Genomic DNA, 72,089 nt, shown 5'->3' with positions numbered 1-72,089 from the left:
GAATGGTCTAGGCTCACAGCAGATTTCCCGACCTGAGGATCTGGCAAAGGGACTGAGAAGCCCCAGGGTATGATTTGGAAGCCCAGTGGGATGTATAACAGAATTTTCACAGGACAGGGGGAACAAACTGTTGGAGGGCACAAACAAAACCTTGTGCACACCAGGACCCAGGAGAAAGGAGAAGTGACACCACAGGAGACTGAGCCAGACTTGCCTGTGAGTGTCCAGGCATCTCCAGTGGAGGCGTGGGTCGAGAGTGGCCTTCTGTTGTGTCATGGGCATTGAATGCAGAAGTCCTGGCATAGCCCTTTTGAAGGAGGTCGCTATTACTGCCATTACTCCTACCAACATTTGGTCTCAGGGCAAACTACAAGGAAGGAACACAGCCCCACCCATCAACAGAAAATTGGATTAAAGATTTACTGAGCATGGCCTTGCCCATCAGAGCAAGACCCAGCCAGTCCCTCCCATCAGGAAACTTCCATAGCCTCTTATCTTTATCCATCAGAGGGCAGACAGAATGAAAATTACAATCACAGAACACTAACCAAACTGATAGCTTGAATCACAGCCTTGTCTTACTCACTGAAACTATGAGCCATATCTTGTAGGGCCTTCCAAGATGAATGGGTCAAAATGAAGAGTTCTGACAAAATGTGGTCCACTGGAGAAGGGAATGGTAAACCACTTTAGTATTATTGCCTTGAGAACCCCATAAACAGTATTAAAAGGCAAAAAGATATGACACTGAAACATTAACTCCCCAGGTCTGTAAGTACCCAGTATGCTACTGGAGAAGAGTTAAGAAATAACTCCAGAAAGAATGAAGAGGCTAAGCCAAAGCAAAACAAATGCCCAGTTGTGGATGCGACTGGTGGTGGAAGTAAAATTCGAAGTTGTAACAAACAATATTACATAGGAACCTGGAATGTTAGGTCGACAAATCAAGGTAAATTAGAAGTGGTCAAACAGGAGTAGCCAAGAGTAAACATTGACATTTTAGGAATCAGTGAACTAAAATGGATGGAAATGGGTGAATTTAATTCATATGACCATTATATCTACTACTGTGGGCAAGAATCTCTTAGAAGAAATGGAGTAGCCCTCATAGTCAACAAAATAGTCCAAAAGGCAGTACTTGGCTGCAATCTCAAAAAAAGTACAGAATGATCTAGGTTACTTCCAAGGCAAACCATTCAATATCACAGCAAACCCAAGTCTATGCCCCAGCCACTAATGCCAAAGAAGTTGAAGTTGAATGGCTCTATGAAGACTTATAAGACCTTTACGAACTAACACCAAACAAACAAAAAAAGATGTCCCTTTCATTACAGGGGACAGGAATGAAAAAGTAGGAAGTCAAGAGATACCTGGAGTAACAGGAAAGTTTGGCCTTGGAGTAAAAATGAAGCAGGGCAAAGACTTTAGCCAAAAGAACAGACTGGTCATAACACCCTCTTCGAACAACACAGGAGAATGCTCTACACATGAACATCACCACACGGTCAATACCATAGATTAGCTTAGCTAAATTTGCAACAGCATAGCTATACTATATCAGAAAATTACATTTTAACACAAGAACACTTCGTCTTCTAGGAAGATATCACAATTCTAAACCTATATGCATGCAATAACTTAGCTTCATAATATAAGGCAAATGGTTGGAAATAATAGAAGTGCATGAATGCACAATGTGAATGAGAAACATTAAGTGTTCTCTCTTAATAGCTGATAGAGAAAAAAACAGTAATGATGTAAAAAATCTTAAAGATTTAACCTTATAACCTAAAACAAGTAGACATATGTAAAATAGTGCATTCAACAATGAAAAAAATATACATTCTTTTTAAGTGCATATGGAACATTTTTCAACATTAAACATGGGCTTTGTTATAAAGGATGCTTCAAAAGTTTAAAAGACTTAAAAGCACTCAGTGTATACTTTGATCTGGACTTTTCCAGTGGCTCAGCAGGAAAGAATCTGCATGCAGTGTGGGAGCCATAGAAGACACAGGTTAGATCTTTGGGTAGGGAAGATCCCCTGGAGCAGGGCACAGCAACCCACACTAATATTTTTGCCTGGGGAATCCCATGGACAGAGGATGTTGATGAGCTACAGTCCATAGAACTGCAAAGAGTCGGACATGACTGAAGCAACTTAGCATGCATGCATGCACATATTTTGATCTGCTAGAAATAAACTAGAAATTGATACAGAAAGATAAACAGAAAGTCTTCAAGCACTTAGAAATTACACAATACACATGTAAGCAAGTCAAGGAATAAATAACAATTACAAAAAAATTTAATGAATGCTAATGAATAGATGGCATTTCAAAGAGCTAAAGCAGTACTTAGATAAAAATGTAGAATCTTAAATGCAGATATCAAAATATTAGCATGCCTGGAAATCCATTATATAAACTTCCACCCAAAAGAGATAGGAAGAATACTTATCCAACGGAAGGTAGAAGGAAATAATAAAAGAACACGTATCAGTGGGAAAAAAAATCAAATAATGAAAAGTAAAAATCAAAAAAGCCAAAATAAATTATACCAAAGGTTAATAAAATTAATAAGCTCCTAGAAAATGGACAAAGGAGGAAAAAGAGGCAATATAACTAACTAGTAACAGAAATTAATGAAAAAGTTGGAATTATTAATACTAATAATCCTGTAGGTATTAAAGACATAGTAAAAATGATCAATGCAAAGAAATAGAGGAAAACAAAGGAACGGGAAAGATTAGAGATCTCTTCAAGAAAATTAGAGATACCAAGGGAGTATTTCATGCAAAGATTGGCTCGATAAAGGACAGAAATGGTATGGACCTAACAGAAGCAGAAGATATTAAGAAGAGATGGCAAGAATACACAGAACTGTATAAAAAAGATCTTCATGACCCAGATAATCACGATGGTGTGATCACTGATCTAGAGCCAGACATCCTGGAATGTGAAGTCAAGTGGGCCTTAGAAAGCATCACTACGAACAAAGCTAGTGGAAGTGATGGAATTCCAGTTGTGCTGTTTCAAATCCTGAAAGATGATGCTGTGAAAGTGCTGCACTCAATATGCCAGCAAATTTGGAAAACTCAGCAGTGGCCACAGGACGGGAAAAGGTCAGTTTTCATTCCAATCCCAAAGAAAGGCAATGCCAAAGAATGCTCAAACTACCACACAATTGTACTCATCTCACACGCTAGTAAAGTAATGCTCAAAATTCTCCAAGCCAGGCTTCAGCAATATGTAAACCATGAACTTCTAGATGCTCAAGCTGGTTTTAGAAAAGGCAGAGGAACCAGAAATCAAATTGCCAACCTCTGCTGGATCATGGAAAAAGCAAGAGAGTTCCAGAAAAACATCTACTTCTGCTTTATTGACTATGCCAAAGCCTTTGACTGTGTGGATCACATAAACTGTTGAAAATTCTGAAAGAGATGGGACTACCAGACCACCTACCTGCCTCTTGAGAAACCTATCTGCAGGTCATGAAGCAACAGTTAAAATTGGACATGGAACAACAGACTGGTTCCAAATAGGAAAAGGAGTACATCAAGGCTGTATATTGTCACCCTGCTTATCATGAGAAACACTGGGCTGGAAGAATCACAAGCTTGAATCAAGATTGCCAGGAGAAATATCAATAACCTCAGATATGCAGATGACATCACCCTTATGGCAGAATGTGAAGAGGAACTAAAAAGCCTCTTGATGAACGTGAAAGAGCAGAGTGAAAAAGTTGGCTTTAAGCTCAACATTCAGAAAACGAAGATCATGACATCTGGTCCCATCACTTCATAGGAAATAGATGGGGAAACAGTGTCAGACTTTGTTTATGGGGTTCCAAAATCACTGCAGATGATGACTGCAGCCATGAAATTAAAAGACGCTTACTCCTTGGAAGGAAATTTATGACCAACCTAGATAGCATATTGAAAACCAGAGACGTTACTTTGCCAACAATGGTCCGTCTAGTCAAGGCTATGTTTTTTCCAGTGGTCATATATGGATGTGAGAGTTGGACTCTGAAGAAAGCTGAGTACCAAAGAATTGATGCTTTTGAACTGTGGTGTTGGAGAAGACTCTTGAGAGTCCCTTGGACTGCAAGGAGATCCAACCAGTCCATTCTGAAGGAGATCAGTTCCAGGTGTTCTTTGGAAGGAATAATGCTAAAGCTGAAACTCCAGTACTTTGGCCACCTCATGCAAAGAGTTGACTCATTGGAAAAAATTCTGATGCTGGGAGGGATTGGGGGCAGGAGAAGAAGGGGACAACAGAGGATGAGATGGCTGGATGGCATCACCGACGTGAGGGACATGAGTTTGAGTGAACTCTGGGAGATCTTGATGGATATGGAGGCCTGGCATGCTGTGATTCATGGGGTCGCAGAGAATTGGACATGACTGAGCGACTGAATTGGACTGTGCTGAACTGAAAGTTGACATTATAAATACAGCAGGCAAATACATTTGAAAAATAACAGATAGGCTCATTAGAAAAATAAACTTTAAAATCAATCAAAAAAGAAATAGAAAATGTTAATTCCATATCCATTGTAAACATATTATTTAAAAACTTCTGTAAACAAAAAATAAGTTAATCAAAGATTTCAGTTTGTTCACCTTTAAGTTCTTCCAAATATTTAAGAAAAAATAGCCATAGAAGTAAAAATAACATATAAAATAACTTATAAAAAGAACAATAAATCACAAAAAGCAGAATTTATTTCTTAACATTTAAATGTCATTCAACATAATGTACCTTGTTAACAAGATAAAGATTAAAACATATAGTCAATTCAACAGGTGCAGAAAATAAAACTGCAACTATTTCAAAGGTTGGAAATTTGAAAAAAAAAAATCATATGACTTCATAGGAAGCACGTAAGCCTAGCCAAAAAAAAAAAAAAAAAAAGTCTATCACATAAAAGGGATAGAAGCACAAGGAATATCAGGGGCCCAAGAGATTTCCAGTAGCAGTTCATTGTGGTCTTTTCTTAGTCATATAGGATGTTCCATTTCGAGATTATAAACCACCAAGAGATATGTGAGGAATCTTTATGTCAAGAGAACTTGAACAAATGTTTCAAACAGAATATTTTATAGCCAATGGTCAAAGAGCCAACAGAGTGTGTGACTAGCTAAACTAGGTTTAAATTATAAAGCTGTACTTTCCCAAACAATGTAAACAAGCTGTTCCTGGTTATCACTAGGGATGTTTCAAACTTTAAATAAAATATTGTGCATTTATAGCTAGCCCATATGAGACCTATTTTGGTCCAGAGACAATAAACGCCAGGCTTCCAGGGATTAATACTTCTATTCAACATTGTATGTGAAGCCCTAGTAATGACATAAGTGTACAAAGATGGAAGAAGGGGAAATTAGAATAAAAAATATTAAAATATAATTTCCTGAAGAAATCACAACTTAAACAGAGAATAAATTGTTCTATTAAAAAATCATGTGGATTAATAAGTAAATTTAGAAGATCACTAGATATAAGATGAATGTTAAAAAGTGAATTATGCTACTGCTGCTGCTGCTGCTAAGTTGCTTCAGTCGTGTCCGACTCTGTGCGACCCCATAGACAGCAGCCCACCAGGCTCCCCCATTCCTGGGATTCTCCATGAAAGAATACTGGAGTGGGTTGCCATTTCCTTCTCCAATGCATGAAAGTGAAAAGTGAAAGTGACGTCGCTCAGTCGTGTCCAACTCTTAGAGACCCCATGGACTACAACCTACCAAGCTCCTCCATCCATGTGACTTTCCAGGCAAGAGTACTGGAGTCGGGTGCCACTGCCTTCTCCAGAATTATGCTACTAAACACCATCAGAAATAAATTAAAATCTATGATTTATAACAGCAAATCTCATCAGATATCTATAAATGAAGGCATAAAACATATGCCAGTCTCTTATTCAAAACATTAAAAGTACTGAGGGAAATTTAAAGATAAATAAATAGACATATCATGCTCACGGATGTAGTATGTTGATTCTCCCAAAATTGATCAGTAGATTTAATGAAATTCCAATTAAATTCCCACAAGGTTACTTATGAAAATCAAAGAGAGGATCCTAAATCCATATAAAAATGATAAAGGCCAAGATTAAGCAATGCAATCTTGAAATAATAACAAAAAAAGGATGACTTACACTAAACGATATCAAATTTTCTTATAAAGCTCTAAGAAACTACAGATTTTTTCAAAAATAGAGTTTAGTTTTGGAAGCCCTCAGTTCAGGTCAGTTCAGTCGCTCAGTCGTGTCCGACTCTTTGCGACCCCATGAACTGCAGCACGCCAGGCCTCCTTGTCCATCACCAACTCCCGGAGTCCACTCACACTCACAACCATCAGTGATGCCATTCAGCCATCTCATCCTCTGTCGTCCCCTTCTCCTCCTGCCCCCAATCCCTCCCAGCATCAAGAGTCTTTTCCAAAGAGTCAACTCTTCGCATGAGGTGGCCAAAGTACTGGAGTTTCAGCTTTAGCATCATTCCTTCCAATGAACACCCAGGGCTGATCTCCTTTAGAATGGACCGTTTGAATCTCCTTGCAGTCCAAGGGACTCTCAAGAGTCTTCTCCACCACCACAGTTCAAAAGCATCAATTCTTTGGTGCTCAGGTTTCTTCACAGTCCAACTCTCACATCCATACATGACTACTGGAAAAACCATAGCCTTGACTAGACGGACCTTTGTTGGCAAAGTAATGTCTCTGCTTTTGAATATGCTATCTAGGTTGCTCATAACTTTCCTTCCAAAGAGTAAGCGTCTTTTATTTTCATGGCTTCAGTCACCATCTGCAGTGATTTTGGAGCCCTCCAAAATAAAGTCTGACACTGTTTCCACTGTTTCCCCATCTATTTCCCATGAAGTGATGGGACCAGATGCCATGATCTTCGTTTTCTGAATGTTGAGCTTTAAGCCAACTTTTTCACTCTTCACTTTCACTTTGATCAAGGGGCTTTTTAGTTCCTCTTCACTTTATGCCATAAGGGTGGTATCATCTGCATATCTGACATTATTAATATTTCTCCTGGCAATCTTGATTCAAGCTTATGCTTCTTCCAACCCAGTTTTTCTCATGATGTACTCTGTATATAATTTAAATAAGCAGGGTGACAATATACAGTCTTAACATACTCCTTTTCCTATTTGGAACCAGTCTGTTGTTCCATTTCCAATTCTAACTTTTGCTTCCTGACCTGTTAGGTTTATGCTTAAATCAAGCAGAATGTTTATAGAGTATCCTTGACATCTTACCTCTCACACACAGACACAGTCGTCTTCACCAACATCCTGCATCCCACTAGCACATTGTTACAGCCAATACACCTACATTGACATGTCATTATCACCCAAAATCCACAGTTTACACCTTAGTTCAGCCTTGGTGTTTTACACTCTATGGGTTTTGACAGCTGCATGCCTACATAGTTTCATTCAGTATAGTCTCACTACACTAAAAATCATCTGTGCTCCACTTACTCATCCTTCCCTTCCCCAACCCCCTGCCAATCACTCATATTTTTATTGTCTCCATACTTTTATCTTTTTCAGAATGCCATAGTTGGAATCATAGAGCATATAGCCTTTTCAGACTGGCTTTTTCACTTAGCAATAAACATTTGCTTCTTCCATGTCTTTTCACGGTTGATAGATCATTTATTTTTAGTGCTGAATAATGTTCTGCTCTCTGAATGTACCACAATTTATCCACTTGTTTATCCAGAACATCTTAGTTGCTTCTAGATTTTGACAATTGTGAACAAAACTGCCATAAACATATATTTACAGGTTTTGTGTGGTTATAAGTTTTCAATTCATTTGGGTGCATACGAAGAACTGTGATTGCTGGACTGTGTGGTAAGAGTATGTTTAGTTTTGTAAGAAATCGCCAAACTGTCTTCCAAAGTGTCTTTACCATTTTGCATTCCCACCAACAACGAATGAGGGTTCCTTGCCAGCATTTCGATTTGTCAGTGTTTTGGTTTTATATTATTTTAATATATATTTAGAGGTATCTCAATGTTCTTTTTTTTAAGAATTTTTTTAATTGATTTTTTGACTGTACCATGCATCTGATGTGACACTAGTTCCCCAAACAAGGATTGAACCCAGGCCCTCAGCAGTAAGAGAATGAAGTCCTAAGCCCTGGACTGCCAGGGAATTCGCTCAATGTTGTTTTAGTTTGCAATTCCCTGATGACATTTGATGTTCTTCATATTTTCATATGCTGAATATTTCCTTTGGTGAGGTATCTGTTCAGATACTTTGCCTTCTTTTTTAGTCAGGTTGTATCTTTTTTATTGTGGGCTTTAAGTGATATTTGTATTATTTTGAATGACAGTTGTTTATCCAATATGTCTTTTGTAAATATATTCTCCAAGCCTTTGGCTTGTCTTCTCATCCTGTTGACAAGATCTTACACAGAACAGAAATTTTCATTTTAATAGAGTCCAACTTTTAAATTTTTTTCTTTTATGAATTCTGTCTTTTGTGTCATATCTAAAAGTTATTGCCAAACCCAAGTGGTTTTCAAGCAGGAAGATCTAGCTACTGATACAAGGTAAGAATTCTCATCTCGCAGAAAAAGGCAAACAGAATAAAATGCTTACCATTTGTAGGAGGAGCCCACTTACCTTGGTCTATGGATTTGGATTTGCCAAAGCAGATTCAATACACAAAGTGCTCCTGGAACAACACTTTAATCAAAGAAAGGAGAAAAGATTCAACAAGATAAGCGTTTGTCATGTGCACTGGGTCCCTGTGGTCAGTGGTTCTCTCCTGATAGTTGATGCAGGGCTATGGATTGATGAAACCACTTGTCATGTAGGCAAAGATTCCACTCCTTCCCCATGGGGGGAAGATGTATTAATGAGGCTGGCCAGGGACTATATAATGCACACATATAAGCAGTACAAAGAAGTTCACTGCATACCTAACACAGGGAATGATTTCTCCTAATAAACAAGAAGCAGCCAAACTCTCTATTAAGAGGGAATGTCCGAGGCCCAGAATACTAAATGGGCAAACCTGGGGAGGGCAAAAATAGACAAATGGAACAGGATAGAGTTCAAAAATCATCTCACATATAGATTCACTTGATTTATAGCAAATATAACAGTGCAGTGCCTGAAGAAAGGGTGTTCTTTTTAATAAAAGAAGACTCAATCGATTGGAATAAAAGAATTTCAACCTCTACTTCATACCATGTACAAACATCAATTCTTAATGGATTGTTTAAATGTAAAAGGTATAATAATAAAGTGCTTATATGAAATAATAAAATTTATTCATGAACTGGAAGCTGACAAAGGCATTTAATAGGATAAAAAGTAGTAACTATAAATGGGAAAAAGGTGAATTGTACTACATTAAGTTAAGATCTTCTCTTTTATCTAAATTAGTATTAAGAAAATGAAAAGCCAAACGTAGACTGGAAGAATATAATTGCAATCCATATATTTGACAAAGGACCCATATCCATTATATATAAAGAACAATAATTCAATAATAAAATGATGGATACTCAATCAAAAATAAATACATAAAACCCACAATACTCAAATGGGGATTAAAAAAAAAGTTACTGTAAGACCACTATTCAACTGTATTAGTCTTTATAGAGTTAAAGCATAGAATATTACACTCATTAGAATTTCTGAGATGTAAAAAAAAGACAATATGAAGTCTTGATACTGATTCATATCAACTAAAATTATCACAGATGTTATTGGAGTATATATTTGTATACTCAGTTTGGAAAGCTGTTAGTATCTACTAAATTGAATGAATATTCCATGACCTTTCAATTCTACTCCTAGGTATCTACCCAATAAATTTATATATTAAGCCAAAGATATTTACAGTAATACTCACAGTAGCACTATTCTAATAACTTAAAACTAGATTTAACCCAAAATTTTATTAACAGTGAGATAAGAAAAGTAGATTGTAGTTTCTTAATCAAATGAAATTCAACACATTAACATTAAATAATGGTCTACAACTACACAAAATGATGAAGGACCACATAAGTTTAATGTTGGATAAAGAGATTATTTATTTCAGTGTGTGTGAATCATATCAAGTTCAAAAATAGGCAAAATTAATATATGCAGAGAGATCTCAGTATACTTGTTACCCTGTCAAGGCAGAAGACTAAGAAGGATAAGACAAAGTACTCATGTTACTAATGTTTCATTTTTGGTCTAGGTGGTGGTTACACAGAAGATTTTACATTTTGAAAATTCAACAAGCTAATACACTTATGTTTTGTTCACTTTTATAAGTGTATATTATATTGGGTTGTACAAAATTTCATTTGATTTTTCTGTAAGATGTCATGTAAAAATCTGAAAGAACTTTTTGGACAACCCAATACTTCTATTTAAAATTAGCAACAAAGGGGAAAAAATTAATATACAATAGATGCTAAAATAAAAAGCATAATTTTCCAAGTCCAGTTTTCAAGCTTTGAATTTCTTTTTATGAACAGTTAAACATGCATTTCAACTGAATGCTGATTATAATTAGCATTGTTAGTAATTCTGAACATTCACAATGTTCATACTATCTTTTTAAAAATGACTTCCATATTATCTTTTGGACATCAGGATAGTCTGATATTTTAATGTCATATGTTAAATTATAATGCATTATCCTGATATCAAACCCACATTATGAATAGGTAATTGTGTATATTGATGAAAATCTAAATACATGTATGTATATATATATTATATTGAAGGCAACCAGATATTAAGTGCTAGACTATTAAAGCAAAACTTATCTACTAAGCTATTTGAAAGATGTAGCTGTAAGCTATTCCATTAAGTTGAAAAATAGCATTTCATTGTAATTTCAAGTGCTGTAGTAATACCAAGTTTTATTGCTAACTTCATACCAAAGGTCTACAGGTTTCAACTATATCAGTAGACAGCCGAGTTACATTGTATAATTTCCTGAAAGCCTTCAGCTCAGAAAAGGCATTCTTCCAAGGAAGTCTTATCCAGATAATTTCATCTCCTCTATTTCATTAAGAAAACTAATGCCACTTGGTGTGTCTTTTTGGAGAAGTGTATATTTAGATCCACTTCCTATTTTTTGATTGGATTGTTTTCAATCCAGAATACATGACTCTATACATAGAGGCAGTGATCAAAACATCCCCAAGAAAAATAAAAACTAAGATCATGGTATCCTGCCCCATCACTTCATGACAAATAGATGGGGAAACAGTGAGAGACTAATTTGGGGGCTCCAAAATCACTGCATCTGGACACTGCAGCCATGAAATTAATAGACACTTGCTCCTTGGAAGAAAAGCTTTGACCATCCTAGATAGCATATGAAAAAGCAGAGACATTACTTTGCTGACAAAGGTCCACCTAGTCAAAGCTTTGGTTTTCCCATGAGTCATGTATGGATGTGAGAATTGGGCCATAAAAAAGCTAAGCACTGAAGAGTGGATACTTTTGAACTCGGGTGTTGGAGAAGACTATTGAGAATCCCTTGGACTGCAAGATCAAACCAGTCAATTGTAAAGGAAATCAGTCCTGAATATTGATTGGAAGGACTGATGCTGAAGCTCCAATATTTTGGCCACCTGATGTGAAGAATTGACTCCTTAGAAATGATGCTGATGCTGGGAAAGATGAAGGCAGGAGGAAAAGGGGACAGCAGAGGATGAGATGGTTGGCTGGAATTACTGACTTGATAGACATGAGTTTGCACAAGCTACAGGAGGTGGTGTTGGGCAGGGAAGCCTGGCGTGTTGCAGTTCATGGGGTCACACAGAGTTGGACATGATTGTGTAACTGAACTGACTGATACATAAAAATTTCTAAACTTGCTACCAGAAAACTGCTGCAGCTCATCAATGAATTTAGTAAAGTTGGAGGATACAAAATTAATGTGCAGAAACCCCTTCCATTTCTATACACTAACAATGAAAAATTAGAAAGAGAAATTAAGGAAGCAGTCCCATTTATCATCATATCAAAAAGAATAAAACACCTAGGAATAAATGTACCTATGGAGGCAAAAGATCTGTACTCGGAAAACCATCAGGCACTGATGAAATTAAACATGACGTAAACATATGGAAAGATATATCATGCCTTTTGATTGGAAGAATCAATATTTTCAAAAATGGCTGTACTATACAAGGCAATTTACAGATTCAGTATAATCACTATTATATTATCAATGGCATTTTTCTTAGAACTAGAATACAAATTCTAAATTTATATGGAAGTACCAAATATCCTGAGTAACCAAAGCAATCCTGAAAGATAAATAGAGCTGGAGAAATCAAGCTCTCTGACTTCCAACTGTATTAAAAACCTACAGTTATCAAAACGATAGGGTCCTGACAAAAGAAAACAGAAATATAGATCAATTGAACAGGATAGAAAGCCCAGAAACAAGCCCATGCACATATGGTCAATTAATCTACAACAAAGGAGGCAAGAATGTTCAATGGAGAAAAGACAATTTCTTCAATAAGTGGTGTAGGGAAAATTGGAAAACTATGTGGAAATTAATGAAACTAGAACATTCTCTAACATCATATACAAAAATAAACTTAAAGTGGATTAAACACCTATATGTAAGATAGCATAGTCTAAAACTCTTAGAGCAAAGCATAGACAGACCACTCTTTGAAATAAATTGCGTAGTATATTTTTGGATGCGTCTGCTAGAGTAATGAAAACAAAAATAAACAAATGGGACCTAATTAACCTTAAAAGCTTTGTACAGCAAAGGAAGCCATTGACATAACCAATATACAACCTAATGAATGGGAGAATATATTTGCGAATGATATGATGAAGAAGGAGTTACTATCCAAATTTTTTTTTTTTTAATTTTATTTTATTTTTAAACTTTACATAATTGTATTAGTTTTGCCATACAACAATTTCAAAAGAATACATTCATTTGTTTTAAGGGTAGGTGAAACTGAGAGAACAGCATAGAAACATATACATTACCATATGTAAAACAGATAGCTAGTGGAAAGTTTCTGTACAACACAGGGAGCTCAATACATCACTCTGTGAAAACCTAGAGAGGTGGGATGGGGAGGCAGGTGGGAATGAGATTCAAGAAGGTGGAGACATGTAAACTTACAGCTGATTTATGTTGTTGTATGGCAGAAGCCAACACAATATAGTAAAGCAATTATCCTCCAATTATAAATAAATTAAATGGATTAAATCCTCCAACCAAAAGACACAGACTGGCTGAATGGATACCAAAACAAGACCCATATATATGCTGTCTACAAGAAACTCACTTCAGACCTCAAGACACATATAGACTGAAAGTGAGAGGACGGAAAAATATATTTCATGCAAATGGGAAGCAAAAGAAATCTGGAGTAGTAATCCTCATATCAGACAAAATATACCTTAAAATAAAGAAGATTACAAGAGATAAAGAAGGACACTACATAATGATCAAGGGATCAATCCAAGAGGGAGACATAGAAATCGTAAATATCTATGCAACCAACATAGGAGCACCTCAATACATAAGACAAACACTAACAGACATAAAAGGGGAAATTGACAGTAACACAATAATAGTAGGAGACTTTAACATCCCACTCACACCAATGGACAGATCATCAAAACAGAAAATTAATAAGGAAACACAGTCTTAAATGATACATTAGATAAGGCGGATCTCATTGATATCTTCAGGACATTCCATCCAAATGCAGAAGAATGCATCCTCTTCTCAAGTGCACATAGAACATTCTCCAGAATAGATGACATCTTGGGTCAAAAATCAAACCTCAGTGAATTTAAGAAAACTGAAATCGTGTCAAGCATCTTCTTCGATCACAATGCTATGAGACTAGATATCAATTACAAGAAAAACACTGTAAAAAACACAAATACATAGAGATTAAGCAACAAGTTTCTAAATAACCAATAGGTTACTGAAGAAATCAAAAGGGAGATTAAAAAAAAATTCTAGAAACAAATGACAATGAAAACATGACAACTCAAAACCTATGGGATGCAGCAAAAGCACTACTAAGAGGGAAGTTTACAGCAATACAATCCTACCTCAAGAAACAAGAAAAACATAAAATAGACAGCCAAATTTTACACCAAAAGCAACTGGAAAAAGAAGAATAAAAAAATTAATAGAAGGAAAGAAATCATAAAGATCCAAGCAGAAATAAATGGAAAAGATATGAAAGAAACAGTAGTAAAAATTGATAAAATTAAAAGCTTGTTCTTTGAGAAGATAAACAAAATTGACATGCCCTTAGCCAGACTCATCAAGAAAAAAAAAAAAAAAAAAACAAGCAGAAGAATCAAATCAACAAAATTAGAAATGAAAAAGGATAGGTTACAAAAAAAAAAATATGGAGAAATGCAGAAGAAATGGACAGATTCTTAGAAAAGTTGAAGCTTCCAAGACTGAACCAGGAAAAAATAGAAATGATGAACAACCCAACTACAAGCACTGAACCTGAAGCTGTGATCAAAAATCTCCCAAGAAAACAAGAGCCCAGCACCAGTTGGCTTCAAAAGAGAATTATATCAAACAGTTAGAGAAGAGCTAATGCCTATTCTTCTAAAGCACTTTCAAAAAATTGCAGAGGAAGGAACACTTCCAAATTCATTTTATGAGGCCACCATCACCCTGATACCAAAACGAGGAAAAGATAACACAACAAAAAGAAAACTACACGCCAATATCACTGCTGAACATAGATGCAAAAATCCTCAACAAAATTTTAGCAAACAGAATTCAGCAACACATTGAAAAGCTCATACACCATGATCAAGTTGGGTTTATTCCAGGGATGCAAGGATTCTTCAATATATGGAAATCAATCAATGTGATACACCATATTAACACATTGAAAGATAAAAACCATATGATCATCTCAATAGATGCAGAAAAAGCCTTTGACAAAATTCAGCACCTATTTATGATTCAGTTCAGTTCAGTTCAGTCACTGAGTCGTGTTCGACTCTTTGCGACCTCATGAACTGCAGCACGCCAGGCCTCCCTGTCCATCACCAACTCCCGGAGTTCACTCAAACTCATGTCCATCGAGTTGGTGATGCCATCCAGCCATCTCATTCTCTGTCATCCCCTTCTCCTCCTGCCCCAATACCTCCCAGCATCAGAGTCTTTTCCAGTGAGTGAACTCTTCGCATGAGGTGGCCAAAGCGCTGGAGTTTCAGCTTTAGCATCATTCCTTCCAAAGAAATCCCAGGGCTGATCTCCTTTAGAATGGACTGGTTGGATCTCCTTGCAGTCCAAGGGACTCTCAAGAGTCTTCTTCAACACCACAGTTCAAAAGCATCAATTCTTCGGCACTCAGCCTTCTTCAGAGTCCAACTCTCACATCCATACATGACCACAGGAAAAACCATAGCCTTGACCAGATGAACCTTTGTTGGCAAAGTAATGTCTCTGCTTTTGAATATGGTATCTAGGTTGGTCATAACTTTCCTTCCAAAGAGTAAGTGTCTTTTAAATTCATGGCTGCAATCACCAATCTACCATGATTTTGGAGCCCCCAAAAATAAAGTCTGACACTGTTTCCACTGTTTCCCCATCTATTTCCCATGACGTGATGAGACCAGATGCCATGATCTTCGTTTTCTGAATGTTGAGCTTTAAGCCAATTTTTTCACTCTCCACTTTCACTTTCGTCAAGAGTCTTTTTAGTTCCTCTTCACTTTCTGCCATAAGAGTGGTGTCATCTGCATATCTAAGGTTGTTGATATTTATGATTAAAACTCTTCACAAAATGGACATAGAAGGAACCCATCTCAACATAGTAAAGGCCATATGTGATAAGCCTGCAGCAAACATTATTCTCAATGGTAAAATACTGAAAGCATTCCCCCTGAGATTAGGAACAAGACAAGGGTGTCCACTTTCACCACTATTATTCAACATAGTTCTGGAAGTCCTAGCTATAGCAATCAGAGAATAAAAAGAAATAAAAGGAATCTAGATCAGAAAAGAAGTAAAGCTCTCACTGTTTTCAGATGGCATGATACTGTACATAGCAAACCCTAAACATAGAATCAGAAAATGACTAGAGCTAATCAGTGAATTTAGCAAAGTTTCACGATACAAAATCAATATACAATCACTTGCATTTCTATATTCTAACAATGACAAATCAGAAAGAATAATTAAGGAATCAATCTCATTCACCATTGCAACACATAGAATTAAATACCTAGGAATAAACTTACCTAAGGAGACAAAAGAACTGTACACAGAAAATTATAAGACACTAATGAAAGAAATCAAAGACAACATAAACAGATGGAGAGATGTTCAATGTTGCTGGGTAGGAAGAATCAATATTGGGAAAATGACTATAGGACCAAATGCAATCTACAGATTTAACACAATCCCTACCAAATTACCAATGACATTTTTCACAGAACTAGAACAAAAAAAAATTCACAATTCATATGGAAGCACAAAAGACCCCAAATATTCAAAACACCCTTGAGAAAGAAGAATGGAGCTGGAGGAATCAACCTTCCTGACTTCAAATTATACTACAAAACTACAGTCATCAAGACAGTATGGTACTGGCACAAAAACAGAAATATAGACAAATGGAGCAATATGGAAAGCCCAGAAATAAACTCATGTACCTATGGGTAACTTATTGTTGATCAAAGAGGCAAGAATATACAATGGGGCAAAGACAGCCTCTTCAATAAATGATGCTCTGAAAACTGGACAGCTACATTTAAAAGAATGAAATTAGAACACTTCCTAATACCATACACAAAGGTAAACTCAAAATGGATTAACAACCTAAATGTAAGACCAGAAATCATAAAACTCTTAGAGGAAAACATAGGCAGAACACTTGATGACATAAATCAAAGCAAGATCCTCTATGACCCACCTCCTAGAGTAATGGAAGAAAAAACAAAAGTAAACAAAGGAACCTGAATAAACTTAAAAGCTCTTACATAGCAAAGCAAACTATAAGCAAGGTGAAAAGACAACCTTCAGAATAGGAGAAAATAATAGCAAATGAGGCAAGTGACAAAGGATTAATTTCCAAAATATACAAGCAGCTCATACAACTCAATACCAGAAAAACAAACAACTGAATCAAAAAGTGGGAAAAATACCTAAACAGATATTTCTCCAAAGAAGACATACAGATGGCTAACAAACACATGAAAAGATGCTCAACATTGCTCATTATTAGATAAATGCAAATCAAAGCTACAATGAGATATCACCTCACACCGGTTAGAATGGCCCTCAACAAAAAGTCTACAAACAATAAATGCTGGAAAGGGTGTGGAGAAAAGGCAACACTCTTGCACTGTTGGTGGGAATGTAAATTGATACAACCACTATGGAAGATGGTATGGAGATTCCTTAAAAAACTATAGATAAAACCACCATAGGACCCAGCAATCCCACTCCTAGATATATACCCTGAGGAAACCAAAATTGAAAGAAACACATGTATCCCATTGTTCATTGCAGCACTATTTACAATAGCTAGAACATGGAAGCAATCTAGATGTCCATCGACAGATGAATGGATAAAGAAGTTGTGGTGTATATACACAATGGAATATTGCTGCTGCTGCTGCTCCTGCTAAATCGCTTCAGTCATGTCTGACTCCATGCAACCCTATATACAACAGCCCACCAGGCTCCCCCATCCCTGGGATTCTTCAGGCAAGAATACTGGAGTGAGTTGCTGTATCCTTCTCCAATGCATGAAAGTGAAAAGTGAAAGTGAAGTCACTCAGTTGTGTCTGACTCTTAGCGACCCCATGGACTGCAGCCCATCAGGCTCCTCCATCCACGGGAGTTTCCAGGCAAGAGTACTGGAGTGGGTTGCCATTGCCTTCTCCGAATGGAATATTACTCAGCCATAAAAAGAAACATATTTGAGTCAGTTCTAATGAGGTGTATGAACCTAGAAACTATTATACAGAGTGAAGTGAGTCAGAGAAAGAAAGATAAATACCATATTCTAGCACATATATGTGGAATCTAGAAAAATGGTACTGAATAATTTAACTACAGGGCAACAATGGAGAAACACACATAGAGAATAGACTTACGGACATGGGGAAGAGGGAAGGGGAGAGTAAGCTGTATGGAAAGAGTAACATGGGAACTTACATTACCATATGTAAAATAGACAACCAATGGGAGTTTGCTGTTGCCTCAGGAAACTCAAACAGGGGCTCTGTATCAACCTAGAGGGGTGGGATGGGGAGGGAGATAAGAGGGAGTCTCAAAAGGGAGAGGGTATATGTATACTTATGGCTGATTCATGTTGAAGTTTGACAGAAAATGGCAAAATTCTGTAAAGCAATTATCCTTCAATAAAAAATAAGTAATTAAAAAAAAACTAAATAAATTATAAAAAAAAATTAAGAGTGGCCAGGATAGTCAAGTAGGAAGACTCTTATTTCACCCTTTCCCACTAGCATACTAACATTACAGCAATTTATAGAGCAAATACCTACTAGAATAACCAGTAGACTAGCAGAAAGGAACTTCTACAAGTAAAGATATAAGGAAGGAACCACAATAAGGTGGGTAGGAAAGTCAAAAACACAATATACTCAAGTCCCAGATCCCTAGGCAAGTGAGTCATAAACGGAGGATAAGCATAATTTCAGACATTCTCCCCAAGGAGTGAGGGGTACAAGCTACATAAAGGAGATTTTCATGCTACAAGTTTCTCCCACATCAGAGTCCTGAATCAGGAGAATGAGGCCCTAGAACAGTTGGTATTAAAGGCCAGTGGGGCTTGCATTCAGGGAGCTGAATGATTCATAGACCCCATCATTAAATGGTGTATGCAAAATCTCACACCCTGAGACCCAAGTCAGAAGTAGTAATTTGAATGCAGCCTGAGTCAGACTCACTTGCTGATCTTGGAGTGCCTCTAGGAGAGGCAGGAGGCAATTGGCACTCACCCTGGAGATATAGACACTGTTGCTGCTGCTAAGAAACTTCAGTCGTGTCCAACTCTGTGCGACCCCATAGACAGCAGCCCGCCAGGCTCCGCCATCCCTGGGATTCTCCAGGCAAGAACACTGGAGTGGGTTGCCATTTCCTTCTCCAATGCAGGAAAGTGAAAAGTGAAAGTGAAGTTGCTCAGTCGTGTCCGACTCTAGCGACCCCATGGACTGCAGCCTACCAGGCCCCTCCATCCATGGGATTTTCCAGGCAAAAGTACTGGAGTGGGGTGCCATTGCCTTCTCCAGATATAGACACTAGTGGTAGCCATTTTGAGGAGTTCATTCTACCATGAAGACACTGGGGCTGGCAAGCATCATTTTGGAAACCTCCCTCTAGCTTATTTGTGCCAGGACCCAGCCAGTCAACACAGTTCAAGGGACATCTCAGGCCAAGCACCTCCAGTTGCATAGTCCTATAGTCCCAAACACCAGCAAGTCCATACCAGCTTTGACACCGCAAAACCACATTCAGTCACCCTAGGACATGGCGTTTCACACCAGCAGGTCTGTATCACTCTTGGGATATACCAGGATCAGGCTCCACCCAAGAACAGGCCAACACCAGTATCATGACTTCCTAAGCACTGCAGTCAGCTGCCTCAGAATATGGTCCCACACACCAGTAGGTGGCACCAGTTCTAAGACTCCCTGGATTGTGTAGCCAGTGATGATAAGTCATTAATACACCCACAGAGAGCCAGCAGCCTCTATATTTAGCAAGGACTAGCACCCAGTTGGGGGCCAGCCCTGCCTACCAGCATCCAATAAAGCTTGAAACCATCACAACAAAAGGGCCCATACAGACCACATAAAGGAAAACCTTACAGCATTTAGTAATGGTGATCAAAAAAGATTGTGCCAGTGGGCTCCATAGTATATCTCCTGCATAAGGCCACCTCTCCAAGGTCAGGAAACATAGTGGACCTATCATATTTAAAAATAGAAACTCTGTGCTTTCTATTTTTTAATTATTAGATATGACAGAGGATGAGATGGTTGGATGACATCACCGGCTCAATGGACATGAGTTTGACCAGGCTCTGAGAGTTGGTGATGGACAGGGAAGACTGGTGTGCTGCAGTCCATGGGTTCACAAAGAGTCAGACAGGACTGAGTGACTGAACTGGATTGATGTTTCAAAGAAAGGAATGGGATAAAATCCCAGAAGAACTAAATGAACAGGAGATAATCAATCTACCCAACAAAGAGTTCAAGGTAATGATCATAAAGCTGTTCAATGAACTTGAGAGAAGAATGGATGAGCACAGTGAGGACTTTAACAAAAAGAAAATACATAAGAACCAAATAGAGCTGAAGAAAACAATTACTGGTATTAAAAGTAAACTAAAAGGAATCAACTGTGGATTAGATGAATAAATATATAAATATAACCCTGTAGGTATAATGCAAGCTGAACAGGAAAAAAGTGCCATATTGACTTTTACCTATTATAGTAGTTTATTAGGGTTGTCACAGAAAAGTGTCACAGTCTGGGTGGCTTAAACAACAGAAATTTATTTTCTCATAGTTCTGGAGACTGGATACCTGAGATCAAACTGTTGGCTTGTTTGATTTCTCCTGAGTCCACCTTCTCCATGCATTTTCAGTCTTCCCTCTGTGCCCTATCTGTGTCCTAATTACCTTTTCTTATGAGAATACCAGTCATATTGGATTAGGGCCCACATATATGGCCTCATTTAACCTTAACTACCTCTTTAAAGGCTCTATCTCCAAACACAATGGAATTCTGATGTATGGGGATTAGAACTTCAACACAAATTTTGGAGGGACATAATGTAGCCTATAACACAAAACGTCTATAGCTTTATTTTTCTAACATTCTCCCTGGGCCAGAATACCTCGAGATCTGTCCAAGTCAGTGTCCCAATAGCTATAGTTGACTATGGCTTACAGGGTTTTTTCCATCCCTATTGTAACAGGTTACTACAAATTTAGCTATTAAAAACAATTCACACTTATTATCTTCAAGTCGGACAATGTGTGACTGGGTCCACTGGTCAGGGTCTCGTAAGGCTACAATTAAGGTGTCATCTAGGCTGTGATTCTTCATGGAGCTTGGAGTTCTATTCCAAGTTTACTTGGCTGTTGGAAAAATTAAGTCAATTTCAGATATAGAACTAAGGTCTCTAGTTTATTGCCAGCTATGAACTAGGGCCACTCTTAGATACCAGGTACCTGACATTTCCTGCCGTGTGGCTCTCTTTAAATCGTTAATATCTGCTTCTTCTAAGCCAACATATGAGCTTTAAATCTCTCTCACTTCTTCCTCCTATGACTTTTAGACTCCTTTTAAAAGGGTTCACTTGATTAAATATCAAATGCCCACATTCAAAGGAAATGGATTATACAGGGTATACATAATAAAGAGTGATTACTATGAGGCCATTTTAAAATTCTGCCCACCACAAAGAAATTGATTCATGGGACCACAAAAAATAACAGAAATGTTAAGAATTAAGTAAAAGATAATAGGTAAATTCAAGGTCCAGATTTCAAAAGAAGTATGGCAATAAAGTTTCCTCTGCAAAGGATGAAATCTGAAAAGTCTTCCAGAAGCAACAGGACAATATGAGTACAGTAGAACTAAAGTAGAACTGAAGGAGTAGAACTGAAGTTTCCTGACATTAAATACATTGGAGTGATAAAAACTGTAGTTGTATTGGACTGAACCAGAAAACTTCTGGTCACTTATAATCTTCACATTTATTTGCACATGAATTTTGCATAATAAAAGGTTCATTAAAATAATGACCATGTCATTTTTTTTTCTTTTCACTACATCATCAGTGCCTAGAATATTGCCTGGAACATATTATTTTCTCAGAAATAATCTTTTGAATTAATAATTATCTGACATGGCATGAGACTCTCAGACATCTGACATGTAACTATTGTCCTTCATCTTTAAAATGGATGATCTTGATGTAATGTCACTTGGAGAGTTTGGTAGAGAAAAGCTGAGGTTGGACCAATCATCTTTGGGAAATAATTTATATGCTATAATAAAGAGAAAGGAAAAGGCACAAGATGTGGTGTGAAGTCTTTGTATCATGCTCTATATCATCATTTATTCCCATTAAATAATACAGGAAGGTCAGCTGTCAGTATTATAATTGGATATCATCAGTGTTAATAATCTCAAATATGAATGAAGTGAAGTGAAGTTAAAGTTGCTTAGTCAGGTCTGACTTTTTGAGACCCCATGGACTATACACTCCATGGAATTCTCTAGGTCAGAATATGGGAGTGGGTAGCCTTTCCAGTCTCCAGGGGATCTTCCCATCCCAGGGATTGAACACAGGTCTCCCTCATTGCAGGCGGATTCTTTACCAGTTTAGCTACAAGGGAGGCCCAAGAATACTGGAATGTGTAGTCTACCACTTCTCGGGTGAATTTCCCTACCCAGGAATCGAACTGGGGTTTCCTGCATTGCAGATGAATTCTTTACCAACTGAGCTATCAGGAAAATTCAAATATGAATAAAGGGGAAATTTTATCTTGCCACTTAGGAAACAGTAGTCAGGAATAGAGTTTGATATTAGATAATCTCTGTTCATTCTTTTTAAGACAGTGGAGACCTTTTTTGCTGTTTGCATAATATAAATATCCAAGAAACCAAGGTGAATCCTAATCAGTCTTCCAAAAGAAATTCTGAATAATATGATCATCATTTTCATGTTCTATTTAAGATAATATTAAGTAATTATTAGTTAGGGATCAATCGGTTTTCTAGGTCACTTGCTGATGAGTTTTTGCATTGAGTCATATATTTCTCATAAAATAACCTACTAATTAATATAAAGCCTGGAAAAGAAATGTGAATCTCCTTTGATCTTTGGCCAAACATTTCTCAGGAAATATCCATATGTCAACTTCTGAAATAAGAAGACTATGCTCTATACTTCATGTAGATCCCTCCTTATGATAGTCACATAAAGGTGATTATTTTTATTTAAATGAATGTAATATAAAAGCAGGTAAAATTTTGGCTGATGGGAATTAGATTAAAATCACATGCTAAAGAAGGAAAGCCATCAAATCAGGTATCGGCTCAGTGATTGTTTAATAAATATCTTCTGTTGACTAACAGCTTTCCTGGTTTTCCATAGATTTTCTGAGCTGTGTTGAACTTTATTCTTTCTTTAAAGAATAAAGATATTAATACTTCTTGTTAAGATATATTTATCAGTTGTATTTCTGAGGTCATCTCATTTTGCATTTGATAAAATTTGTTAAGGAAAATATATTTTTTAATTTATTAATTTTTTAAACCAAAGATAATTGATTGCTTTACAGAATTTTGTCATTTTCTGTCAAACCTCAACATGAATCAGCCATAGGTATACATATGCCCCCTCCCTCTTGAACCTCCCTCCCATCTCCCTCCTCATCCCACCCCTCTAGGTTGCTACAGAGCCCCTGTTTGAGTTTCCTGAGCCATACAGCAAATTCCCATTGGCTATCTATTTTACATATGGTAATATAAGTTTCCATGTTACTCTATCCATACATCTCAACCTCTCATCCCCTCTCCCCATGTCCATAAGTCTGTTCTCTATGTCTGTTTCTCCACTGCTTCCCCGAAAATAAATTATTTGGTACTATCTTTCTAGATTCAAATCTATGTGTTAGAAAAAGATCTACAAAAACAGACTCCAAGCAATTAAGAAAATGGCAATAAGAACATATATATCAATAATTACTTTAAATGCAAATGAATTAAATGATCCAACCAAAAGACACAGGCTGGCTGAATGGATACAAAAACAAGACCCATTAGTCATCAAAAATATGCAAGTCAATGCCACAGTGATATATTACCTCACTTCGGTAAAAATGATTTTTACCAAATAGAGAAGAGAAAACAAGTGCTAATAAGAATGTGGAGAAAAGAGAACTCTTATTTACTGTTGGAGGAATATAAATTGGTAGAGAGAGCAATTATGGAAAACAGTATGGAGATTTCTCAAAAAATGAAAAATAGAGCTACTACAAGATCCAACATTCCATTTTGTATATATCCAGTCAGTTCAGTCACTCAGATGTGTCTGGCTCTTTGCAATCCCATGGACTGCAGCATGCCAGGATTCCCTGCCCATCACCAACTCCCTGAGACTGCTCAAACTCATGTTCATCGAGTCCGTGATGCCATGTAACCATCTCATCCTCTGTCACTTCCTTCTCCTCTTGTCTTCAATATTTCCCAGCATCAGGATCTTTTACAATAAGTCAGTTTTTCACATCACGTGGCCAAAATATTGGAGTTTCAGCTTCAGCATTAGACCTTCCAATGAATATTCAGGACTGATTTCCTCTAGGATGGACTGGTTGGATCACCTTGCAGTCCAAGGCATTCTCAGAGTTTTCCCCAACACCACAATTCAAAAGCATCAACTTTTCCATGCTCAGCTCTCTTCACAGTCCGACTCTCTCATCCATACATGACTACAGGAAAAACCACAGCTTTGACTAGATGGACCTTTGTTGGCAAAGTAATGTCTGTGCTTTTTAATATGCTGCCTAGGTTTGTCATAGCTTTTCTTCCAAGGGCCATGCATCTTTTAATTTTATGGTTGAAGTCACCATCTGCAGTGATTTTTGAGCCCAGAAAAATAAAATCTCTCAGAGCTTCCTTTGTTTCCCCATCTATTTGCCATTAAGTGATGGGACCAGATGCCATGATCTTATTTTTCTGAATGTTGAGTTCTAAGCCAACTTTTCACACTTCTCTTTCAATTTCATCTAGAGGCTCTTTAGTTCTTTGCTTTCTGCAATAAGAGTGATGTCATCTGGATATCTGAGATTATTGCTATTTCTCCCGGCAATCTTGATTGCAGCTTTTGCTTCCTCTAGTGCAGCATTTCCCATGACATACTCTTCATATAAGTTAAATAAGCAGGGTGAGAATATGCAGCTTTGATGTACTCCTTTCCCAATTTGGAGCCATTCTGTTGTTTCGTGTTTGGATCTAACTGTTGCTTCTTGACCTGCATACAGATTTATCAGGAAGCAGGTAAGGTGGTCTAGTATCCCCATCTTTTGAAGAATTTTCCACAGTTTGCTGTGATACACACAGTTAAAGGTTTTGTCGTAGTCAATAAGGCAGAAGTAGATGTTTTTCTGAAACTCTCTAGCTTTTTCGAAGATCCAATCAGTTCAGTTCAGTGCAGTCACTCACTCAGTCGTGTCCGACTCTCTGTGACTCAATGGACCACAGCAAACCAGGCCTCCTCGTCAATCACCAACTCCTGGAGTCCACAAAAACCCATGTCCATCGAGTCAATGATGCCATCCAACCATCTCATCCTCTGTCGCCCCCTTCTCCTTCTGCCCTCAATCTTTCCCAGCATCAGGATCTTTTCCAATCACTCAGCTCTTTGCATCAGGTGGCCAAAGTATTGGAGTTTCAGCCTCAACATCAGTCCTTCCAATGAACACCAAGGACTGATCTCCTTTAGGATGGACTGGTTGGATCACCTTGCAGTCCAAGGGACTCTCAAGAGTCTTCTCCAACACCACAGTTCAAAAGCATCAATTCTTCCATGCTCAGCTTTCTTTATAGTCCAACTCTCACATCCATACATGACTACTGGAAAAACCACAGCCTTGACTAGACAGACTTTTGTTGGCAAAGTAATGTCTCTGCTTTTTAATATGCTGTTTAGGTTGGTCATAAGTTTCCTTCGAAGAAGTAAGCATCTTTTAATTTCATTGCTGCAATCGCCATCTGCAGTGATTTTGGAGCCCAGAAAAATAAAGTCAGAAGCCACTGTTTTCCCATCTATCTGCCATGAAGTGATGGGACCAGATGCAATGATCTTAGTTTTTTCAATGTTGAGCTTTAAGCCAACTTTTTCACTCTCCTCTTTCACTTTCATCAAGAGGCTTTTTAGTTCCTCTTCACTTTCTGCCATAAGGGTGGTGTTATCTGCATATCTGAGGTTATTGATATTTCTCTCAGCAATCTTGATTCCACCTTGTGCTTCTTCCAGCCCAGCGTTTCTCATGATGTACTCTGCATATAAGTAAAATAAGCAGAGTGACAATATACAGCCTTGACGTACTCCTTTTCCTATTTGGAACCAGGCTCTTGTTCCATGTCCAGTTCTAACTGTTGCTTCCTGACCTGCATACAGGTTTCTCAAGAGGCAGGTCAGGTGGTCTGGCATTCCCATCTTTTTCAGAATTTTCCACAGTTTATTGTGATCCAAACAGTCAAAGGTTTTGGCATAGTCAATAATGCAGAAATAGATGTTTTTCTAGAACTCTCTTGCTTTTTTGATGATCTGTCAGATGTTGGCAATTTGATCTCTGGTTCCTCTGCCTTTTCTAAAACCAGCTTGAACTGATAGTTCATGGTTTCCATAATATTGAAGCCTGGCTTGGAGAATTTTGAGCATCACTTTACTAGTGTGAGAGATGAGTGCAATTGTGTAGTAATTTGAACATTCTTTGGCATTGCCTTTCTTTGGGAATGGAATGAAAACTGACCTTTTCCAGTCCTGTGGCCCCTACTGAGTTTTCCAAATTTGCTTGCATATTGAGTGAAGCACTTTCACAGCATCATCTTTTAGGATTTGAAATAGCTCAACTGGAATTCCATCAACTCCACTAGCTTTGTTCATGGTAATGCTTCTTAAGGCCAATTTGACTTTGCATTCCAGGATCTGGCTCTAGGTGAGTGATCACACCATCATAGTTATCTGGGTCATCAAGATCTTTTTTGTATAGTTCTTCCATGTATTTTTGCCATCTCTTCTTAATATCTTCTGCTTCTGTTAGGTCCATAAATTTCTCTCCTTTATTGTGCCCTTTGTTGCATGAAATATTCCCTTTGAATCTATAATTTTCTTGAAGAGATCTCTAGTCTTTTCCAATATTTTATTTCCCTCTATTTCTTTGCATTGATCACTGAGGAAGGCTTTCTTATCTCTCATTGCTATTCTTTGAAACTGCATTCAGTGCGTATATCTTTCCTTTTCTCCTTTGCCTTTAGCTTCTCTTCTTTTCTCAGCTATTTGTGAGGCCTCCTCAGACAAACATTTTGCCTTTTTGCACTTCTTTTTCTTGGGCATGGTGTTGATATATTCAAAGAAATGGAAATCAAGATATCCAGAAGATATCCTTATCCCCATGTTTATTGAAGCATTATTCACAATAGCCAAAATACGGAAGCAACCTGTGTCCATCAACAGATAAACTTTCAAAGAAAATGTAGTATATGTATGCAGTGGACTATTCCCATCCATGAGAAATAAGGAAATCCTGCAATTTGTGACCACTTGGATGGACCTTGAATGTATTTAGCTAAGTCAGAAAAAGGCAAATATTTTATGCTATCATTTCTCTGTGGAATCTAAAAAGGCTGAACTCAAGAAAAAAGAGAGTAGAATGCTGGTTACCAGGGTCTGGGCTGTGGAGGAATTGGGTAGATGTTGGTTCATTGGTACAAATTTTCATTTAGAAGATGACCTAATGCAAAGCATAGTGATTACAGCCAATGATAACAAATTGTATAATTCACTTATATATCAATCAAAAAGAGAAACTATATTTCTAGTTGTCCTCACTAGGAAGGTGTATCTGAATTGTCTAATATTACTTTTCTTTTCTTTTTTTTTACAACAACTTAAAAAGGAACTTATTTTACATAAAATGTTATCTAATCATAGTCTGAAAACCAGTAATGGCCTCAAAGAATCCAACTGGTAATACTTGAACTGGTCATTTGAGTATTATTTCTCATGAAAACTGCTTTTCTCTGACATAATTAATGTATTTACAATAATTTAAAATCTGAAGTTCAGTTTGATTTTAATAATTAAATAATTCAATATTAAAATTAAATTTTAATAATTTGAGTTAATGGTTTAATAACCTTAGCTGTTAAGACTTCCCTATCCCCTCCACACATATTTACAAAAATATTCATTGCATCACCTATTTGTTCCCATAGCATATTGTCAGGGACTTTGTACAATAAAATATGAATTCTGTTAGAGCTAGAAACCTTGACTAGAACATGGTTAGTACTTGGTAGAAAAGAATAATTTAACTCTCCCATTAATTATTATAAGCTTTTTTGAAGTGTAAATGGACAGACTTTTTTCAAAAAAACAATTTTTTTCAGTCAATTGTAAATGGAAAAATCTTGAAATTTCATGAATTTTATGATGAATGGCTAATTTCATGTGAAATTCATTATCAGTGTGTACTTTATATTAATAATATACACTTAATGAGTCCATAAGCAATATGCAATTTAATTGCCAAAGCAAAATAAAACATGATATTAGCATTGGAAACCTATATTCAAATGAAAGTTTATAGAGAAATAGAGTTTAAATAAAAGTAAAATTCTATGATTTAAAATGACTTATGAATCACTGGAATCATGCACTGTTTTCATTCCTCTAGTATCTTATCCTCTCCTATCTCTCACCTCTTAGTTAATTTTATTCTTTGTAGCAGCCTTAATAATTTCAAGGTTACAATAGTTGCCTGTTGATTATTTGGACGAGGTAATGAATTAATTAAAAACTCTCAAAATTGTTTACCAACAGAGCAGGAGGGAATACAGGCATCAATATCTAGACAATTATATTCCAGGGCTTAATTTGAAACAAAATTTAAGTAAGTTTCAGTTTTTGCATTTATATAAAGTGGAATGAAATCTGTTGTTGTTGTTCAGTTGTTAATTCTTGCCTGATTCTTTGCAAGTCCATGGACCGCAGCACACAAGCCTTCCCTGTCCTTCACTATCTCCCGGAATTTGCTCAAACTCATGTCCATTGACTCAGTGATGCCATACAACCATCTCATCCTTTGCCACCCCCTTTAATTCCTGCCCTCAATCTTTCCAAGCATCAGGGTCTTTTCAAATGAGTTGGCTCTTCACATCAGTTGGTGAAAGTATTGGAGCTTCAGCTTCAGCATCAGTCCTTCCAATGAATATTCAGGGTTGATTCCTTTAGTATTGACTGGTTTGATCTCCTTGCACTCCAAGGGACTCTCAAGAGTCTCCTCCAGCATTGCAGTTCAAAAGCATCAATTCTTTGGCACTGAACCTTCTTCATGGCCCAACTCTCACATCCATACTTGACTACTGAAAAAATCATAACTTTGACTCTATGGACCTTTGTTGGCAAAGTGATGTCTCTGCTTTTTAATACACTCTCTAAGTTTGTCATACCATTCCTAAAGATGTGGATGGGACTGGTGGTGGAAGTAAAGTCCAATTCTGAAAAAGACAAATATTGCATAGAAACCTGGAATGTTAGGTCCACGAATCAAGGCAAATTGGAAGTGGTCAAACAGGAGATGGCAAGAGTGAACATAAACATTTTAGGAATCAGAGAACTAAAATGGACTTGAATAGGTGAATTTAACTCAGATAACCATTATATCTACTACTACGGGCAAGAATCCCTTAGAAGAAATAGAGTAGCCATCATAGTCAACAAAAGAGTCCAAAATGCATTACTTGGATGCAATATAAAAAATGACAGAATGATCTTTGTTCATTTCCAAGGCAAACCATTCATTATCACAAAAATCCAAGTCTGTGCCCCAACCAGTAATGCTGAAGAAGGTGAAGTTGAACGGTTCTACGAAGACCTACAAGACCTTCTAGAACTAACACCCAAAAAAGACATCCTTTTCCTTATAGGGGACTGGGATGCAAAAAAGAAAGTCAAGAAAACCTGGAGTAACAGACAAATTTGGCCTTGGAGTACAGAATGAAGCAGGGTAAAGGCTAATAGACTTTGGCCTAGAAAATATCCTAGTCATAGCAAACACTCTCATCAATAACATGAGAGAATATTCTACACAAGGACATCACCTGATGGTAAATACCGAAATCAGATTGATTACGTTCTTTGAAGCCAAAGATGGGGAAGCTCTATATATCAGCAAAAACAAGACTCAGAGCTTACTGTGGCACAAATCATGAATTCCTTATTGTCAAATTCAGACTTAAATTGAAGGAAGTAGGGAAAACCAATACACCATTCAGTTATAACCTAAATCAAATCCCTTATGACTATGCAGTGGAAGTGACAAATAGATTCAAGGGATTAGATCTGATAGAGTTACTGAAGAACTATGGACAGAGGTTCCCGACATTGTACCAGAAGCAGTGATAAAGACCATCCCCAAGAAAAAGAAATGCAAAAAGGCAAAATGGTTGTCTGAAGAGGCCTTACAAATAGCTGTAAAAAGAAGTGAAGTGAAACACAAAGGAGAAAAGGAAAGAGATACCCATTTGAATGCAGAGTTCCAAAGAATAGCAAGGAGAGTTAAGAAAGCCTTCCTCGTTGATCAATGCAAAGAAATAGAGGAAAACAATAGAATGGGAAAGACTAGAGATCTCTTCAAGAAAATTAGATACCAGGGGAGCATTTCATACAACAGAAATGGTATGGACTTAACAGAAGCATAAGATATTAAAAAGAGGTGGCAAGAATAAACAGAAGAACCATACAAAAGAGATTGTCATGATGCAAATAATCATGATGGTGTGATCACTCACCTAGAGCCAGACATCCTGGAATGTGAAATCAAGTGGGCCTTAGGAAGCATTACGATGAACAAAGATAGGAGAGTTGATGGAATTCCAGTTGAGCTATTTCAAATCCTAAAAGATGATGCTGTGAAAATGCTGCACTCAATATACCAGCAAATTTGGAAAACTCAGCAGTGGCCACAGGACTGGAAAAGGTCAGTTTTCATTCTAGTCCCAAAGAAAGAAATGTAAAAGAATGCTCAATCTATCACACAATTGCATTCATCTCACACACTAGCAAAGTAATGCTCAAAATTCTCCAAGCCAGGCTTCAACAGTATGGAAAACTTCCAGATATTCAAGCTGGATTTAGAAAAGCCGGAGGAACCAGATATCAAAATGCAAACATCTGCTGGATCACTGAAAAAGCGAAAGAGTTCCAGGAAAACATCTACTTCTACTTTATTGAATATTCCTAAGTCTTGACTGTGTGGATCACAACAAACTGTGGAAAATTCTTAAAGAGAAAGGAAACCCAGACCACCTGACCTGCCTTCTGATAAATCTGTATGCAGGTCAAGAAGCAACAGTTAGAACTGGACATGGAAAAACAGACTGGTTCCAAGTCAGGAAAGGAGTACGTCAAGGCTGTATATTGACACCCTGCTTATTTAACTTATATGCAAAGTACATCATGAGAAATGCTGGACTGGATGAAGCACAAGCTGGAGTCAAGATTGCCAGGAGAAATATCAGTAACAGCAGATATGCAGATGACACCACCCTTATGGCAGAAAGAGAAGAAGACCTAGAGCCTCTTGATGAAAGGGAAAGAGGAGAGTGAATAAGTTGGCTTAAAATTCAATATTCAGAAAACTAAGATCATGGCATCTGGTCCCATCACTTCATGGCAAATAAACTGGGAAACAATGCAAACTGTGAGAAACTTAATTTTTTTTTTTTGGGGGGGGGTCCAAAATCACTGCAGATGGTTACTGCAGCCATGAAATTCAAAGACACTTATGCCTTGGAAGGAAAGTTATGACCAATCTAGACAGCATATTAAAAAGCAGAGATATTACTTTGCCAACAAAGTCCATCTAGTCAAAGCTATGGTTTTTCCTGTAGTCATGTAAGGATGTGAGAGTTGGACTAAAAAGAAAGCTGAGCACTGAAGAATTGATGCTTTTGAACTAGAATGTTGGAGAAGACTCTTGAAAGTCCATTGGACTGCAAGGAGATCCAATCAGTCCACCCCAAAGGAAATCAGTCCTGAATATTCATTGGAAAGACTGATGGTGAAGCTGAAACTACAATACTTTGGCTACCTGATAGGAAGAACTGATTCATTTGAAAAGATCCTGATGCTGGGAAAGATTGAAGGCAGGAGAAGAAGGGGACGACAAAGGATAAGATGGTTGGATGGCATCACTGACTCAGTGGACATGAGTTGGAGTAAGCTCTGGGAGTTGGTGATGGACATGGAAGCCTGGCATGCTGCAGTCCATGGAATTGCAAAGAGTCGCACACAACTGAGCAACTGAACTGAACTGAACTGAAGATTTTCACAGCTTTCCTTCCAAGGAGCAAGCATCTTTCAGTTTCTTGGCTTCAGTCTCTGTCAGCGGTAATTTTGCAGCCCAGGAAAGTAAAAGTCTGTCACTATTTCTGATTTTCCCTTCTATTTGCCATGAAGTGATAGTACCAGATGCCATGATCTTTGTTTTTTTGAATATTGGGGTGTTGAGTTTTTTTTAATATAAATTTATTTATTTTAATAGGAGGCTAATTACTTTACAATATTGTATTGGTTTTGCCATTGATCACCATGAGTCTGCCACGGGTGTACACGGGTTCCCCATCTGGAATTCTCCTCCCACTTCCCTCCCCATACCATCCCTCTGGGTCATCTCAGTGCACCAGCCCCAAGCATCCTGTATCATGCAGCGAACCGGGACTGGAGATTCATTTCATATATGATAGTATAGATGTTTCAATGCCATTCTCCCAAATAATCCCACCCTCTCCATCTCCCACAGAGTCCAAAAGACTGTTCTATACATCTGTGTCTCTTTTGCTGTCTCACATACAGGGTTATCATTGTCATCTTTCTAAATTCCATATATATGCCTTCGTATACTGTATTGCTGTTTTTCTTTCTGGCTTACTCCACTCTGTATAATAGGCTCCAGTTTCATCCACCTCATTAGAATGGATTCAAATGTATTCTTTTTAATGGCTGAGTGATACTCCATTGTGTATATGTACCACAGCTTTCTTATCCATCCGTCTGCTGATGGACATCTAGGTTGCTTCCATGTTCTGACATTATAAACAGTGCTGTGATAAACATTGGGGTACACGCATCTCTTTCAATTCTGGTTTCCTTGGTGTGTATACTCAACAATGGGATTGCTGGGTCATAAGGTAGTTCTCTTTCCAGTTTTGTAAGAAATCTCCACACTGTTCTCCATAGTGGCTGTACTAGTCTGCATTCCCACCAACAGTGTAAGAGGGTTCCCTTTACTCCACAACCTCTCCAGAATTTATAGCTTGTAGACTTTTGGATCACAGCCATTCTGACTGGCTCGAAATGGAACCTCATTGTCTTTTTTATTTTCAGTTCTCTGATAATGAGTGATGTTGAACATCTTTTCATGTGTTTGTTAGCCATCTATATGTCTTCTTAGGAGAAATGTCTGTTTAGTTCTTTGGCACATTTTTTGATTTGGTAATTTATTTTTCTGGAATTGAGCTGCAGAAGTTGCTTGTATATATATTTTTTTTTTATTCTTCCAATTTTATTTTATTTTTAAACTTTACATAATTGTATTAGTTTTGCCAAATATCAAAATGAATCCGCCACAGGTATACATGTGTTCCCCATCCCGAACCCTCCTCCCTCCTCCCTCCCCATACCATCCCTCTGGGCCGTCCCAGTGCACCAGCCCCAAGCATCCAGCATCATGCATCGAACCTGGACTGGCAACTCGTTTCCTACATGATATTTTACATGTTTCATTGCCATTCTCCCAAATCTTCCCACCCTCTCCCTCCCCCACAGAGTCCATAAGACTGTTCTATACATCAGTGTCTCTTTTGCTGTCTCGTACACAGGGTTATTGTTACCATCTTTCTAAATTCCATATATGTGCGTTAGTATACTGTATTTATGTTTTTCCTTCTGGCTTACTTCACTCTGTATAATAGGCTCCAGTTTCATCCACCTCATTAGAACTGATTCAAATGTATTCTTTTTAATGGCTGAGTAATACTCCATTGTGTATATGTACCACAGCTTTCTTATCCATTCATCTGCTGATGGACATCTAGGTTGCTTCCATGTCTTGGCTATTATAAACAGTGCTGCGATGAACATTGGGGTACACGTGTCTCTTTCCCTTCTGGTTTCCTCAGTGTGTATGCCCAGCAGTGGGATTGCTGGATCATAAGGCAGTTCTATTTCCAGTTTTTTAAGGAATCTCCACACTGTTCTCCATAGTGGCTGTACTAGTTTGCATTCCCACCAACAGTGTAAGAGGGTTCCCTTTTCTCCACACCCTCTCCAGCATTTATTATTTGTAGACTTTTGGATCGCAGCCATTCTGACTGGTGTGAAATGGTACCTCATAGTGGTTTTGATTTGCATTTCTCTGATAATGAGTGATGTTGAGCATCTTTTCATGTGTTTGTTAGCCATCTGTATGTCTTTTTTGGAGAAATGTCTATTTAGTTCTTTGGCCCATTTTTTGATTGGCTCATTTATTTTTCTGGAGTTGAGCTGTAGGAGTTGCTTGTATATTTTTGAGATTAGTTCTTTGTCGGTTGCTTCATTTGCTATTATTTTCTCCCATTCTGAAGGCTGTCTTTTCACCTTGCTAATAGTTTCCTTTGTTGTGCAGAAGCTTTTAATTTTACTTAGGTCCCATTTGTTTATTTTTGCTTTTATTTCCAATATTCTGGGAGGTGGGTCATAGAGGATCCTGCTGTGATTTATGTCAGAGTGTTTTTCCTATGTTCTCCTCTAGGAGTTTTATAGTTCTTGGTCTTACATTTAGATCTTTAAGCCATTTTGGGTTTATTTTTGTGTATGGTGTTAGAAAGTGTTCTAGTTCATTCTTTTACAAGTGGTTGACCAGTTCTGGTTAAAGAGATTGTCTTTTCTTCATTGTATATTTTGCCTCCTTTGTCAACTATAAGGTGTCCATAGGTGCGTGGGTTTATCTCTGGGCTTTCTATTTCGTTCCATTGATCTATATTTCTGTCTTTGTGACAGTACCATACTGTCTTGATGACTATGGCTTTGTAGTAGAGCCTGAAGTCAGGCAGGTTGATTCCTCCAGTTCCATTCTTCTTTCTCAAGATTGCTTTGGCTATTCGAGGTTTTTTGTATTTCCATACAAATTGTGAAATTGTTTGTTCTAGCTCTGTGAAAAATACCATCGGTAGTTTGATAGGGATTGCATTCAATCTATAGATTACTTTGGGTATTATATTCATTTTCATTATATTGATTCTTCTGATCCATGAACATAGTATATTTCTGCATTTGTTTCCTCTTTGATTTCTTACACGAGTATTTTATAGTTTTCTATATATCGGTCTTTAGTTTCTTTAGGTAGATATATTCCTAAGTATTTTATTATTTTCATTGCAATGGTGAATGGCATTTTTATCTGAATTTCTGTTTCTATTTTCTCATTATTAGTGTATAGGCATACAAGGGATTTCTGTGTGTTGATTTTATATCCTGCAACTTTATTATACTCATTGATTAGGTCTAGTAATTTCCTGGTGGAGTCTTTAGTGTTTCTATGTAGAGGGCCATGTCATCTGCCAACAGTGAGAGGTTTACTTCTTCTTTTCCAATTTGGATTCCTTTTATTTCTTTTTCTGCTCTGATTTCTGTGGCCAAAACTTCCAAAACTATGCTGAATATTAGTGGTGAAAGTGGGCACCCTTGTCTTGTTCCTGACTTTAAGGGAAGTGCTTTCAGTTTTTCACCATTGAGGATAATGTTTGTTATGGGTTTGTCATATATAGCTTTTATTATGTTGAGGTGTGTTCCTTCTATTTCTGCTTTCTGGAGAGTTTTTATCATAAATAGATGTTGAATTTTGTCTAAGGCTTTCTCTGCATCTATTGAGATAATCATATGGCTTTTATTTTTCAATTTGTTAATATGGTGTATTACTTTGATTGATTTGTGGATATTGAAGAATTCTTGCATCCTTGGGATAAAGCCCTCTTTGTCATGCTGTATGATCTTTTTAATGTGTTGTTGGATTCTGATTCCTAGAATTTTGTTAAGGATATTTGCATCTATGTTCATCAGTGATATTGGCCTGTAGTTTTCTTTTTTGGTGGCATCTTTGTCAGGTTTTGGTATTAGGGTGATGGTGGCCTATAGAATGAATTTGGAAGTTTACCTTCCTCTGCAATTTTCTGGAAGAGTTTGAGTAGGATAGGTGTTAGCTCTTCTCTCACTTTTTAGTAGAATTCCGCTGTAAAGCCATGTGGACCTGGGCTTTTGTTTGCTCGAAGATTTCTGATTATAGTTTCTTTTTTTAATTTAATTATTATTATTATTATTATTTTTACTTTACAATATTGTTTTGGCTTTGCCATACATAAACATGCATCTGCCACAGGTGTACACGTGTTCCCATCCTGAACCCCCTCCCACCTCCCTCCCCATACCACCCCTCCAGATCATCCCAGTACACCAGCCCCAAGCCTCCAGTATCCTGAATTGAACCTGGACTGGCGATTCATTTCTTATATTATATTATACATGTTTTAATGCCATTCTCCCAAATTAATCAGCTCTAATGAGGTGGATGATTATAGTTTCAATTTCCATGCTTGTGATGGGTCTGTTAAGATTTTCTATTTCTTCCTGGTTCAGTTTTGGAAAGGTGTACTTTTCTAAGAATTGCTCCATTTCTTCCAAGTTGTCCATTTTACTGTCATATAATTGCTGATAGTAGTTTCTTATGATCCTTTGTAATTTTCTGTTGTCTGTTGTGATCTGTCCATTTTAATTTCTAATTTTAGTGATTTGATTTTTTCTCCCTTTGTTTCTTGATGAGTCTGGGTAATGATTTGTCTATTTTATTTATCCTTTCAAAGAACCAGCTTTTGGCTTTGTTGATTTTTGCTATGGTCTCTTTGTTTCTTTTGCATTTATTTCTGCCTTAATTTTTAAGATTTCTTTCCTTCTACTAACCCTGGAGTTCTTCATTTCTTCCTTTTCTAGTTGCTTTAGGTGTAAAGTTTGGTTGTTTATTTGACTTTTTTCTTGTTTCTTGAGGTGTGCCTGTATTGCTATGAACCTTCCCCTTAGCACTGCTTTTACAGTGTCCCACAGGTTTTGGGTTGTTGTGTTTTCATTTTCATTCTTTTATATGCATATTTTGATTTATTTTTAGATTTCTTCTGTGATTTGTTGGTTATTCAGCAGCGTGTTGTTCAGCCTCCATATGTTTGGATTTTTAATAGTTTTTTCTCCTGTAATTGACATCTAATCTTACTGCATTGTGGTCAGAAAAGATTCTTGGAATGATTTCAATTTGTTTTTAATTTACAGAGGCAAATGGCCCAGTATGTGATCTATCCTGGAGCAGCCTCCATGTGTGTTTGAGGAAAAGGTGAAATTCATGGTTTTGTGGTGAAATGTCCTATCAGATCAGATCAGTCACTCAGTCATGTCTGAATCTTTGCAACCCCATGAACCACAGCATGCCAGGCCTCCCTGTCCATCACCAACTCCTGAAGTTCACTGAGACTCACGTCCATTGAGTCAGTGATCCCATCCAGCCATCTCATCCTCTGCGTCCCCTTCTCCTCTTACCCCTAATCCCTTCCAGCATCAGAGTCTTTTCCAATGAGTCACCTCTTCGCATGAGGTGACAAAAGTACTGGAGTTTCAGCTTTAGCATCATTCCTTCCAAAGAAATCCTAGGGCTGATCTCATTAAGAATGGACTGGTTGTATCTCCTTGCAGTCCAAGGGACTCTCAAGAGTCTTCTCCAACACCACAGTTCCAAAGCATCAATTCTTTGGCGCTCAGCCTTTTTCACAGTCCAACTCTCACATCCATACACGACCACAGGAAAAACCATAGCCTTGACTAGATGGACCTTTGTTGGTAAAGTAATGTCTCTGCTTTTGAATATGGTATCTAGGTTGGTCATAACTTTCCTTCCAAGGAGTAAGCGTCTTTTAATTTCATGGCTGCAGGTACCATTTGCAGTGATTTTGGAGCCCAGAAAAATAAAGTCTGACACTGTTTCCACTGTTTCCCCATCTATTTCCCATGAAGTGATGGGACCGGATGCCATGATCTTCGTTTTTTGAATGTTGAGCTTTAAGCCAACTTTTTCACTCTCTACTTTCACTTTCATCAAGAGGCTTTTTAGTTCCTCTTCACTTTCTGCCATAAGGGTGGTGTCATCTGCATATCTGAGGTTATTGATATTTCTCCCAGCAATCTTGATTCCAGCTTGTGCTTCTTCCAGTCTAGCGTTTCTCATGATGTAGTCTGCACAGAAGTTAAATAAACAGGGTGACAATATATAGAGTTGACGAACTCCTTTTCCTATTTGGAACCAGTCTGTTGTTCCATGTCCAGTTATAACTGTTGCTTCTTGACCTGCATACAAATTTCTCAAGAGGCAGATCAGGTGGTCTGGTATTCCCATCTCTTTCAGAATTTTCCACAGTTTATTGTGATCCACACAGTCAAAGGCTTTGGCATAGTCAATAAAGCAGAAGTAGATGTTTTTCTGGAACTCTCTTGCTTTTTCCATGATCCAGCAGATGTTGGCAATTTGATCTCTGGTCCCTCTGCCTTTTCTAAAACCAGCTTGAACATCAGGAAGTTCATGGTTCACATATTGCTGAAGCCTGGCTTGGAGAATTTTGAGCATTACTAGCGTGTGAGATGAGTGCAATATGTGGTAGTTTGAGCGTTCTTTGTCATTGCCTTTCTTTGGGATTGGAATGAAAGCTGACCTTTTCCAGTCCTGTGGCCACTGCTGAGTTTTCCAAATTTGCTGGCATATTGAATGCAGCACTTTCACAGCATCATCTTTCAGGATTTGGAATAGCTCAACTGGAATTCCATCACCTCCACCAGCTTTGTTCGTAGCGATGCTTTCTAAGGCCCACTTGACTTCACATTCCAGGATGTCTGGCTCTAGGTCAGTGATCACACCATCATGATTATCTGGGTCATAAAGATCTTTTTTGTACAGTTCTTCTGTCTATTCTTGCCATCTCTTCTTATAGAAATATCCTATAAATATAAATATCTTTCTTATAGAAATGTCTCATAGATATCAATTATTTCTAACTGGTCTATTGTATCATTTAAAGTTTGTGTTTCCTTGTTTATTTTATATTTTGTTGATCTATCCAGAGGTATGAGTGGGGTATTAGTCTTCGAGTCTTATTGTGTTATTGTTAATTTCCTCTTTCATTCTTGGTAGCATTTGTCTTACATACTGCAGTGCTCCTATGTTGGTTGCATATATATTTATAATTGTTATATCTTCTTCTTGGATTGATCCTTTGATCATTATGTAGTGCCCTCCTTTGTCTCTTTTCACAGCCTTTGTTTTAAAGTCTATTTTATTGCTTCTCCTGCTTTCTTTTGGTCTCTATTTGAGTGGAATATCTTTTTCCAGCCTTTCACTCTAAGTCTGTGTGTGTCCCTTGTTTTGAGGTGTGTCTCTTTTAGACAACATATACAGGGGTCCTATTTTTGTATCCATTCAGCCAGTCTTTGTCTTTTGCTTGGGGCATTCAACCCATTTAAGTTTAAGGTAATTATTGATAAGTATGATCCCATTGCCATTTACTTTATTGTTTTGGATTCAAGTTTATACACCTTTTTGTGTTTCCTGTCTAGAGAAAATCCTTTAGCATTTGTTGGAGAGCTGGTTTGGTGGTGCTGAATTCTCTCAGCTTTTGCTTGTCTGTAAAGCTTTTGATTTCTCCTTCATATTTGAATGAGATCCTTGCTGGGTACAGTAATCTGGGCTGCAGGTTATTTTCTTTCATCACTTTATATATGTCCTGCCATTCCCTCCTGGCCTGAAGAGTTTCTTCACTTTATATATGTCCTGCCATTCCCTCCTGGCCTGAAGAGTTTCTATTGAAAGATCAGCTTTTATCCTTATGGGAATCCCCTTGTGTGTTATTTGTTGTTTTTCCATTGCTGCTTTTAATATTTGTTCTTTGTGTTTGAACTTCATTAATTTGATTAAATATGTGTCTTGTGGTGTTTTGCCTGGGTTTATCCTGTTTCGGACTCTCTGAGTTTCTTGGACTTGGGTGATTATTTCCTTCCCAATTTTAGGGAAGTTCTCAACTATTATCTCCCCAAATATTTTCTCATGGTCTTTCTTTTTGTCATCTTCTGGGACGCCTATGATTCGAATGTTGGTGTAACATTGTCCCAGAGGTCTCTGAGATTGTCCTCATTTCTTTTAATTCGCTTTTCTTTTTTCCTCTCTGATTCATTTATTTCTAACATTCTATCTTCTACCTCACTAATCCTATCTTCTGCCTCTGTTATTCTAGTATTTGTTTCCTCCAGAGTGTTTTTGATCTTATTTATTGCATTATTCATTATATACTGACTCTTTTTTATTTCTTCTAGGTCCTTGTTAAATCTTTCTTGCATCTTCTCAATCCTTGTCTCCAGGCTATTTATCTGTGATTTCATTTTGATTTCAAGATTTTGAATCATTTTCACTATCATTTTTTGGAATTCTTTATCAGGTAGATTCGTTATCTCTTCCTCTTTTGTTTGGTTTGGTGGGCATTTATCCTGCTCCTTTACCTGCTGGGTATTCCTCTGTCTCATCATCTTGTTTATATTGCTGTGTTTGGGGTGGCCATTCTGTATTCTGGCAATTTGTGGAGTTCTCTTTATTGTGGAGTTTCCTCACTATGGGTGGGGTTGTATGGGTGGTTTGTAGAGGTTTCCTGATTAGGGAAGCTTGTGTCGGTTTTCTGGTGGGTGGGGCTGGATTTCTTCTCTCTGGAGTGCAATGAAGTGTCCAGTAATGAGTTATGAGATGTCAGTGGGTTTGGAGTGACTTTGTGCAGCCTGTATATTGAAGCTCAGGGCTGTGTTCCTGTGTTGCTGGGGAATTTGTGTGGTATGTCTTTCTCTGGAACCTGTTGGCCCTTGGGTGACGCTTGGTTTCAGTGTAGGTATGGAGGTGTTTGAGGAGCTCCTGTCGATTAATGTTTCCTGGAGTCAGATTTGGACTTAAGCTTCTTGCATCTGGTTTTCAGTCATATTTTTACAGTAGCCTCAAGACTTCTCCATCTATACAGCACCTTTAATAAAACATCTAGGTTAAAGATGAAAAGTTTATCCATGGTGAGGGACACCCAGAGAGGTTTACAGAGTTACATGGAGAAGAGAAGAGGGAGTAGGCAGCTAGAGGTTACCAGAATGAGACAAGGGGGAATCAAAAGAGGAGACAGCAAGCTTTCCAGTAACCACTTCCTTATGTGTGCTCCACAGTCTGGACCTCTCAGAGATGTTCACAGAGTTATTCAGAGAAGAGAAGAGGGAGGAAGGAGACAGAGGTGGCCAGGAGGATAAAGGGGGGAATCAAAAGGAGAGAGACAGATCCAGCCAGTTATCAGTTCTCTAAGTGTTCTCCACCATCTGGAACACACAAAGAGATTCACAGAGTTAGGTAGAGAGGAGAAGGGGGAGGGAGGAGATAGAGGCGACCTGGTGGAGTAAAAGGAGAGTCCAAAGGGGGAGAGAGCAGTCAAGCCAGTAATCTTGCTCCCAAGTAAAAATGGGTGCTGAAGATTGGGTTCTTAAAGGTACAAAATTGATAACAAATACCAAAAAGCAAAGATTAAAAATTTAGAGTAGAGGTTGGATTTTCAAAAATAAAATATTAAAGAAAAGAGGAAAAAAAAAACAAGTCACAAAAATTATAATATATATATATATATATATATATATATGAAGTTTGCTTTAAAAAATAGGGTCTCTCTCTCTCTTTTTTTTTTCTTTTGCAATGCAATAGTAGGTTATAAAAATGAAAGTTAAAGGAGTAGTAGAGGACTTAAAAATTAAAAAAAAAGGAATTATAGTAAAAATAGTAAAAATATATCTAGGATTTTCTCTGGTTTTGTTGTGGACAGTGGGGGTCAGTTCATTTCCAGATAGTTCCTTGGTCCAGCTTATATTTCTCAACATCTATAGGCCCCTTCCTCTGCAGTCGGTACTAATTACAGGGTTTTAAATTATTGCACCTGTCACTTCCAAGGTGGTTCCCTCTGTTTTAGCTTTTTCTGTCTGCTGGTCTTTTCAGTTTCTAATATCTGCCCTGGCACAAGGTGGGGGGGGGAATGGTGGCGGTGGACACATTTTTAGGCTCACTTGTTCAGTTGCACCGTGGGGCGTGAGGGACACTGCAAACAAATAACACCGGTGTGTGCTTGCAGTGTCTCAGCCACACTGGGCCTGCTCCCACTAACGGTGTGTGTGCCCTCCCTGCCCACACTGTTCAGGCTCCAGGTTGCTCCACCGGGAACTGTCCGAGGCTGGCCCTGGGCTGAATGCCCTTCCTAGGTCTAAGCTGCTCAGGTTCAGGTACTCAGGTAGTCCTCAGAGGTGCAGACTCGGTTGGGCCTGCATTTTGTGCCCTTTCCAGGTCTGAGCAGCTCAGGTGATCAGGTGTTTGGCAAGCGGGGTGCTGCGACTTATCACCTCCCCATGCATGCCGCTTGGTTTTCTGGGTGTACAACCGATGCACCTTCTCAGGCGGATGTTGACCATCCAGAATCCCAAGAAGTCTTAATTAGCAAAGAAGCCTGCTTGCAGTTTGGTAGATAATTCTTTTCTGGGGCCGTGATTGCCCCCTTCTGGCTCTGGCTGCCTGTCACCGGAGGGGGATGGTCTGCAGCGGACTAGCCTTGTTCAGTCCTTTGTTCTGTGAGCAGGCCTGAAGGTATCTTAGATTAGGGCTTTTCGTGTAGCTCTAGTCAGTCCTTTGTTCTGTGAGCAGGCCTGAAGGTGTTTTAGGTTAGGGCTTTTCGTGTAGCTCTAGTCAGTTTTTGTTCTGTGAGCAGGCCTGATGGTTTCTTAGGTTAGGGCTTTTCGTGTAGCTCTCGTCAGTCCTTTGTTCTGTGAGCAGGCCTGGCAGTGTCTTAGGTTAGGGCTTTTTGCATGGTAGCTATCCCACAGTCTGATTTGCTAACCCGTTAGTCCCCTCAAATTGCCCTCGGGGCCTTCTGGCCCGGAACTTACTGTAAGCAATGCAGCCCGCGGCTCCCTGCCCAGCCCCCACTTTCTAGCGGAGGGTGCAGGCGCCTGCACTGCTTCTCTGCTGGGGGAGTTATCATTGGGCATGTCATCCGTGGGTTTTAATTATTTATTTATTTTTCCTCCCAGTTATGTTACCCTCTCTGGTTCCAATGCCTGCCACAGACTCGGCAGTTAGAGTGTTCCCTGGTGTTCGGAAACTTCTCTCTTTTTAAGACTCCCTTCCCAGGATGGAGCTCTGTCCCTACCTCTTTTGTCTCTCTTTTTGTCTTTTATATTTTTTCCTACCTCCTTTCAAAGACAATAGGCTGCTTTTCTGGGTGCCTGATGTCCTCTGCTGGCATTCAGAAGTTGTTCTGTGGAATTTACTCTGCGTTTACATGTTCTTTTGATGAATTTGTGGGGGAGAAAGTGGTCTCCCCATCCTATTTCTCCACCAACTTAGGACCACCTTCTTTGAATGTTGAGTTTTAAGCCAGCTTTTTCACTTTCCTCTTTGACCTTCATCAGGAGACTCAAGTTCTCCTTCACTTTCTTCCATTAGAATGGTATCATCTGCATGTCTAAGGTTGCTGATATTTCTCCCAGCAATCTTGATTCCATCTTTTAATTCTGCCCGTCTGGTATTTCACATGATATACTCTGCATATAAGTTCAATAAACAGGGTGACAATATATAGTCTTGTCATCAGTTCAGTTCAGTCACTGTCATGTCTGACTCTTTGTGACCCCATGAATCGCAGCATGCCAGGCCTCCCTGTCCATCACCAACTCCCGGAGTTCACTCAGACTCAGGTCCATTGAGTCAGTGATGCCATCCAGTCATCTCATCCTCTGTCGTCTGCTTCTCCTCCTGCCCCCAATCCCTCCCAGCACCAGATACTTTTCCAATGAGTCAACTCTTCACATGAGGTGGCCAAAGTACTGGAGCTTCAGCTTTAGCATCATTCCTTCCAAAGAAATCCCAGGGCTGATCTCCTTCAGAATGGACTGGTTGGATCTGCTTGCAGTCCAAGGGACCATACACCTTCTCTAATTTTGAACAAGTCAGTTGTTCCATGTAGGGTCCTAACTGTTGCTTCTTTACATGCATATAGGTTTCTCAGGAGACAAATAAGGTGGTATGATATTCCCATCTGTTTAAGGATTTTCCAGTTTGTTGTGATCCACACAGTCAAAGGCTTTCATGTAATAAGTGAAGCGGATATAGATGTGAAATCTAGTAACTGAATAAAAAGAACATTTAAAAAAATGCCATTTAAGACTAACATAAGAGAAAATTCTCCAAACACATTCATACTTGTCAAGCTTTTTCTTTTAAATTTCAAAAATAATTATATGATTTTTATAGAAAAGGATAATGATCCAGATTTTTTGTATTGAAAACTTCTACCTTATAGTATCTGAAACTCTGTATTTTGGGCATAGGAGATTACTAGAGTGACAAAGTATCTTCAGAGAATTGATGCAAACTCTAATTCTTTGACACTAATACATTTATTTAAATTCACAAGGCAAGTAAAATTAAAGTACAAGCATTCCCCATTTTATTGTGGTTTGCTTTATTGTACTTCACAGATACTGTGTTTTAATAAAAAATAAAAGTGTGTAACAACCCTGTGTTGTCAGATGATGGTTAGCGTATTTTGGCAATAAACTATTTTTTAATTAAAATAAGTACATTTTAGATATAATGCTATTTCATACTTACTAGAGTACAGTATAATGAGAGCATAACTTTCCATATGCACTAGAAAATCAAAGTGACTTGCTTTACTGTGATATTTGATTTATTGCCATGGTCTAGAACCAAACATGCAATATCTCCACGGTATGCCTGCACTAAATTTTATATTTTCCTTGATATTTAGAGAGGGTAAGATGTTCAAAAGAAGTAATTTGAGGAGAATTTAATAATGTGATTAGTGACAGTGTGAACAGAATTTAGAGAAACTAACAAGGAATTGTGCAATATCCTAGGGATTACAACAATGAAGAGACTTGCACTTAGTCCTAAAAGGGAAAAGGGGAGCAATTGACTAAAAGAACCTGTTTGGAAAGGTACATGGAAAGTGCCACGTTACTTGAGCTATGACCTTCATGATCTTTGGTAAAAGGATACAGCTTCCTGCAGGTTTGATGACAGGAAGAGAACTGGAGAAATAAATGTATCCACTTCATTCTTTAACTGTGAACCTCTGCCTATGAAGGCACACTCCATTGGCAAAACCTAATGAGAAGCCAAAGAATAAGGAAGCGTGTTACTTTGATCTTAAGCACAGAACAGGATAAGAGGCAGAAAGGAGATCTGGAAAGGAAAGGGAAAATATTGATTGTGCTGCTCCATTGTAATGTATACTCCATGAAGGTAGGGACTAATTTTTTCACCAATCTAGGTATATCCTCAGCATTTAGATTACTGCCTAGGACAAAGTGAAATCTCAATAAATATTTTAAAATGAATTTGGATAGCCTGGTTAATCCAATTGCATGCAATACTTTAAAAGATCTGGAAAAGGCACCAACTCAAAATACTTCCTTTTATATTCTATTTGCATTAATGAAGGCAAACTAAGATATACTGTAGAAAGGATTCCAAAGTGTAAGTGATAAAAACAAAACAGTTTTATGTCTTGCTCTTGTTATATGTCCTTCATATGATTGTTCCTGCTTTTCATAGCCACTCAGGGACAAAACTGACAGAGAAATCACGAACTTGGAAATTGTCAATCCTACGCAAGAGGGAGAAGAGAATGTTGAATTATTGACAATTAAATGATCATTCTATAAGTGATGTCTGCTCACAATGAATTGACCACAGTTAGGCACATGGCCTCACTCAATCTCTATGGGAGCTGAAAGTGTAATTCTACCATGTACATGAAAGAATGAAAGCCCAGAAATATGACTATCAGAACACAGTCAAAGTAAAGATATATATTCTTTGAGTAGATTATACATGGAAGACAGTGACAACTAGACCTTAATAAATGTTAATAAAACAAATTAAGATACTAAAAAAGAGAAAAATGTATATCAATGAATTTATTAATGAATGTATTGATTAGGATTGTGTTTAGAGTTATACTGTGACAGACTGTTTTAGTTCAAATACTATATTTTGCCTTCCTACAAATCAGCATACTGTGAAGTTTATTGAAGATAGACCTCTTAAAAAAGCATTCAATTGATAATTGTCGTATTTACTGAGCACATTGCTTTCATAGATTCATAAAATACATCTTTGAAAAGAATTAAAAAAGATTCAGTCTCCTTAACTAAGCAAATGAGGTTTAGTAAAACAAAGGGATTTATTCCAAGAATACACAGTTGGTAGCAAAACTAGGGCTCAATTCTAGGTCTAACTGCCACTCAAGTACATTTTCTATAGCAGTATAGCTGCATATTATCTCTTGCTATAATTGCTATTAGAAATCTAACACCAATTAATTAACTTGACAGTAATAAGTACTCATGGTTTAGTAATAAAAGCCAATTTTAACCTTCAGTCACTTTAATTATGCAGTTATACATAACACTAATTTGAAGACAGGATATGCATTCAGTAAAGATTTGCTAGTGGTGCTGTTGATTGTATGTAGAAGGGGAGAATACAACTTCATTTGCTATTCTTTATCCTATTTCTTTTGATAGTGAAAAGAGAAAACTTGAACAAATATCTAAGCAAACTTCCCAGGGTTTAAATGATATGTTTCTTTTAATTTTTTAATGGTTTACTCACAAAAAAATGAAGACCAAACAGAGCCTGTGACTTCCACTCAAATGATTAAGTGATAAACTTTAATATTGCTACTGGTCATGATCATCTGAGAATCTAAATTAAACCATACTAAATAGTCTAATTACAATAAATTCCAATATTCTGCTATTAAATATTCATGATTGGTTACAACAAATGTTATTGATACAATTTTATATCCATCAGCTTTATTTAAGTCAGATTTGAAAACAACATACTAAATTCTACTTTCATAAAAACTCATTGGCAGGATAAAAATGAATAATTTTCAGTGGTTTTAAATTTCTGATACTGTGGCTGAACAGATAATAAATAGTGTTCTACTTCATTAGAAAATAAAAACTTGGTTTTATTCATCTCTAGAGGGGCTTAAGGCAAAATAGCATAGAACAATAACTGTAAGATGAGTTTTTTAAATGCTCATACCTAAATCATTTTTTTCCTGAAGTTTAAAATACATCATGATATCAAGATGGTACTTTGAACCCAGTACAATGCTTAGCTTCATTGTACTAGAAGATGAAAATTAAAAAAAAAAAAAAAGCAACAACAACAACTCAATTTTTAAACTAAAGTTGTTTTTTGAATGGTTTTATAGATTCAAGTCTTGCTTGATATTATTCCTTGACTTTCAGTAAATAATTCTTTCTTTAAAAAGGGAAGTAGCATGGAGAATAACCAAATTGGTATTCCTTAAAAACTAATTCATGCAAAGATGAGCACAATGAAGGATAGAAACAGTATGGACCTAACAGAAGAAGAAGATATTAAGAAGAGGTGGTAAGAATACACAGAACTGTACAAAAAAAAGCTCTTAATGACCCAGATAACCATGATGGTGTGATCATTCACTTAGAGCCAGACATCCTGCATGTTAAAGTCAAAAGGGCCTTAGGAAGCATTAGTACAGACAAAGCTAGGTGATGGAATTCCAGCTGAGCTATTTCAATTCCTAAAAGATGATTTTATTAAAGTGCTGCAGTGGCACTCAGCAGTGGCCACAGGACTGGAAAGGTCAGTTTTCATTCCATCCCAAAGAAGGACAATGACAAAGAATATTCAAATTACCACACAATTGCGCTCATTTCACATGCTAGCAAGGTAATGCTCAAAATCCTTCAAGCTAGGCTTCAACAGTACATGAACTGAGAACTTCCAGATGTACAAGCTGGAGTTTGAAAAGTCAGAGGAACCAGAGATCAAATTGCCAACATCTGTTGGATCACAGAAAAAGCAAGGGAATTCCAGAAAAACATCTACTTCCCCTTCACTGACTGTGCTCAAGTCTTTGACTCTGTAAATCACAACAAACTGGAAAATTCTTAAAAGGATGGGAACACCAGAAAACCTTACCTGCCTCCTGAGAAATCTGTATGCAGGTCAGGAAGCAACAGTTAGAACTGGACATGGAACAACAGACTGGTTCAAAGCTGGAAAAAGACTACGTCAAGGCTGTATATTGTCACCCTGCTTATTTAAATTATATGAAGAGTACATCATGTGAAATGCCAGGCTGGATGAAGCTCAAGCTGGAATCAAGATTTCTGGGAGAAATATCAACAACCTCTGATATGTAGATGACACCACCCTTATGGCAGAAAGTAAGAGGAACTAAAGAGTCTCTTGATGAGAGTGAAAGAGTAGAGTGAAAAATCTGGCTTAAAACTCAACATTCAAAAAACTAACATCGTGGCATCTTGTCTCATCACTTCATGACAAATAGATGGGGAAAAATGGAAATTTTGGGGGGTCCTAAAATCACTGCAGATGGTGACTATAGCCATGAACTTAAAAGACACTTGCTCCTTGGAAGACACTTGCTCCTATGACAAACTTAGACAGTGTATTAAAAAGCTGAGTCATCACTTTGCCAGCAAAGGTCCGTATAGTCAAAGCTATGGTTTTACAGTATTCATGTATGGATGTGAGTGTTAGATGATAAAGAAGGCTGAGTATCTAAGAATTGATGCTTTCAAACTGTGGTGCTAGATAAGACTCTTGACAGCCCCTTAGACTACAAAGAGATCAAATCGGTCAATCTTAAGGGAAATCAGTCCTGAATATTCATTGAAAGGACTGATTTTGAAGCTGAAGCTCCAATACTTTGGCCACCTGATGCAAAAAGACAACTCACAGGAAAAGACAGTAATGCTGGGAACAATTGAGGTCAGGAAGAGAAGAGGACAGCAGAGCATGAGGTGGTTGGATGGCATCACTGACCCAGTGGACACGAGTTTGAGCAAACTCTGGGAGATGGTGAAGAGCAGGGAAGCCTGGCATGCAGCAGCTCATGGGATTGCAAAGAGTCAGACAGAACTGAGCAACTGAACAACAACAAAAACTCGTTCAACTATATCTTTGATTTATATATATTTTTTAAAATTTTATTTTATTATTTTTTTAATTTTTATTTTAATTGGAGACTAATTACTTTACAATATTGTGGTTGTTTTTGCCATACATCAACATGAATCAACCAAGGGTGTGCATGTGTCTCCCATTCCTGAGACCCCTCCCACCTCCCTCAGCACCCATCCCTCTGAGTTGTCCCAGATCATCAGCTTTGACTGCCCTACTTCATGCATTGAACTTGCACTAGTCATCTATTTTACATATTTTAATATACATGTTTCAATGCTATTCTCTCAAATTGTTTCACCTTTGCCTTCTCCAACATAGTCCAAAAGTCTGTTCTTTACATCTGTGTCTATTTTGCTGTCTTGCATATAGGGTCATCATTACTGTCTTTCTAAATTCCATATATAAGTGTTAATATACTATATTGGTGTTTCTCGTTCTGACTTACTTCACTCTGTATAATAGGCTATAGTTTCATCCACCTCATTAGAACTGACTCAAATGTATTCTTTTTAATAGCTGAGTAGTATTCCACTGTGTATATGTACCACAACTTCCTTATCCATTGGTCTGCTGATGAACATCTTGGTTGCTTCCAGGTCCTAGCTATTGTAAACAGTGCTACAATGAACACTGTGGTCAATTCTGGTTTCCTTGGGGTGTATGCCCAGCTGAGTGATTGCTGGGTCATATGGCAGGTCTATTTCCAATTTTTTAAGGAATCTCCGCACTGTTCTCCATAGTGTCTGTACTATTTTGCATTCCCACCAACAGTGTAAGAGGGTTCCCATTTCTCCACACCCTCTCCAGCATTTATTATTTGTAGACATTTTGATGGCAGCCATTCTGACCAGTGTGAGATGGTATCTCATTGTGGTTTTGATTTGTATTGATTTATATACTTTTTTTACTTACACCACTGTCAATTTTTCCAAAGACAAGTTCTAGCTAAAGATTCAGCAGGTGAACAGTATTTCCTTTATTTTAATGTAAAGACTTAAGATCCATAGTTTAAAAAGATTCATATGAAATAAAAATACCTTCTAGGATTTGAAGGGATCTTCCCTTGTGGCTCAGCTGGTAAAAAATCTGCCTGCAATGTGGGAGACCTGTGTTCAATCCCTGGGTTGGGAAGGTCCCCTGGAGAAGAGAAACGCTACACACTCCAGTATTCTGGCCTAGATAATTCCATAGACTGTATAATCCATGGGGTCTCAAAGAGTCAGACACTACTGAGCAACTTTCACTTTCACTCTCACTTTCATGCTTTGAAGCTCATGATAAGGCCTATATATTACCAGTGATACTTTTTATTGTTATTTATGGGATCACACTATTTTGTTGCATTTTAAAAATACCTTTCAAACTCCAGTGAGTGGGAGAGTTGTCATTTTTTCTTTCTTGGGTTGAAGTTATTTCTTGAGTTTTAAAATACGCCAATTTAATATGGTAAAGTAAATGTTAAATATACTAAACAGAAATTAAAATAATTCAGTTTAATACTTTTATTTTATTTTCAACTTGTAACCTATAGCATCTCACTCACTCATTTGCTCAGTCATGTCCCACTCTTTGCAACCCTTTGGACTCTAGCCTGCCGGGCTCCTCTGTCCATGGGATTTTGCAGGCAAGAATACTGGAGTGGGTTACCATTTCCTCCTCAGGGGACCTTCCTAACTTAGGGATCAAGGCCATGTCTCCTGTGTCTCCTGTATTGCAGGCTGATTCTTTACTGGTGAGCCATGGGGGAAGCCCATTTTAAACTTAAATTATTGCCAGTGAAGAATGGAGAAAATGTGCATACAAAGAATTGCTATATAGGCATATAGGTTTTTTTTTTTTTTTTTTTTTACTCAAAATTTAGGTAGTACAGCTATTTCTTTTAGATTTGCTCCTTTAAGTACATTTGAGAAATTCACTGTGAAGCAAATGACATTAGAAAATAAACAGAATAGATGCCAATCATAATGAAATTTTAACTCTATCTAAAACATTGAAAATAAGTTATAAAAATGTAGTTATGATTTTTCTCTTTAAAGTGATATATATAATAACATTATACATGGACATATAGGTAATAACTTTATTACAAATGGAAGGAGAAAAAGTGGAAACAGTGACAAATTTTATTTTCTTGAGCTCCAAAATAACTGTAGACTGTAACTGCAGCCATGAAATTAAAAATGCTTGCTTCTTGGAAGGAAAGCTATGATAACACTAGACAACATATTAAAAAGCAGAGACATCACTTTGCCAACAAAGATCTGTGTAGTCAAAGCTATGGTTTTCCAGTAGTTATGCTCAGATGTGGGAGTTGGACCATAAAGAATGCTAAGCACAGAAGAATTGATGCTTTCAAATTGTGACATTGGAGAAGACGCTTGAGAATCCCATGGACTGCAAGATCAAAGCAGTCAATACTGAAGGAATCAACCCTGAATATTCATTGGAATGACTGATGCTGAAGCTGAAGCTCCAGTACAATGGTTAAATAGTATCGTTGATCAATGGATGTGAATTTGAGCAAACTCCAGGGGATAGTGAAGGACAGGGAAGCCTGGCATGTTGCAGTCCATGAGGTCACAAAGAGTCAGACATGACTTCATGACTGAACAACAACAACAATATATAATCAAACTGCAGTTTATCATTCATTCATTCTTTCAACTAACATTTTAAAAATATTTCTCTAATTAGGGAAATGCAAGTCAAAAATGCAAGACACTGTTACTCACTCTAGAATTGCCAAAAAAAAAAAAAAAAAAAAGGACCATAGGAAATATTAGCAAGGATTTGGAGAAATTGGAACCATCATATGCTCCTGATGAAAATATAAAATTGTGTAGCCATTTTGGAAAGCATTCTGGATGGTCTTTATAAAGTCAAAAATAATGCTGTCATATGACCTAGAAGTTTCGCTCCTAGATATACACAAAGAAATAGAAACATAAAAAAATAGAAACACAAAAGTGGGCAACATGAATGTTTATAGCAGCATTATTCTTACTAGACAAAAGAAGAAGCCACCCAAAAGTCCACAAATGGCTGAATGGGTAAACAAAAGTGGTTTAACTATACAATGCAATAGTATTCATAAATAAAAAGGGAATAAAGTACTGACATGTTGTTTAGCATGGATAAACTTTGAAAAAAAATTACACTAAGTGAAAAAAAAAAATAGTTCCAGAAGCCCACTAATATACAATTACATTTATATGAAATATTCATCTAGGCAAATCCTAAAGACATAAAGCAAATTGATTAGTGGTTGCACAGTGGCTAAGATGAAGAGGAGCTGGAGAAAGACTGCTAATGGTTATGGGTTTTCTTTTGGGGATGATGAAAGTATTCTAGGATTAGATAAAGCTTATGATCACATAAACCTTTAAATATATGAAAAACCACTGAAGTGTAAGTTTAAAAGAATGAATTTTTATGGCATGTGAAATATAGCCCAGTAAAACTACTTTTTTTTTTTTAAAGGAGGATATTTATTATATGTGAAACACTATTTGGGATACAATATAGCAAAACACAATTCCTGATCTCAAAAGGAAAAAAAAAAATACAAACTAGAGACAAATCAATGTGGGAAAATATCAAACTAGTCTTGGTAGGAAATGGGAGAGAATTATTGGATTAACTCAAAGGTAAAGATGGTGGAGATGAAGAAGAAGCTATAGGTTTGAGAAATTAACTAGACATATAGAATCAATATGATTTATTCAAATATTAGATATCAGAATGAATGAAAGAAAGGTATTCTAATTTGTTATAAAAGGGAAGAATATTCTTTTATTGACATAAGTAATACAGGAAGAGGAGAAGAATTCTAGGAAAAGAAAAGCAGTATAGCTTTGGACATTGACTTTAAAAGTATCTTTAGAACTATATCCACTCACATTCATTGTCCATTTTGTCTTCAACAGTACCAATTTCCAGGTCACTGAATAAGATCTTTCTTAGCCATATAACTGCTCATGGTCTTAGGAAAAATATCTTCCTTTTGAAAATCTAGTTGCCACTTCATTAATATAGAAAGAATACTCTGGACCTAAAAATGTCTTGATAGTGGTAGAGTATCAGCACATAAAGGAACTTATTTTCCCCAACAAAAATCTGGACCAGCTTCACATATACTTTACATCAATTTCTGGAATATGATGGTTATAGCATTTGCACATTGATTTGTATTCACTAACCTTTATGCTGTCTTAGCATTTTAATAGCATATTTTGTGCCTGTACTTCTGAGAGACATTATTTATTTTAATGATTTAAATCAATGATTTAATGCGAACCATAGGGACACACATTTTTTATTATTTACCTGCATAAACATTCCCTTTGTGAGCAGAAAATTGTCAATGAAAAAAAAAAAAAAAAAACAGAAGAGAGATTGGGGAAAGTTAAAAAGGTGATTTAAAACATATATTACAGATTTTTCTCCATAGATAAATAGTGCCTAAATATTTATACTATGTAAAATATACATATTTTGAATATAAAAAATGTTATGCAATATGTAATTTTTTAAAGTAGATTTATGCTTTCTTCCGGGGAAGGCAATAGCACCCCACTCCAGTACTCTTGCCTGGAAAATCCCATGGATAGAGGAGCCTGGGAGGCTGCAGTCCATGGGGTCGCTAACAGTCGGACACGACTGAGCGAATTCACTTTCACTTTTCGCTTTCATGCATTGGAGAAGAAAATGGCAACCCACTCCAGTGTTCTTGCCTGGAGAATCCCAGGGACAGGGGAGCCTGGTGGACTGCAGTCTATGGGGTCGCACAGAGCTGGACATGACTGAAGTGACTTAGCAGCAGCAGTATGCTTTCTTCTGCTAAGAAATTGTTACTTGAGATAAATTTCATTAAAGTGGAGTATCAGTTCACTTCAGTTCAGTCCCTCAGAAGTGTCTGACTCTTTGTGACCCCATGGACTGCAGCATGCCAGGCCTCCCTGTCCATCACCAACTCCTAGAGTTTACCCAAACTCATATCCGTTGAGTTGGTGATGCCATCCAACCATCTCATCCTCTGTCGTCCCCTTGTCCTCCTGCCTTCAATCTTTCCCAGCATCAGGGTCTTTTCAAATGAGTCAGCTTTTTGCATCAGGTGGCCAAAGTATTGGAGTTTCAGCCTCAAAATGCAGGACATATATAATAATAATATATATATATATAAAATATTCTTATTATTACATAAAACTTTAAACTGTGATGTTTACAATTTATTTATGTCAGTCATAGCTAAAACATGCACTCTCAAAAAAATCAACTCTGAGTTGTCTATACAAATAGAATGACTGGAGGGTATAGAAAGTCAAAAATTTATTTACAAACCCAATTGCTAATATCCCAGTATCCATCTCCATCATTATTGTTTGCTTAGACTTCAAATGCCTAGATCATGCAGCATTTAGTGCATCAGAGAGATGATGATGCTTTCTGAGTTCAATTGTCCTCTTATTTTAACTGTGTATTGAAGAGTCTAAATATAGAAATTTATAAATTAAATATATTTTCTATTACTAAAATTTTATATAAAATGTACCAAGTAATAGTTTATTGTGTATTCCTGCAAATAATTTTTCTATTTTAGTGCATAAATTGGTCTTTGTATTAAATTAGGTCAAGAAACTCCTTAAGTATCATCTCAATATTTTAAATGATCAGATACAAATATATTTTTTATTTAGTTAGGAATATTGAGGCTCTTTATAAAAGATTTCAAAATTAACTAAACCCTAACATAAACAATTAATTGATATTCTAATATTCACATTGGATGTCTAAGCACATAATTAAATTGTCTGAATGGCTATGTTAGCAATAAAGAGGAAGAAAAGTTGATATACCATTATAGAAATATGGAAGGGTTTTGGAGTTTTTGTTTCAAAATATAGAGTGGACAGAGCTAATGTGAAAATTTTTGAATATCAAACATGCATATACATGTTACATTCAACATAACCAAAATGTTTAAATATATGTACATATTCAAACCAAGGGCTTCCCAGGTGGCCCAGTGGTAAGGAATCTACCTGCTAATGCAGGAGACACGGGAGATGTGGGTTTGATCCCTGGGTCAGGAAGATCCCCTGGAGTAGGAAATGGCAACCCACTCCAGTATTCTTGTCTGGAAAATTCCATCTACAGAGGAGCCAGTGAGCTGCAGTAAACTCCATGGACAGAGGAGCCTGTCTGACTGCAATTCATGGAGTCACAAAGAGTCAGATATGAGTGAGTATACACATATACATAATTCCCAGGTGCCAGAAAAAAAAAAAAATCTAAGATAGATTAACAATCTGACTGGTGATCTAGAGGTGCCCTACTGAATACAGTATAGACATAGGGGAAGAGAGCTTAAATCCATATGGAGATAAGAGATCTATTCTTGGATCAAGGTAAAGCAGGGAATTATTTTTGAAATAACATAAAGCTGAGACTTTTGGAAAGGCTAACCCTTCAATGAAAGGAAATTGGAAAGACTGTGCCCACTGGCCCACAAAATCTGTAAGGAATTTATTTCTCTACCTAAAATTTCTGTGAAAAAAAATAGATTCCATTAAAAAATAATGTTTAAGATACCAAATAGGCATATGAATTCTGATTTACACCACTTATATGGTGCAGAAATCCTGAGGCCATAAACGTACCTGGAACCTCTGAGGGCACACCTACTAGAAGCAAATACAAAAACTCTTTAACAATTGTGGTGAGTGTCTTGATAGGCCACCCAGATCCCCTGAAAAATGAAGAACTTATTTCCCCCATTTGTATGGAGTGAAGCCTAAGTGACAGCCTTTAGCTGTCAGCTCCTATGGGGATTACCTCTTCTGAAAAAAGCCAACTTGCCCAGAGGTGCACTTTCTTCTCAAGGTAGTCTGCCTCCAAAGCCTGGTCAAAATGATAATGTTTATAAAGGTTAAGCTCTTTTGTTACAATGGGACAATCTTCAGCACTCCTTACAGGATCTGCTGAGTCATCTGTTACAACTGTGTTGTAATATTAACACTGGCAGCACACCCCCAAAAAAATTCTATATGAAAATTCTGTTTCACAGTCTGCCTCCCAGGGAATACAACAAGAAGAAGCAATATTTAACATAATACAGAGAACATATGTCTACCACAGGGAAAAAAAATGATTCACACTAAAACATTAAAAATATTTTTAAGTTCAGAGGATACCATCTATAATGACAAAGTTAACAGATACTACAAACAGGATGAAGAGCATCAAAGTATTAGAGATAATGGAATAAATTGAAAGACACTACAAAAATATTTTAACTGGTTAAAAAATAAATAAAAAACAGAAAGGTAAAAAAAAACTCGACATTGTATAGAAAAAGGAAGGTGAATTTGGACAGAAAAAGAGATTTGGGGAAGGGGCTAATATATAGTATATTGGAAGTCATTATCCAATCTACCTTTCCTCTAGTCTACATTCATGTTCTGCAGATATCAGAAAATAAAAACATACATTTCCAAGACTCCCTTGAACTAGGTTTCTGGATGTGATTTAGATTCAAAACTGATGCTCTAATGTGAGGCTTGGATATAGACATAAGGTAGAGGTTTTTATTCTCCTGATCCTGCTCTTTGCTGGCAAACAGGCATATGGGCTTAATAGAGGTCCCCATGTCCAGTTACTCACTTTACAGTGGGAACATGACTAGAGTGAGTGAGGCCTTTGGCACAAAATTTAAGGAGATACTAAAAGTCTCAGTAATCAAGATAAACTTAATGCAGTATTTTGGAAAGTGAATTATCTCTGCTCTTCACTCTATTTCCTACTTTTTACTGAGTAGAGGTTTAGCATGATCCCTCTTTTCTAGGTCCTTAAGGTGTAAAGTTAAGTTGCTGAGTTGAGTCCTTTCTTCTTTTTTAATGTAAGCATTTATAGCTATAATATCTTTCATATGACTGCTTCTGCTGTATCCCATAATTTTGGGTATGTTGTGTTTTAATTTTCATTTATATCCAGATATTTTCTAATTTCTTTTGTGATGTTTTTCTTTGACTCACTATTATTTGAAAGTGTGCTGTTTAATTTCAACAGAATTGTGAATTTCCCAGTTTTTCTTCTACTGTTGATTTTGTTTTGTTCCACTGTGATTAACAAAAAACACTTTGTATAATTTCAGCCTTTTAAATTGATAAGCACTTGTTTTGTGAACTAATGCACAGTTTGTCCTTGGATATGTTATATATGTACTTGAGAAAATATGTGTTTTATTATTGTTGAGTGAAATCATCTCTATAATTATTGTAAGTTCAATTAGTCATGTTCATATATAAGCCATCTATTTCCTTATTGATCATCTGTCTGGTTGTTATACTCACTATTGAAAGTGGAGATTTGAACTTTTCTACTATTAATGTGAAGCTGTTTATTTCTCCCTTCATTTCTGTTGATGCTTCCTTTATATAAATTGGAGCTCTGTTGTTTGGTGGACATATATTTATAACTGTTATTTCTTTTTGTGAATTGATACTTTTTTCATTATATATTGTCCTTCTTTGTCTCTTTTTACTTGGTTTTTCAAGAGTGTGTTGTTTAATTTTTACATATTTGTGATTTTTCAAGTTTCCTTCTGTTTCATTCCATTGTGGTCAGATAAGATACTTGGTATGATTTTAAGCTTCTTAAATTTGTTAAGAGTTGTTTTGTGACATACCACAAGATCTATCCTAGAGAAGGTTTTGAGTGTGGCTGAGAAGAATGTGTATCCCGCTGCTGGTGAAAGGAATGTTCTAAATATATCTGTTAGGTTCATTTGGTCTATGGTGTTGTTCAAATTCATTGTTTCATAATTGAGGGCTTCCCTGGTAGCTCAGTTGGTAAACAGTCTGCCTGCAATGCAGGAGACCCCAGTTATATTCCTGGGTCAGGAAGATTCACTGAAGAAGAGATGGGCTACCCATTCCAGTATTCTTGGGCTTCCCTTATGACTCAGCTGGTAAATAATCTGCCTGCAATGTGGGAGACGTGGGTTTGATCCCTGGTTTGGGAAGATCCCCTGGAGAAGACAAAATCTACCCACTCCAGTTTGGTTTTCTAACTATTATTTTGAGTGGGAAATTGAAGTTTCCCACTGTAATTGTATTGCTATTTCTCCCTTCAGATCCATCAGTGTTTGCTTTTTATATTTAGGTGCTTTGATATTTGATATTTAGTTATATTTTGTCTTCCTATTAGTTGACCATTTTATCATTATGTGATAACCTTCCTTGTATCTTGTAGCAGTTTTTGGCTTAAAGTCTATTTTATTAGCTATAAATATCCCTACTCTCTTTTGGTTACAATATATATATAGAGTATATTTTTCCATCCCTTCACTTGCCGTCTGTGTGTGCATGCTAAATTGCTTCACTCAGAGATGGCAGAAAATTGCAAGCAATCTCCACTCTTTTTTTTTTTTTTTTCAACCATAGGGAGAGAACCAAGGTTGGACCACTTCTTATGTATCATAGCCATACCATGCTGAGGAGGGCGTGGGGTATGGATGAATTAAAGTGCAAGGAAATTTTCTACTATTTCGAATGTTGTATCTTGCTTGATTGAGTATTCACATGGTTTGCTGCAGATCTTTGACTTTTCTAGAGCTCCTATTAGTTGCTGTTTAGTTGCTAAGTGATGTCTAGCTATTTGAGACCCCATGGACTCAGACTGCCAGGCTCCTCTGTACATGAGATTCTCCAGGCAAGAATGCTGGAGTGGATTACCATTTCCTTCTCCAGGGGATCTTCCCAGTTCAGGTATCAAACCAATGTCTCTTGCATTGGCAGGGAATTTTTTTTTTTTTTTTTTTTTTTTTACCACTGAGCCACCAGGGAAGCCTAAAGCTCCTATAAAGTTATTTAAATCAGTCTGTAGTGGTTTATTTTATGTTTCCTTTGAGAAACAATGTACTGGAGCTTTCTAGTTTGCCATTCTGCTGGCATTACCCTCAAATACATTATTTTATCTTTCATTTTTATAATTTATAATATGTACTTTTTCAAATTTGCTAGGTTATTGTTTCTAATTTTCTATTCATTGTAGATATTTTCATACTTGTCTTATGTTTCTTAAGTACTGGAAATATGACTATTTAAAATTTGCTGTTGTTCAGTCACAAAGTTTTAAAATATTTTAAAATGTTTTAAAATATTCCCATTGAAACAAGAAAGAAAAAAAAGAACTCTGGATGAGAAATATAGGTCTGCTGTCTAAATGATGATTATGGACTTGACAACAAACAAAAATGGAAAAACATTTTACACTTTAATAAAAGCTAATTTAAATTCTTAATTTCTGTGGAATTCAGAATTCTGTGAAAAATTCAAAATTTTTTGGAAAATTCTTAAAGAGAAGGGAATACCAGACCACCTGACCTGATTCTTGAGAAACCTGTATACAGGTCAGAAAGCAACTGTTAGAACTGGACATGGAACAACAGACTGGTTCCAAAGAGGAAAAGGAGTACGTCAAGGCTGTATATTGTCACCCTGCTTATTTAACATATATGCAGAATACATCATGAAGAATGCCGAGCTGGAGGAAGCACAAGCTGGAGTCAAGATTACCAGGAGAAATATCAATAACCTCAGATATGCAGATGACATCACTCTTATGGCAGAAAGTGAAGAGGAACTAAAAAGCCTCTTGATGAAAGTGAAAGAGGAGAGTGAAAATGTTGGCTTAAAGCTCAACATTCAGAAAACAAAGATCATGGCATCTGGTCCCATCACTTCATGGGAAATAGATGGGGAAACAGTTGGAAACACTGTCAGACTTTATTTTGGGGGGCTCCAAAATCACTGTAGATGGTGATTGCAGCCATGAAATTAAAAGACGCTTAGTCCTTGAAAGGAAAGTTATGACCAACCTAGACAGCATATTCAAAAGCAGAGACATTACTTTGCCAACAAAGGTTGGTCTAGTCAAGGCTATGGTTTTTCCAGTGGTCATGTATAGATGTGAGAGTTGGACTGTGAAGAAAGCTGAGCACTGAAGAATTGATGCTTTTGAACTGTGGTGTTGGAGAAGACTCTTGAGAGTCCCTTGGACTTCAAGGAGATCCAACCAGTCCATTCTAATGGAGATCAGTCCTGTGTGTTCTTTGAAAGGACTGATGCTAAAGCTGAAACTCCAATATTTTGGCCACCTCATGTGAAGTGTTGACTCATTGGAAAAGACTCTGATGCTGGGATGGATTGGAAGTAGGAGGAGAAGGGGACAACAGAGGATGAGATGGCTGGATGGCATCACCGACTGAATGGACATGAGTTTGGGTGAACTCTGGGAGTTGGTGATGGACAGGGATGCCTGGTGTGCTGCAGTTCTTGGGTTTGCAAAGAGTCGGACACAACTGAGTGACTGAACTGAATTCATAATTGGGAGTATATATTGATTAATAGAGACAACAAAGTACATTATATATTAAAATGCAACAAAGAATTTTATTCTTCCATGATATTTTTAATCAGAGGCAGAATTTAGATGGTAGAAAAACCAATTTCAAACCATGCAGTTCACATCAGACCATTGTGCAGCAATTCACTTGGCATACAAAAGAACAAACATCTTTAAGCTTTGTGAAAAGCATATCAAATAGTCTGACAAGGCAAATCTCAGGGTTCAGTCTTTCTCTCTGCAAATAAATGGCTGCTGCTGTCCATCCATGTGCCCCTCACTTGCTGAGTTTCTGTGACTTATACTGCACTGGCCATTTTAAGAGGAAGCTTCTCTGTAAACTGAATGCAATCTACATTTCAGTGAAGCTTCCACTTCTTTTTCCTGTTGCTAAAATCTAAATGACTACTATGAATCAAAATCCTTATTTTGGATAGTGATGGGCAATAAGATATGCATGAAAAGAAACACCACTTTGGAAACATGAGAACAGATGATGCACGGTATATCTAATCAGAGGATGTCTATGAATTTAGTTTACTTTTGCACAAATATTTTAAGAATTTTAACTTACCAATGATTCTGTAATCCAAAAGTGTAAATGTAGCAGTACATTAAAATTGCCTTCTAGGAAATTGTAGCGTCACTACAAATTGTGTGTTTGCAGTTATCATGCCTATATATTTTTTATAATCCACTATAACCATTATCAGAGAAGGCGATGGCACCCCACTTCAGTACTCTTGCCTGGAAAACCCCACGGATGGAGGAGCCTGGTGGGCTGCAGTCCATGGGGTCGTGAAGAGTAAGACACGACTTAGTGACTTCACTTTCACTTTTCACTTTCATGCACTGGAGAAGGAAATGGCAACCCCCTCCAGTGTTCTTGCCTGGAGAATCCCAGGGACTGTGGAGCCTGGTGGGCTGCCGTCTATGGGGTCGCACAGAGTCAGACACGACTGAAGCGAACTAGCAGTAGCAGCAGCGTAACCATTATAATGTTGAAGACAAGAATATGTTATGGGAAGAAAGGTGTCACACAAAGGTGACATGTAAGGAGTCACAGTTTTCTATGTTCCTTTCCTCTGAAATGTACACGGAGTCTGTGACATGCTTCTACCAATAGAATATGGCAAATGTGATGGGATTTCAATTCCTTGATAAGGTTACATTATAAGAGATTCCATTTTATAAGATTAAAGTGAAAGATTCTGTTGCTGACCTTTAAAAGTAAGCTAACAAATCTTTGTCATGTCTATGTGGCTAAACAGGTACTCTGCAAATTTAATATATATTTAGAATACATCATGTGAAATGCCAGGCTGGATGAAGCACAAGCTGGAATCAAGATTGCAGGGAGAAATATTAATAATCACAGATATGCAGATGGCATCACCCTATGGCAGAAAGTGAAGAGGAACTAAAAAGACTCTTGATGAAAAGTGAAAGAAAAGAGTGAAAAAGCTGGCTTAAAACTCAACATTCAAAAAACTAAGATCATGACATCCAGTCCTATCACTTCATGGCAAAAAGATGGGGAAACAATGAAAACAATGAGAGACTTTCTTGGTCTCCAAAATCACTGCAGATGATGATTGCAGCCATGAAATTAAAAGACACTTGCTCCTGAGAAGAAAAGCTATGACAAACCTAGACAGCATATTAAAAAGCAGAGATAGTACTCTGCCAACAAAGGTCCATCTAGCCAAAGCTACAGTTTTTCCAGTAGTCAGGTATGGAAGTGGGAGTTGGACCATAACGGAAGCTGAGCACCAAAGAATTGAAACTTTTGAACTGTGGTGTTGACGAAGACTCTTGAGAGTCCCTTGGCTGCAAGGAGATGAAACCAGTCAATCGTAAAGGAAATCAGTCCTGAATATTCATTGGAAGGACTGAAGCTGAAGCTGAATCTCCAATACTTTGGCCACCTGATGTGAGGCACTGATTCATGGGAAAAGACCCTGATGCTTTGAAAGACTGAAGACAGCAGGAGAAGGGGACAGCAGAGGATGAGATGGTAGAATGGCATAACTGACTTAACGGACATGAGTTTGAGCAAGCTCTGGAAGTTAGGAATGGACAGAGAAGCCTGGCATTCTGAAGTCCATGGAGTTGCATGGAGTCGGACACGACTGAGCAAATGAACTGAACTGATGTGGCTAGGGCAGGTGAATGGCCTCTGAGAGTTGGCTGAGAGCCAGGAAGAAATTAGGAATCTCAGTGCTACAACCATAGGAACAACTAGATGAAAGTGCAAGTTGATACCAAATTCCAGCCTAACCAACATGTTGATTGCAATCTTATGAGACGCTGAGCCATAACGCAGCTAAGCCCTGCTCAGACTCCTCCACCATAGATGGAAAGCAAACTAACCAGGTATTGTTTTCAACTTTTTTGAAATGTTATTTTCTAACTATGTGGGTGATAGAGTCAGTCAGTCTGTCTTACAACAACAGTTTTCAACACTTAAGAAATATATTACAGAGTAGTCATAAGCAGGTTGGGAGATCTGTAGACTTTTGTAGAAATTGATAAATAATGATAACATTTTGATATTTCCTTGAGCCTTGTTGCAATTATCCCCATTAATTCAATGTTTCCAGATCTAGTACAGTCATCTTTAAAATCTAAGTTAATAAACATTCAAACATTAATATATATATATATATATATATATATATAAAATTCTGTTTTTTGTGTCATTATAACTTTTTGTGGAAGTCTGTAACTGTGAATGAAATGGAAATAAGGCAAAAGTCTATGATTAAGGACAACCATTCTAGACACTGTGATATACTTACCAGTGTGGTAATGTCAATCACATAGAAAAATGCTAATGAAAAAGCACCTTAAAGTTAATATATACCATATAAATTATCAATAGTCACATAAAACATGAAGACAAGTTGCCTGTGGTGCTTCAAAAGAATTGTTTATCAACTACATTAGAATTCAAAAGGTCAAGATGCAGATATGATTTGTATATTGTAAGTAGGCACACTCTTCAGTTATTTTCTAAAAGACCCTGGATTGCATTACAATTTTCTATAGAGAAAATGATCTTTTGAGAGTATAAATAATGCAAAACTTGAAGCCTTGTCTCATGACCATTGCCATTTTACAAAAAAAAGAAAAGAAAAGAAAAGAAAATTGGGACTCAGTGAAACTTAAGTGATAGAACATTGTACTTGGAACTTTAAAACAAAAATCACTTTAATTGAAGTTTATTGAAGTTTTAATTTTAAATTCTTTAACCCTCTCCCAAGGCAAATTTGAACAATATAGTTTTAAACACTAGAAAATCTAGAAAAATGTCAAGATAACTCTTCAGTTCAGTTGCTCAGTTGTGTCCGTCTCTTTGCTATCCCATGAACCACAGCACACCAGACCTCCCTGTCCATCACCAACTACCGGAGTCTACCCAAACCCATGTCCATTGAGTCAGTGATGCCATCCAACCATCTCATCCTCTGTCATCCCCTTGTCCTCCTTCCCTCAATCTTTCCCAGCATCAGGGTCTTTTCAAATGAATCAGCTCTTTGCATCAGTTGGCCAAAGTATTGGAGTTTCAGCTTCAACATCAGTCCTTCCAATAAACACCCAGGACTGTCTAAAATTCATTTTTTAACATGCATCAATATTTTCAACATAAGCTTGTATTGTACCCTGGTCCACTTAGCACCATAATGTCCCTGTACTATAACTGAGAGTCAATATATGGTCTAAACTTTATCAGTAGACATTTAATAAATATCAATTTATTTGATATGAGGCAATATTTCAAAAATTGGTGTGCTTCAGAGTAAGCAAATAAATAGGATCAGAATCAGAAATTATGAAACTTTTTTTTCATTTCTGTGATTGTTAATTTTATGTCAACTTGACTAAGCTGCAGTATCCAAATTTTTCCTCAAATACAAGTTTAAATGTTGCAGTGAGGGTATTTTTGGTGAGATTAATATTTAAATCAGTACATTTTAGTAAGGAAGATTTATCTCCATAATGTGGGTGGACCACATTCACTCAGTTGAAAGCCTTACACAGGAAAAAAAAAAAACTGATATCTCCCAAAGGAAAGAGGATTCTGCCTCCAGACTGTTTTTAGACTTGAGCTGCAAAATCAACAACTCTTCCCTGGGTCTCTAATCTGCCAACTTGCCCTGTAGAATTCAGAATTTACAGCTTCCATGGTTATGTCAGGCAATTAATTAAAAATCTCTCTGTCTCTGTCCCTGTTTCTCTTTCTCTCTGTCAACACACACACACACACACACACAAACACCCTACATCTTTTTGGTTTTGTTTCTCCAGGGAACTCTAATACAGATTTTGATATCACAAGTGGTTCTAGAGGAACAGAATCTTAAGGATCAATTTTCTGAATTGATTGTGGGGTTTCTAGAATTGCTTTTCTAATATGGTTTGATTTTAAAAGTAAATTGTAGAGAACTGATAATTTATAGTGTGATGATGAAAAGGAAATATTGGATTTCTGTGTAGATTCAAATATCTGTTGAGAATTAAAAATACCATCATAGAATGTTCCTCATTAAATATTTATAAAAAACAAGGTTCTGAGTGACCTTGTCTTTGATACTTTGTTTTTGTTTGTTTGTTTGTTTTGTTTTTTCAAAATAATAAGTGTAATGAGATTGGACAGTTGTTCCTAACCGAACTAGACAAAGTGGGAAAAGGAAAGCCTGAGCTCAAGAATTATAATTCTGAGCTTAAGTGTTGTATAAATGACCTGGAAATTTTAATGTCTGCCCTAAAAGAAACCAAACCCAGGCTCTTGTTCTCTGTATGGCCAAATCACAGTATAAATTAAATTCTCAAATTGCAGGTGTCTGCAGCTAAAATGAGGGTATTGATTGAGAAAAAATGGGAGCCTGAAAATTAGAAAAAGTCTTTATAGGAAGATTCTGATGATACCGGGTTATTGGAACTCTAAAATCTGATTAGTCTTCTTTGCCTGTATAAGCAGCCTCTCTCCAACTCTGTCTGAGTAGATTAACTTGCTGAGACTAGAGAAACTGCAATGGCTTACCCTGAGGTAACTGCCTTGGAAGAAATTGCTGATTCTCTTCAGGACCTATCTCACCACCCCTCTTTGTTTCCAGAACTATTTTTCTTATTGTTGTTCAGTTGCTAAGTTGTGTCCAACTCCTTGAGACCTCATGGACTGTAGCACACTGGGCTCCTCTGACTTCAACTGTCTCCCAAAGGTTGCTCCACTTCATGTTCATTGAGTCAGTGATGCTATCTAACCATCGCATCCTTTCCTGTCCCCTTCTCCGTTTGCCTTTAATCTTTACAGAATCAGGGGCTCTTCACATCAGATGGCAAAAGAACTGGTGTTTCAGACTCAGCAACAGTCTTTCCACTGAATATTCGGGGTTGATTTCCTTTAGGATTCATTGGTTTGATCTCCTTGCAGTCTAAGAGACTCTCAAGAATCTTCTCTACCTCCACAATTTGAAAGCATCAATTCTTTGGCACTCAGACTTCTTTATGGATCAACTCTCACATAAACACCTGAGTGTTAGTCACTCAGTTGTGTCTGACTCTTTGTCAACTCATGGACTGTAACCCACCAGGTTCCACTGTCCATGGGCTTCTCTAGGCAAGAATACTGGAGTGGGTTGCCATTCCCTTCTCCAGGGGATCTTCCTGACCCAGGGATTGAACTGGGGTCTCCCACATTGGAATCAGATTCTTTACCATCTGAGCCACCAAGGAAGCCCTATATACATGACTACTGGAAAAACCATACCTTTGACTATACTGACATTTTTCAGTAAAGTGATGTCTTTGATTTTTAATACACTGTCTAGGTTTTTCATAGCTTTATTCCAAGGAGCAAGAGCCTTTTAATTTCATAGCTTCAGTCACCACCCACAGTGATTTTGGAGCCCAAGAAAATAAAAATCTGTCACTGTTTCCACTTTTTCCCCTTCTATTTGCCATGAAGTGATGGAACCACATGCCATGATCTTAGTTTTTTGAATGCTCAGTTTTAGTCCAGCTTTTTCACTCTACTCTTTCCTCCTCATCAAGAGGCTCTTTAGTTCCTCTTCATTTTTTGTCATTAGAATGGTGTCATATGCATATCTGACATTGATATTTCTCCCAACAATCTTGATTCTAGCTTATGATTCATATAGCCTGGCATTTCTCAAGATGTATTCTGCATATAAGCTAACTAAGGAGGATGACAATATACAGCCTTGACATACTCCTTTTCCAATTTTGAACCATTCTGTCGTTCCATGTCTGATTCTAACTATTGCTTATTGACCTGCACACAGGTTTCTCAGGAGACAAATAAGGTAGTCTGGTATGCTCATATCTTGAATAATTGTCCACAGTTTGTTGTGGTCCACACAGTCAAAAGTTTTAACATAGTCAATGAAGCAGAAGTAGATGTTTTTCTGGAGCTCCAATCTTAGCAAGTGTTAAAGTTGAGGTACAAAATGTGATCCAGAAGGAAGTGTGAACAATTATTTCAGATATAAAATGGAAAAATGTTTCTCACTCATAATAAGTCTGAAATAATAATATATTATTGAAATATATGAATTCCATATGAAATTGGTTTTCAATTTGAATAAATCTAAACATATTGAGTTCCTACTATGTGTAAGTTATTCTTTAATGGCATCATTTTATTTATTTGTGAACTCTTCTAAGATTTTTTATATTTTCTTTGTAACTTCTCCTATTAGTTGGTACCATTAACTTTGATTTTAATTTTAGCATCTAGATGCTGAAAATCCCTATAACTCTCCTCTAACTTCACATCTATTCATCTAGCTTCTTATTTAACATTTCTATTTGAATGTCTCACAGACATACTAATTCAATATATCTAAAACTGAACTTAACATTTTTCATTTCAAATCCACTTTTCTTATACTAAATGGAATTACCAGCCACTCAGTTGCTAGTACCAGAAACCTAAGATGATTCATCCTACACATTTCTGACCTAATTCTTTCTCTGGAATTCATTCACTTCTCTCCACTTCTACTAACTGACATCCTAGTTCAAATAGTTACTATCTTTAATGTTGACTACTAAAAATTCTTCTCATCAGTCTCTTTCTATATATGTTTGCTATCTACAATTCAGTCTCTACATAGGCCTTAATTAAACATAAATCTGGTCATTATACTATCTTGCTTATTCAGTCCATTGAACATGCAATGAACTTTTTCACTCAAACATTTTCACAAGATAATCCTTCAATATGGAGAAATGTTCACTCCCACTTTTAACTAACTTAGCCTAGCTAACTTCTTTCTTTTTAATGTCTCAGATTAACTATCACTTCATGCAAACTTTTGATAATAAGCCAAACTTTGATTTCCCTATAACACACTCACAATACTTCATGATATATCTTGCAAAAACTTTTTCAGTTTCTATTTTCTCTGACAATTTTTCATTTCTAAGAGGGCATAGACTCTTTCTGTCTTATTCATTGCAGTATCATTACTGGTACAATACATGTCACTTAAAGGGAATGCAATAAATATTTGCCAGATGAGTAAATGGAAGAGTGAAAGAATGAAGAGATGAATGAATGATTGAACACAATGTTTGAAAAAACCTACAGTAACAAATCACAATACTAAAAACAAACAAACAAACAAAAAAACTGTCATTCATGACACAAGTAATGAGATCATACACAGTGATAAGAGCTGACATATAAAACGAGAACCTATTTTCTGTGTTTAATAACAATCTATAAGTCATTTAGAGCTTGGCTACACACCATGAATCATCTCACATGTGTCTAGTTCAAGATTTACCCTAGGAAATAAAAGAAATGAAGAAAGCTATTTTTCGAGTTTGGGACAAAATGACAAGATAGTGGAGGAGTAGGTGGACATGAATGCATCAGGAATATTTCTTCAAATGCAGAGGATCTCACATAGCACCAGCTGAGAGCTAATAGGAATCCCTGAAGACCAGAAAGGATTATATATATCCACACAAATCTCGATAGGATGAAGGAAGGAAGGAAAAACGAGAAGACAGTGAATGCAACTTGACCTCCACCTAGGGGATGAAGGAACTGAAGCAGAGGAGAGATCCCTACATCATAATACAAATTTGGGATAGAGGGGAGGCATCAGAGACTGTTGGAGAGTACAGCAGCTGATCTATGATGGTCTGAATGGAGTGAGACGCACAGAGTCTTACCCACCCTGGATAGGGAGGAGGGTCCTTCAGTATTTGCCATGGGTGTGAGCTGGAGTACAGGGATTGGAAAGCAATCCCAGGGCAAGGATTGCTGTTGATTCTGGGGAGACAGCCTGAGGGAACATGAGGGAGGAGATTGCAGCAGGAAATGCCCTTGAAGGAAATCCAGGCAGCCATGGAGGTGGGATGATACTACTGAGTCATGCACAGTGGGTGGAGCCATCACAATAGCCTCACTCTCCCCACAAGTGGGCGCTGGCAGCTGACCAACAGAGAAAGTCCCAAGAGAGGGTGGCTTTTTGAGTGCCTGATGCACTGAGCAATAGAGAAGTATTTCAGACAGGGTGACCATTTGAGCACCTACTGTGCTGGACAATAGAGAAAGACCCCAACCAGGGGGATTTTTTGAGCATCTGCTGTGCCAAGCAATAAAGAAAGACCCCAGCCAGGGAAACCTTTTGAATACAGTTGCCAGAAGCTATAAAAATACTCTAATAGCGCCTTGTCTCATGTGTCCATGGTTGCTGGCATCCCTGCACACCTTGCTCCATGAGGTTCCCCATGATCCAAACAACTATGCCACCTTCACGTTCAGTCCTCAATGAGGAAGAACTGCCAGAGGCTAGGGAAAAAAAAAAAAAAAACCTAATACCTACTGGCATATCTCTTGTGCCTGTGGCCGCCAGCACCCCTGTATACCTTTTGTTGCCAGGATCCCCACAATCCAAGCAACTGTGCCACCTCCACATCACTGGGGCAGACCCAAGTCTTCCAGGGCAGCCTCAGTAGCAAACTCCTGTGGATGACCTACATGCAAAGAAGAGATAAAACCACAACTGAATTCCATGGACAGAGTGGCTAAGGACAAGGATCAAAAATCTTTCTTCCAGCTTTACAAGATCCGGATTAAATCCACACAATCAATTAGGTATACTCTGTGTCTATGGAATGTATAAAAGGATGATAAGATTTCCCACAAAAGAAAACTCACTAGCTCTGGCAACCATGTACATTGGAGGCAAGTACATGCAAGAGTAGGGACAGATTAGAGTCTGATGTGTCCCTGTTGCAGAGAAGAAACCAATTCTGACTCTGTGTTGGAAAGTGTTTCTTTGACTTGCTTTTCAGTGCTTTTGTTATCATAATCACAAATAATGGCTTCTCATAAAGAACCCTACACCTCTGCCAGACTTTAAACTAACGTGCTTGCCTACCACCTCTCCCTCTCTTTCACTTTACTTCCCCACTGCCTCTCCCTTTCTGTTCTGTCCTTTGATTTGAGTCCCTCTATTGCCTCTCTCTCTAGCTCTCTAAAAGGACCTGGCTTCCAGACTCTGACAAGATGGTTACTCTGAGACACTAGGCTGCTATCTTCTCAGTCAGCCAGCTTTCCAAATAGTTTTATGCCTTACCTCAATAAATTCCCAACAGCAAGTGCAGAGAACAGTCCAGCATTGGAGGGCCTCCTAGGGTGGCAGAGATGGAACTAGCACTCTGTAAACATTTTTTTCTTTTTTTTCCCTGTTTCTCTTACTTTTTCTATTTTTTCCTCTTTTCTTTCCTTTTTCATATTGTTCTCATTTTCTTTCTTTATTATTCCTTTAATTTTTATTTTAATAAGCTATTTTCTCCATTTTTAAAATGTCATATTTAAATAAATTTATTTTTTTATTTTTTACAGTCATGATTGCTCTCTTCTTTTTTGACTCTTCTTTTTATCTTTTTTTGCCTCTTTTTTCTCTCTTCTTTTCTCTTTGTAAGTGTGCAAATTTTTCAGATGTTCCTGGCTAATTAGTGCTGCTTTCACCATTAGTCTTAGAGTTTTGTCAGGCCTGTCAAGTCTTGGTGCTACAGTAAGGGGTTGAACCTGAACTCCCGAGGTAGGAAACTGGAGTCCAGGACTTTGGATCATTAGAGAACTCCCAATCCCATGGAATATTAATTGATGAAAAATTAAAGCCTCCCAAGGGCTTCTATCTCAACATTAAGGCCAAGATCCACCCAAAGGCCAGAAACATCCAGTGGCAGATGTCTCAAGTCAAACCATTAGCAAAACAGAAACACAACCACTCCCATTAGTAGAAAGACTGCCCAAAGCCATACAAGGCCCAGAGATACCCAAAAGACACCACTGGACATGGCACAGCCCATTAAAGAGACAATATACAGCTCCATCCAACAGAGAATAGGCACAAGTCCTCCCAATTGGGAAACCTTCACAAGGCATTGGTCCAATCCCACCCACGGGGGGCAAACTAAACAATTAAGAGAAACTATGACCCTCCAGCCTGAAGAAAGGAGACCCTAAAACACGGTAAATTAAACGAAATGAAAGAGTAACATGCAGCAGATGAAGGAACATATTAAAAGCTCACAAGAACAAACAAATGAAATAAGCAGTCCACCTGAAAAGGAGTTCTGATTACTGATAGTAAAAATGATCCAATATCTTGGAAGTAAAATGGAGGCACAGATAAATATAATGGAAGCACATACTGAGAAGATACAAGAAAGGTTAACAAGGACCCAGAAGAATTAATGAACAGATGATCAGCAATGCACAACAAAATAACCGAGATTGAAAATACATTCCAATACTTTGGCCATTTAATGAGAACTGAGTCTTTGGAAAAGACCCTGATGCTGGGAAAGATTGAAGGCAGGAGGAGAAGGGAATGAGAGAGGATGAGCTGGTTGGATGGCATCACGGACTTGAAGGACATGAGTTTGAGCAAGCTCACGGAGTTGGTGATGGACAGGGAAACCTCGTGTGCTGCAATCCATATGGTTGTGAGAGTCAGACATGACTGAGCAACTGAACTGAACTGAACTAAAAAATACACTAGAGGGAGCCAATATCAGACTATCTGAGGCAGAAGGACAGATAAATGAGCTGGAACATAGAATGGTGGAAATAACAGAGCCAGAGTAGAATAAAGGAAAAAAGAATGAAATAAAATGAGGACAGTTTCAAAGACCTCTGGGACAATATTAGAATAATATGGCTCCAAGAAGAAGGAAAGAAAGGGTATGAGAAATATTTGAAGAGATTGTAGTCATAAATTTTCCTAATGTGGAAAAGGAAATAACCATCCAAATCCAGGAAGCCCAGAGATTTCCATACAGGATAAACCCCAGGAGAAGCATGCCAAGACACATATTAATCAAACTAACAAAAATTAATTCCAAAGAACAAATATTCAAAGCAGGAAGGGAAGAGCAACAAATAACGTACGAGGGGATCCCCATAAGACTACCAGCTGATCTTTCAATAGAAACTACAAACCAGAAGGGAGTAGCAGTATGCACTTAAAGTGATAAAAGGGGAAAAAAAAAAAAAAACACTACATTCAAGATTATTCTATCCAGCAAGGATCTCATTCAGATTTGAAGGAGAAATAAAAAACCCTACAGACAAGAAAAATTTAAGAAGATTCAGCATCATCAAAACAGCTTTACAAAAAATGCTAAAGGAA

This window comes from Bos grunniens, chromosome X (genome assembly GCF_055505025.1).
Source record: "Bos grunniens cultivar Pamir isolate PY7600 chromosome X, Bosgru_T2T1.0, whole genome shotgun sequence".
Classification (NCBI taxonomy): domain Eukaryota; kingdom Metazoa; phylum Chordata; class Mammalia; order Artiodactyla; family Bovidae; genus Bos; species Bos grunniens.
Note: the sequence above shows the minus strand (reverse complement) of the source record.